This window comes from Panicum hallii, chromosome 6 (assembly GCF_002211085.1).
Source record: "Panicum hallii strain FIL2 chromosome 6, PHallii_v3.1, whole genome shotgun sequence".
Classification (NCBI taxonomy): domain Eukaryota; kingdom Viridiplantae; phylum Streptophyta; class Magnoliopsida; order Poales; family Poaceae; genus Panicum; species Panicum hallii.
In genome coordinates this window covers 40,008,837-40,070,155 of record NC_038047.1, presented here as the reverse complement: position 1 = coordinate 40,070,155, position 61,319 = coordinate 40,008,837, and the positions used below count along the sequence as shown (strand labels likewise).

Below are 61,319 nucleotides of genomic sequence, written 5' to 3'. Positions count from 1 at the left end.
TTTACAACAATGGAAATATACAAAGTCATGGTCTATCAGCATTCTGAAAAGTATTCCAAATATATATTGACTACATGAGGGCATTTGATGAACATCTACGTGGCAGACAATAGCGTTAAAAAAGTGTTCTGGAAACAGGAGCATACCATTTTGAATTCCATGGCCTTGTTTGGACTCTGTTCTCTCTTCTTCTATATTTTCAACATTTTAATATTTCCTTTGGTATCTTGCAAGCATATCGCACCAAGAAACCTCCAAATGGTGTCGCTTTTGTCCAGCTCAGAATATACTTAGCCCCAAGCATCTGCCTGTTCGTGCCACTACCATGGACTGTTATAAATCTAAAGTGTGGATCATGTTCTCATTGTCTGTTGAACAAAAATGACAAAAAAATGGGTCAGTGTTAATAATATTTCAAGAACAAAGACTGAACGTTCACTTCCAAAGCTACAACTAGATTTTAGGCTAATGAATTGAACCTCACTCCAGCACCTTGACAGTGAAGTATCTCGGAGCTGAGGGATGAAGAATTATATGTTTGGAGTGAATTGATCGTGGTAGAGGCGTAGAGCTCAAGTAGAGTAGTTGAAGACTTTGGGAAGCGAAGCAACCACATATGAGATCTATGAGTTGCTAACAGGATTTATTCTATAGTCATCAACCTCGTTAATCATGGAGGCATTACAATAATGGAGAGATACATAGTCATGTGTTATCAGCATGTTGAAAAATCTTCCAAATAGATATTCAGGATCATATGCTGCCATTTGATTGAAGACCACCTACAAGAAACACGACAGCCTAAAATAAACTGTTCTGTCACCTTTCTATTTTTGGATTCTCATCTCTAATCTGTTTTATTCTCATTGTTTCCTCGTGATTCTTGCAAGTGTCTCACACCCACAAACCTCCGAACGGTGTCGCTTTTGTCCATCTTGGAATATTATTAGATCCTCGTGCTTCTTGCAAGCGTCTCACACCCACAAACCTCCGAATGGTGTCGCTTTTGTCCATCTTGGAATATTATTAGACCCAGCCTCTGCCAGTTCATGCCGCTATATATTATCGTGTGTTACGAATTTAAAATGCGGATCATGTTGTTTTCATTGTCTGCTAAACAAACGTGACAAAAAAGGGAGGGGCATAAGACCGTGATATGCGTATGATCCATATCTCTATGAGTTTTACTATAGTCATAGTAAGCAAGAAGATAACAAAACACGTAGCTCTATTATATTTGAAATGTCACTTGTATATGCCCAAGTTTCCTTAAGAATCACACCGAATTTATAGGTCATATTCTCTATATAAACATATTTTGGTTATGGAGGGTGGTAATGGATCATCGCACTTATGCCTTCTAACTTTTAGCTCAAAAACATGTATTATTTTTTGGTGACTCTTATTGAGCCTGATCCTTAAATTTGTTAGTATAAATTATTGAGCCCTTTACCACCCCTATATGGAGCTTCTAAGAACTAGAGAAGATATAGCTCAATTTGCTCACTACTTTGATTTCAACTCAATATGAGTTGTGTAACAATTCAAGTAATCAAATATACTGTGGGGGGGGGGGTTGCAATGCTATGTAAAGCACAAACTTTGGTTCTCTTGGAATATTCTACCTCAAAGAAAACAACGGCATGCATGTGTATGATGGAAACAATGTTAAAGCTATGATTATTTAAAAGAGGAAACGGTTTTGAAACATATAGAAACACTTTACAAATTTTGGCACATTGAGGTTTCAACAAAGACCCATGTGTAGGCTTAATCTTTAGGCATTTCTATAGATAACTTATGTGAACGTACTTCATAGCAAAGGCTGAACACAAAACTAATTGGAGAGCATGTATTATCGCGGTTTCCAATTGCTACCCATCACCCCCCATGGTGACCAAAAAAAAAAAAATTGTTCCAGCCGACAATACAGCATTAAGGCTCAAGCATTACTCAGCAGGTAGTGATATATAGCACTGTCATGGAAATAGTGCATCATGTTTCTTCAGAATTTAATCATGTTCATCGTCTCTTGAGCAAACATGACAAAAGGTGGGACATAAGATGGGGATATGCATACCTTCCTTGTATCTGTGGTATGAGTTTTATTACTATAGTCATGGCGAAGAGACTTTGGATTGGAAATTACTATAGCCCCCCTATCAATCTCTTAGCACGTACAATTCCAAACCATCAAGCATCAAAACTCGTAACTATTCATCTCAAACGCAACCAGATCCAACAAATAAACCTTTTGATTGTGGAAAGTGAAGAAAATATGATCCAGATTCTTACAGGTGCTCTCAGTTTGGACTCCATCACCCTCCTCATCAAGGCTCTTTTTTTTTTGAGGGAATCGTCAAGGCTCTTGCACACCTACGGGAGGGACGTGAGGACTCCACCTCCGAGGGGCAGAGGAGCTCAAGCTTGATTCATCTTGTGGCGGTGGCACACGGTCAGCTGCTGCAAAGTTAGGGCGAGAGGAGAGAACTATGAGCTTCTTCTACTTCAGGTAATTTAGATGTCCAAAACCTAAAGAAGCTTTGAACCATCGAAACATTCTAGGGATGCTAGGATACTCTTAAGTCTTTTTTTTTTGCGGGTACTCTTAAGTCTTATCTAACCATAAGGAATTTAAAATGAAAATATTTCCATTAGTTTTTCAACTTTGAAACCGCCATGAATGGGGCTTTGCTAATGCGCGGGCACGCGCAAGGAGGGAAACCAGCAATCGGTTTCCAACATACAGCTGTATAGTTTCCCTTATAGGAAATATATTCTTTCCTTTTCGGCTTGCCACGCTTCCGCGCGCCATCACACAGGCAGGGGGCCTGCTAATCTTTTTTGGAAAGTTTTTTCCTCCCCAACTTTCTATATTTAAACATTATAACTTATAAATATGATTTTACACACAACATTTTAAACATAATTTTTTAGAGGATTGATAAATTCTCATCATAACTTTTACTGTGCACGGAACTTTTACGATAACTCTTTCCAAGACCTTAAAAGGATAACTTTTTGATAGAACTTTTACGATACATACAATTTTGATGCATAGCTTTTTTTAAAAGAAAAACTTGTAGCTGATAAATTTTTTAGCACAACTTCTACAAAGATATTATCAGTAAGACTTCTCGTACAACCTTTTACACACGAGTTCAATATACAACTTCTAAGCATGTCCTTGATATATTTTTTAGTTCAATTTTCATAAAATAGTTATAAAGAGAATTTCTCTAGAAAAACATAACAGAAGATAAAAAGGAAAAACCTGAAAAGGAACAAAAATGATAACACTTCCCATTAGCTCATTACGGAACGTAAAGGGGTAAAAAAAGAAAGGAACGGAGAAACCAAATTAATACCCTAGGCCGTTGTTTGGGTGGACGTGGACAGGCAGACAGCATCTCAGCTGTAACCTCGCGCGCCACAAAGCCCTCTGGCGCGCGATAGTAGAACTGGATTTCCGTTGGCATTTCTAGGTGCATAGTTTTTGCTATGTATCTAGGTAGCGTATATCTAGGTGTATAATAGAAATTATGCACGTACAAATATCAAAACAACATATAATTTAAAACGGAGGGAGTATGCAGGTATTTCCAAAGACAGCTTCTTTATCATGACTGCTTACATATGTAGGTACATATTTTCAAAGACAGCTCTTTATCACGAGTGCTTAAGGTAACCACGTTCCCACAAGCAACTTCTTATAATACCCGCTTATGGAACACTCTCTCCGGATGAATTTCTTAAGAAGAACCCGCTGTAGAGATGACATTAACATGAGGGCCACCCTCGCCATCTCCGAATTATCTGGGCATAATGAGCCCTATGTAGAAAGACATGTAGCGTGCTGAGTGTCTTCAAAAATCATTTTTTTTTTGGGAGTGTTCTCTTACGAGTTTGATTTGTCCAAGGGCCCAGGCACGCAGCACGTCGGCCTTCTCCAGGAGTGTGTATATATATGCCACCCAGACGGCCTTCTCCTGCAGGCATCACTCCTCCAGTCCTCCCCACACTACCACTAGCTCATCATCATCTGAAAGCATCATGACCATGGCCGCTTCCGTCGAACCCACGCATCTCGCCCGCCTCGAGCCGAGCTCCGCTCAGATGCACGCTTTCATGAACGGCACCAGGGCGTACCCTCCTTCCCCGCGCCTCTCTGACCGTGGCATCACTGCCCTTGTCTCGTCGCCGTCGCAGCCGTGGGACGAAGACGACGACGACGAACAGGACTGGCGCGAGCTCTACAGCTCGCACCTTCAGCTGGAGGTGGAGCCAGCGGCGCACGACCGGCGCGACGTGGGCACCGCGGACACGTGGGTCGAGCGCAACCCGTCCCTCATCCGGCTCACCGGGAAGCACCCGCTCAACTGCGAACCGCCGCTGGCGCGCCTCATGCGCCACGGCTTCATCACCCCGGCGCCGCTGCACTACGTGCGCAACCACGGCGCCGTGCCGCGGGCGGACTGGGCTGCGTGGACCGTCGAGGTGGCGGGCCTCGTCCGCCGCCCCGCGCGGCTCACCATGGAGCAGCTCGTCCGGGACTTCCCCGCCGTGGAGCTCCCCGTCACGCTCGTCTGCTCCAGCAACCGGCGCGGGGAGCAGAACATGGTACGGCAGACGGTGGGCTTCAACTGGGGCCCCGCCGCCGTGTCCACCTCCGTGTGGCGCGGCGCGCGCCTCCGCGACGTGCTGCGCCGGTGCGGCATCGTGCCGCGCAGCGGCGGCGCGCTCAACGTGTGCTTCGAGGGCGCCGACGGCCTCCCCGGCGGCGGCGGGGCCGGCACCACGTATGGCACCAGCATCCGGCGCGAGTGGGCCATGGACCCGACCATGGACGTCATGCTCGCCTACATGCAGAACGGCGCGCCGCTGCTGCCGGACCACGGCTTCCCGGTGCGCGTGGTCGTCCCCGGCTGCACGGCCGGCCGCATGGTCAAGTGGCTCCGCCGCATCGTCGTCACCACCGTGGAGTCCGACAACTACTACCATTACCGCGACAACCGCTTCCTGCCGTCCCACGTGGACGCCGAGCTCGCCGACGCGGAAGGCGAGAATCTCAACTTTCCCAAGCAAGTCACACGGTTATTTCGATCGACTTGTTTTTCACTTGACTGAATCTCTGAGTTTCGATGAAATGCAGGGTGGTGGTACAAGCCGGAGCACGTCATCAACGAGATGAACATCAACTCGGTGATCACGACGCCGGGGCACGACGAGATCCTGCCCGTCGACGGCGTCACCACGCAGGGCGGCTACACCGTGAAGGGGTACGCCTACTCCGGTGAGTCGCGTGTGATAGATCTCGGCTGCAGGAATGATCGATCCTTTAGTTTCTTGGTGCCGACAGCCCGGCATTCGACACTGCACTACCATTTTACAATTCCTGCAGCAGCTTTTGTTCCTCGTTACTAGCATGTTAGAATATACTTGTGAGTCATGCATAGATCATCACAAACTACAAAATATTCTCTTCAGAAGTACAGGCGGTTTATATGTGGACGGTGGCTGTATGCTGTTTGCACTATCCAGAACGTATAGAATTTCGGTTCAAAAAAAAACGCATAGAATTTTTTTTAAGTAACATGCACCAGATGTTCAAACTTAACGTTCAGTACCATTTAGGTACCTACCATTTCAAAGTAGACATCTAGATCCATAAACCTGTTAAGTGTATACTTTGAGATCCAAAGCACCTTAATTAAAAATAATAATTGTGTATGTGGTAACTCTTCATCGAGCCTGAGATGTCCCAATGCTCGATTATTACATGCTTACGTACGTCACACTTTAATGCATAGTGCATATCAAGCTTTTTTTTTAAGCCATATAGGCTAATAAATCTTACTATTAGTAATTGGAATAATTGGAAGCTTCTTTTGAAGCTTCCATGTGAAGCCACCTAAAATCCTAAGTGGACACTCTAGAAACATAGAGAAATCCTGAAAATTCTCACAAAAATTAAAAAATCCTGCCATCAATCCAACAACTCTAATCATAATATAGATATTGGATCTGCTATCTTTTCTAATAAATTATCCACTTCTACCATTATAAAAATAGACTAAAGTAACCCCTAAACATGTATCTAAATTACCCACCTATGGTATTATAAAAATAATACAAACAACCCCCATAAATTTGCATATAAATTATTCAATTATATCATTATTAAAAGTTAAAGTAGCCCCTAAATCTGAATCTAAATTATATAATTATAATAAAATATTAAAGTGCACCAATATAAAATTCCAAATTACTATTTTTATCAATATTAATAAATTATTATTTATATAAAAATACTATCCACGATATGTGTCACCATGTATTCATGTATGATGGAAGAGATAAGAATACCAATTTACAAATAAATGGTTCAATTAAATATATATCAAACACACATGGAGGTGTACTTTTGCAACTAGATAATGATAAATATGTATTTTAGAGTATGTGTTAAAATATTTAATAGATGAAAGAGGGCGTGAGATAGATAATTATAATTATTAGCTATAAGCTTTATTTTTATATTAATTTTAATTAGTCTGTGTGGAAGTACAGGTTGATAGGCTAGTTTATGCTTCGAGTGTCACTAAAATAAATTTAGGACTCTAGTGTACATTTTTAAAAATTTAATGGACTAATTAAATGCTACGCAACAAGTTTAAGGTTCGTTGATGTTATCCTCTATTGTGACCTCAAGCTGCCTAGCTATCTTTCTTCTCTTTGACACGATTCTAAGCCCCAGGTTAGGGTTGGGGATTAGAATTTAGGTGCCCACCTGATTTGGTGGGAAAGCCACACCAAGATTCTTGCAGCGGACCGATTAGATTGTTGAACTCAGGATGTTATTAAAATATCTATCCAATCTGGATTTGAGACAGGACATCTTAGAGTAAAGCCTAGGGAAGTCTTCCCCTATTTGAGTTTTTTTTTTTTGAGACAGAAGGCCATGGAAGCATGTTAGTCTAGCAATGGTATGAGGTGTTGTTGGACACAAGTCAAGGCGGGCTATGGGCGGACCTCGGGCTATGATTATTTTGTTTAACCGTGTCTGATTCGAACTCGAGAGATTTGGTTTTGATACCATATTGAATTGTACGCATCAACCAGTTCAAGTTCAATCCAAAAAGTTAATCTGATGAGACGTGGACACAATTCACCTATACTTCTTCAGTAATGATCTACTATAGAAAAAGGAAACCAGCCGGGTATCACCGTCACAAGGCACACTTGGGAAATGGTTAGACGATGGTGCGCATATGAATTAATTGAATCAAGATTCAGGGGTTCTAAGCTAGAGGATAGGTGAGCGTGTTGTGTCGGATTTTAATCTAACGACAGATTGGGGGCTAGTACAAAACGTTAATCCCCATCTTTTACTGCAAAAGGACTGAGCAGAAATGACAAAGGAACAATTTTCCAACAAATAGATCAACTGGACTGAAGAAGCGACCGCCATTACACCATTACATTTACATGATGATTTCTCTGTTTTCTGTGGTGTAGGTGGCGGCAAGAAGGTGACACGGGTGGAGGTGACGCTGGACGGCGGCGAGACATGGCTGGTGTGCGACCTCGACCACCCGGAGAAGCCCAACAAGTACGGCAAGTACTGGTGCTGGTGCTTCTGGTCCGTGGAGGTCGAGGTGCTTGACCTCCTCGGCGCCAAGGAGATCGCCGTCCGGGCCTGGGACCAGTCGCTCAACACCCAGCCCGAGAAGCTCGTCTGGAACCTCATGGTACGAAGCCGTCATCTATTGGCAGTGGCAGATCGCTCTGTTTTTCTGGTTGATTCTGATGATACTCTGCCATGGATTGTGGCATTGTGCTGGCAGGGGATGATGAACAACTGCTGGTTCAGGGTGAAGGTGAACGTGTGCCAGCCGCGTAAGGGGGAGATCGGGCTGGTGTTCGAGCACCCGACGCAGCCCGGCAACCAGCCGGGCGGGTGGATGGCGCGGCAGAAGCGCATCGACGCGGCGGAGGCCGCCGCGACGGCGCTCAAGCGCGGCACGCCCGATCCGCCCACCACGAGCACCGCTGGCGCCAGCAAGCGGTTCACCATGGCCGAGGTCCGGGAGCACGCGTCGCGGGTCTCGGCGTGGATCGTCGTCCACGGCAGCGTCTACGATTGCACCGCGTACCTCAAGGACCACCCGGGCGGCGCCGACAGCATCCTCATCAACGCCGGCACCGACTGCACGGAGGAGTTCGACGCCATCCACTCCGACAAGGCCAAGGCGCTCCTCGACGCGTACCGCATCGGCGAGCTCGTCACGACAGGCAACAGAGGCCGCGGCTCCGACGCCTCCATCCACTGCGCGTCCAGCCTCTCCCACCTCGACCCCATCCCCGGCGCCGTCAAGCCCCCCGCGCCCACCGTTGCGCTCTCCAACCCGCGCGAGAAGGTCCCCTGCCGCCTCGTCGACAAGAAGGAGCTCTCCCGCGACGTCCGCCTCTTCCGCTTCGCCCTGCCGTCGGCCGACCAGGCGCTTGGCCTCCCGGTCGGCAAGCACATCCTAGTGTGCGCCGACATCGACGGGAAGCTGTGCGCGCGGGCGTACACGCCGACGAGCGCGGCAGACGAGGTCGGCCACTTCGAGCTCCTCGTGAAGGTGTACTTCAAGGACGAGCACCCGAAGTTCCCCGACGGCGGGCTTATGACCCAATACCTGGAGTCCCTCCCGATGGGCTCCTACATCGACGTCAAGGGGCCGCTCGGCCACGTCGAGTACACCGGCCGCGGCGAGTTCCTGATCAACGGCGAGCCGCGGCGGGTGCGCCGCCTCGCGATGGTCGCCGGGGGGAGCGGGATCGCGCCGATGTACCAGGTGATACAGGCGGTGCTGCGCGACCAGCCGGAGGATGAGACGGAGATGCACCTCGTGTACGCCAACCGGACGGAGGAGGACATCCTCCTGCGCGGCGAGCTGGACCGGTGGGCGGCCGAGTTCCCTGACAGGCTCAAGGTGTGGTACGTGGTCGACCAGGTGAAGCGGCCGGAGGAGGGGTGCGGGTACAGCGTCGGCTTCGTGACGGAGAATATACTGCGGGAACACGTGCCGGAGGGCGGCGAAGACGCGCTGGCGCTCGCCTGCGGGCCGCCGGCGATGATCCAGCACGCTGTCGCGCCGAACCTTGAGAAGATGAAGTACCACAGGTCCAGTTCTTTCGTCGTCTTCTAAGTTCCGTAGCGCCGTGAGTTCGTTGCCACCAATAAGAAGGTTTTGATTTGCGTCTGCTCGATCGGCAACGACAGGAGAAATATTGCATAATACGATATAGTCCTACAGAAATGTATATTGGAAATAAATAACTTGCAGTATATATAGGGATGAATAAGTGGAGCATAGGCCCACATGTAAATGGAACATCATTGTATACAAAAAGAAAAATTGTGTATTGGGGATTGGGGAATAGCCCAACCCCTGGGGTGTAAGTTAAGGTTATTCGGATAAAACTGTACAATAATGTGTGTATGGCAAATTCAAAAGTGCTATGGTACCATGCTATATACTCCCTTCGTTAAATTGTAAGTTGTTTTGGCAAATTTATATATATAGATTTTGCTATGCACCTAGATAAACATTATGTCTATATACGTAGCAAAAATTATACATCTAGATTTGCCAAAACAACCTACAATTTGGAACGGAGGAAGTATGTGTTAGATCGCATTGTCATTATGTTAGATTTGGATCTTCATGAATCTCTTATTAGAGGTGTACGTATATTGGTACAGGTCATAGGTCTAGCGTGCGCTCTAGGGGGTATGTGTTGGTGTATGTGTAGAGTGTGGTGGGTGTGTTTGGGCGTGCGTTCAGATACTATAACTTGTATCCAGATCTGAGGATTAAAAGAACTACATCTTATAGGAACTCCTCGCTCTTTAAAAGGTTGTTCATGGAAACAAAAAACAAGAAGCTGCAAGCAAGAAGAGAAAAAATACAGAAGAAAAGAAACAATACAATGCAATTTGCTGAACTCATGTTTCTCTTCTTGAAACAATTAACATACATATTCAGCCTTAAATAAAAAGTAACATATTCAGATATAATTTCCATCAGAAGGCTAAGAGCAATAGTTACATGCTAGTAGTACACAGGAAGAAATAAACAGCCTCCTCAGAATTCACGAGCTGCACATTCTGAGGACAAAGCGATCATGGCCTATGTGCTGCTCTAGTCTCATAATTCTTGGCTAGAGCAGAGTACAAGTGTACAACTTATAATCCCTTCATCCCACAACCCTCCATCTCTCAAGCAATTTACGCTGGCAATTCGACTAGTTTTTTATATACATATACATCTGGTGTGTGGTAGTACGTACTGATGTCTTAGAAGACGATGAAAGAATTGGCCATGTCGTACTTCATCTTCTCCAGGTTCGGCGAGATAGCGAACTTGATCATCGGCGGCGGCCCGCAGGCGAGGGCCAGCGTGTCGTCGCTGCCCTCCGGCACGTGCTCCCGCAGGACGGCCTCCGTCACGAACCCGACGCTGTACTTCCACCCCTCCTCCGGGCGCTTCACCTGATCGATCACGTACCATACCTTGAGCCTGTCCGGGTAGTCGGCCGCCCACCGGTCCAACTCGTCGCGGAGGAGGATGTCGTCCTCCGTCCGGTTGGCGTACACGAGGTGCATCTCCGTCTCGTCCTCCGGCTGGTCGCGCAGCACCGCCTGGATGACCTGGTACATCGGCGTGATCCCGCTTCCGCCGGCGATCATGGCGAGGCGCTTCGCGTGGCGCTGCTTGCCGTTGATCACGAAGTTGCCGCGGCCGGTGTACTCGACGTGGCCCAGAGGCCCCTTGACGTCGATGTAGGAGCCGATCGGGAGCGACTCCAGGTACTGGGTCATGAGGCCGCCGTTGGGGAACTTGGGGTGCTCGTTCTTGAAGTAGATCTTCACGAGGAGGTCGAAGTGGCCGATCTCGTCCACCATGCTCGTCGGCGTGTAGGCTCGCATGCAGAGCTTCCCCTCAATGGTGGCGCAGACAAAGATGTGCTTGCCGATGGGGAGGCCGAGCACCTGGTCGGACGACGGGAGGGCGAAGCGGAAGAGGCGGACGTCGCGGGAGAGCTCCTTCTTGCTGACGAGGCGGCAGTGGATCTTCTCGCGCGGGTTGGAGAGCGCGAGGGGCGCGGGGGCCCTGGCGGCCTCGCGGATGGGCGCAAGGTGGGAGAGCACGGACCCGCCGTGGACGGAGTTGTCGGAGTTGTAGCCGGTGCCGGTGGTGATGAGCTCGCCGATGCGGTAGGTGTCGAGGAGCGCCTTGGCCTTGTCGGAGTGGATGGCGTCGAACTCCTCCGTGCAGTCGGTGCCGGCGTTGATGAGGATGCTGTCGGCGCCGCCGGGGTGGTCCTTGAGGAACTTGGTGCAGTCGTAGACGTGGCCGTGCACGACGATCCACGCCGACTCCTGCGACGCGTGCTTGCGCACCTCCGACATGGTGAACTGCTTGCCGTCGGTGGTGTTGAGGAAGGGCGTGGAGGTGCTGCGCTTGAGCCCCGGCGCCGCGGCCTCCGCCGTCTCCAAGTGCTTCTGCCGCGCCATCCACCCGCCCGCCTGGTTGCCCGGCTGCGTCGGGTGCTCGAACACCAGCCCGATCTCGCCCCTGTGCGGCCGGCACACGTTCACCTTCACCTTGAACCAGCAGTTGTTCATCATCCCCTGCGGAAACAAGATCCATCCATCAGAGAACAACCATCAGAATCCACATGCACCAGAAACTATCAGAGCGCCATGCCCTGATGCAAGGGGAGCTGCTGCAGCATGCCAATGGCAAAGTTCGTACCATGAGGTTCCAGATGAGCTTCTCGGGCTGGGTGTTGAGCGACTGGTCCCAGGCCCGGACGGCGATCTCCTTGGCGCCGAGGAGGTCAAGCACCTCGACCTCCACGGACCAGAAGCACCAGCACCAGTACTTGCCGTACTTGTTGGGTTTCTCCGGGTGGTCGAGGTCGCACACCAGCCATGTCTCGCCGCCGTCCAGCGTCACCTCCACCCGTGTCACCTTCTTGCCGCCACCTACGTCCCAAAACACACAAAAGTCAGTCAGGCTCAGCTCACCTTCTACCCTGACCCCGTCACTTTTTTACCACAAACAGTAAGTTTCTTTTACTGCCAGGACAGGTAAAAATGGTTGGTCATTGCAGTTCTGATGGACACAAGGATCTTTCTTTTAGCTGCGATTGGCCGCTAAGATCGCGGCTCTTTTCGACCACGAGTGGACTTGTCAAATGTTTCCCAACCGGCACCAGGTGCAACCTATACATGTTCCTGTTGCCACAGCCCACATGAGCCGACAAAGCAGACACACAGCGACAGCTTTATTGTTTGTTTTTCCTTCAACACATAACTCAACAGCAGCCTCTTTGACTACTGCAGAAGCAACAATTTTTTTTTTTGGATGTGTTCAGCTGAGCAGCTTTTGGAGGCAACGAAGTGCCAACACGGCTTCATGCATGCACGCTTTGTGCAGCAGAAAAGTGCACATGCTGGGCACACCAAACTATCAACTTGTTCATGGTTTCCCAGCACCCGGTTTCCAAGCTACTACTTCTAGTCATTGAACCTGTGCTAGTGAAGTCGTATAATCATGAACGGGTCCTACTTGTTTGCAAGTTGCTGGTTGAGTAGTGATTTGAGTATCCTCGCTCAGTGCCCTTGGTCATCTGAACTTCCTCAACAGTCAAAAGTTCAGTGACACCAAATTAAAAGTGCGTTTCTTGCTACGTCATGTATGCCTTGTTAGATTCCTTATTGCTAACCTTCGTGAAAGAATCAAACTTTGTGGTTTGGGAGATGTGATGTCGACAGTTTAACAATTATTAATTGGATCTTGGTAGTGCTACCATTGGCTGTCGATCTTCAGATTTTTACACCAGGGACTGCTTACTTGAGTTGCAGGCACGACAAAAAAGTGTTTGTAAGTTGTCAAAAGTTTTAAAGCTGCTTATCGTGCCAGGTGGAATTTAAAAATGTTCCCTTTTTTTGAAAAAAATAGAATGGAAAGGCCTTCTTCAGGAATGTCTCTTCATGGCACCACTAGTCGTATTTCCTAAGTCAGATTATTTTTCTGAAAATCTAAGTCAGATTATTTTTCTCGAATTAAGAATATGGCAATTTTAACAAGCTAGCTAGTTTAAGGTGCATCGACTTAATTACTTGTTCGCTATGTCTATGCTAGCTTGCGTCTAAATGGAAGTAGTCCTGTATGTAAGCCGTGTCACGGCACCGCCACGAATATGAAAACACGTCGCCAAGTTTCTTATTCGTATACCCAGATAACTAAGCAAAGTCACAGTCAAAAAGAAAGAAAAGTCAGGGGTTCCCGGCGTGTAGTAGGCCTTACCGGAGTAGGCGTATCCTTTCATGGTGTAGCCCCGCTGCGTGGTGACGCCGTTGATGGGCAGGATCTCGTCGTGCCCCGGCGTCGTGATCACCGAGTTGATGTTGAGCTCGTTGATGATGTACTCCGGCTTGTACCACCACGCTGCGCATTTTTGCAATGATCACAAGAGAAATGTTCAGCCATCGGATCGTTTCAACCAGCAGAGATCGAAAATGTTCGAAATCTGATGCAGGATTGCTGGTGCAGATGCCTCGTGCTTCCATGATTTTTTTGGTTACCTTCGGCATTGGCGAGCTCGGCGTCGACGTGCGACGGCAGGACGCGGTTGTCCTTGTAATGGTAGTAGTTGTCGGACTCGGCGGGGGTGACGATGATGCGCTTGAGCCACTTGACCATGCGCCCGCCGATGCAGCCGGGGATGATGACGCGCACGGGGAAGCCGTGGTCCGGCAGCAGCGGCTCGCCGTTCTGCATGTAGGCGAGCATGATGTCCCGGGACGGGTCCAGCGCCCACTCGCGCGTGACGCTGGTGCCGTACTTGGACCCGCCGCCGCCGGGGAGGTCCTCGGCGCCCTCGAAGCAGACGTTGAGGGCGCCGCCCCTGCGGGGCATGATGCCGCACCGGCGGAGCACGTCGCGGAGGCGCGCGCCGCGCCACACGGAGGTGGACACGCCGGCGGGGCCCCAGTTGAAGCCCACCGTCTGCTGCACCATGTTCTGCTCCTTGCGCCGGTTGCCCGCGCAGGCGAGCGTCACGGGGACCTCGACGGCGGGGAAGTCGCGGGCGAGCTCCTCCATGGTGAGCCGGGCGGGGCGCTTCACGAGACCCGTCACCTCGACGGTCCACGTCGCCCAGTCCCCGCGCGGCACGGCGCCGTGGTTGCGCACGTAGTGGAGCGGCGCCGGGGTGATGAAGCCGTGGTGCATGAGGCGTGCCAGCGGGGGCTCGCAGTTGAGCGGGTGCTTCCCCGTGAGCCGGATGAGGGACGGGTTGCGCTCGACCCAGGCATCGGCGGTGCCCTCGTCGCGCGCGTCGTGCACCGCGGGCTCCACCTCCAGCTGCAGGTGCGAGCCGTAGAGCTCGCGCCAGTCCTCCTGCTCGTCGTACTCGTCGTCCGACGCGTCGTCGGTCCGGCCGCGGGGCGGCGAGACGAGGGGAGGGAAGCCGCAGCCGCGCACGGGCGAGTCAGCGCGGCGAGGGATGTGGCTCGCCGGAGGAGGGTACGCCTTGGCGCCGTTCGTGGCGCCGCCGCGCACCGGCTCCAGGCGGCCGAACTGCTGCCGCGGCTCGACAGAGGCGGCCATGGCAGGAGGAGAGGTGGTGTTGGTGTTGCTTGCTGCGCTCTGCTGCCTGCTGCTGCTGGTGATGGAGTAGCAGTGGCTGGCCTGGAAGAGGCTCGTATTGGTGCCTGCGGAAGCTAGGCAGGCACGAGCGGCGTATATATACACGGGCGCGGCGCCTCAGAAGCCAGTGTGCGCCACATGTTCTCTGCTAGTCCTAGCTAGCACTCTCCACTAACGCTTGGCACTTTGGGTAGTACTCTTCAACGCCACAAAAATTGTTGGTCTCCTGATTCTTGTTTACATTGTAATACTACTGGCCTTCTACCTTGTGTTCCAACCCAGAAAAGACATGATATCGCTGTGTGTACTTATTATTCGCATAAATAGGCATTTCAGCTTGCACCGTGGTACCCAAGATATCAAATTTCCTCTATAGAAGAATTATGGGTGTCGTCATATTTTTCTAAATATCGATGTGTTTACTGTTAAAACATCAAGGTAAAGTGTTATAATATTTTAGAGAAAGTGTCAATATTTTACTTAAGTAATATCAAATAAAATGATTTCATCTATCGAAGAACTACGAGGGTAGAAGGTCACAGAAGTGTGACAAATTTTTAAGACATTGTAGAGACACAAACGCCTGCAAAAACTCGCGCGCATACACTCACCCTTAAGAATTTATGATGCATGTCCTACACCTAGGGACGCGTTCGAAAGATTAGGCCAACAAATATTCAGATTCACGAAGTCACCTAGGTGCCTTGCTGTTGATGATCATGTTGTCTAGCCTGTCCACCATTGAAAAAAAATATTAGCAGAAAATACGAACTTCCATGTTGCGTCAGAAGCCCAAACCTAGGAGGACAGGTTACACATCAAGAAACATTTATAATATTTTAGTGAAAATATCAATTTTTTTAGACTGCTAAGAGATAAAATAATTTGCCCTAGAGAATAATTATCTAAAGTAATAAGAGTCATTTTGCTGGTCTTAGAATAACAAAGAGCTATCCCTCCTGAAACACACAAACTTAAAAATTCCTACTGGATTGTACTATTTTGTGTAAAATTTGTAAATTTCAACCGATTCTAATATCTTATTATTACTAATTGGAGGCTCCTTTTGAAGTCTCCACATGAAGCCACCTAGGATTCTAGGTGGGCACTCTAAAGAAATAGAGAAATGCTAGAAATTCTCATAAAAAAAATATAAACATCCAGCAATTAATCCGAGAATTCTAATCATAATAGCCATGGGATCTGTCATCTTTTCTAATAAATTACCCACCTCTGCCATTATGAAAATAGGCTAAAGTAGCCCCTAAACATGTATCTAAATTACCCACCTCTGCTATTATAAAAAATAATCTAAAGTAACCCCCTAATCTTCATGCAAATTACCCACATATGCTATATATCATAAAAATAATGTCAAATAACCCTCTAAGTTTGTATATAAATTATCTAATTATGTTACTATTAAAAGTTAAAGTAACTTCTAAATCTGAATCTAAGTTATATAATTATAACAAAATCTTAAAGTGCATCAATATATTATTTATGTTATTGCTTTTGTAAAAATACTACCCATAGTGCGTGTCATGTACGGGGAAGATATAAGAATACCAATTTTTATATTGTTCACGTAGTATAAATAGATGGTTCAATTAAATACATATCAAATACGTATAGAGGTGTGATACAAAGTGAAAAGTATTGTTACTAACTAACTGAGTATGTATCTTTAGAGTATTGTACGTTAGAATATTTAATAGATGAAAGAATATTTAATAGATGAAAGAGAGCAGGGATAGATAATTATAATTATTAGCTATAAGTCTTATTTTTATAGTAATTCTGCCAGTAATAGCAAAGTATAATTATCTTAAAAAATTCTGTTTAGGATGTCCACCTATGTATAATGCATCTAATCATCCAAACTTTCCCCAACCACAAACGGAGCCCGGGAGTTGGATATTTCAGGTTAAGCCCCAGCTAGAATTCCAAGATATTTCCCGCTTCTTGTCACCGGGCAAGTATTGTTCTTCAAACTAGCTGGCAGCATGATTATCTTGGAACCGAGGGTTTTTGTTTTCAATAATGACGTAGTTTTGTTCTTTCGAAACCATTCCTGAATTAAGTATAGGTTGACATTAGTACATATTAATTTTTTTTAAAGAAAACTTATCATGGCTCAGTTGGCCACACTCGGGTTCGGATCCTTTACTTGCAAGGGAGCTCATATCTTCTTGGGTTTATTTTAAGGATAACAGTAGTATTATTTTTCAGTGGCAGATAACAATATCCGTCCACAGGGAGCCCTACACTATATTTGATCCAACTTAGACAACAGATCCAGTTGAGGGTGGCGTCTGTTTGATCCAATTTAGACAGCAGGTTCCATGCACTCGGAGGAGTTGTCTCTCTTTCCATCGCGTCCGTTGTTGACCCACCCACGGAGAAAAGGTAGCAATATGCTTGACCAGTGAACCGATCAACCCAGGAATCTTGGCATCAACACGCAGCAAGCTCTCTCGTTCCGCGATCCATGCATGCATGCAGATGCAGCACCACCGGATACCCCTGCATCTTGGGGTCAAGATACTCGGCGCCGAATACTGTATGAAGCTGCCGGCACGTCGGCACGTGACATGGCCTACGCAGATCCCTGACGTGTCCACCCCTGATGGGGTGGTTTCACTCGGTCTGACCTCCACCTGACCTGAGCGTCACCATGGTTGCATCGAGTCCCGAAAACTAATCCTCTTTGTATGTATACGATCATCATGAAACCGACAAGGGTGCATCTGCACCGAGCTGACATCCACAGACGACGAGCGCACCGATGCATCGGAAGCGGGAACGAACCCCTGTCTCTCGAAAAGAAAAAATGGAAGCGGGAACCCTTGGGACAAGGCGATGAACATCGAGATCCAGTACGTTGCATCGCTTCCCGTGTTAGCAGCTAGCGTAGCGCACGTACGCGAACGCGAGCCCGGCCATGATTCAGCCAGCGTTGGATTCGTATCCGCAAGCAACGCAAAGCCTACTCCGATCTACCGGTACAGCAACCGACCGTCCGATCCCGGCGCGACACCTCGCCGGTCGCCGCCACTACCCGCGCACATGCCCTTGCCTGTTAGCGGTCTCAGCTCCGCGGCCGGCCGGCCACCCCTGCCCGGGAGAGAGGAGCTGGGCTCGAGCCCCGAATCATTCTGGTTCATGGCCACCGCGCCGGCCCGGCAGCCGTCGGCGCGCGGCGGAAAGCGCCAAAGATATGATGCCGCCGAGGTCACGGTGAAACCGCGGACCCGGCCGCGCAGCTAGCGCGCGCATCGCCCGGACACCCACCCACCCACCCACCAAGTGGCCTGCGACTTCTTTAACCCGCAGGGGAATCCGATCTGGAATCTGCAGCCTCTCGCTGCCAACCCGCGGCTTAGCTTATATACGCGTCCCACAGCACCCCGGGCGGCCGGGCGGGCACGCGGCGTAGGGCAACCATGCCCTTGCCGGGGGCGCCAAGGGCTGGGACGCCGGGTCTCCGCGGCTGCGAAGTGGCGGCCGGTGCGCAGCGGCACTGTACTGTGCCCGCCGCAGGCAGATGCAGGCCGCCTCCCTCCTGGCTGCTGGGTCGCTGGGGGCTCCACGCCCGCGGCGGCGGCACGCGCGCGGGTCGTCGTCGCGCCTGTCGCCTGCCTGCATGCCTAAACCATGTGCGCGGACGCGGTCGCCCCGGCCGCCTGGCCTTGCCGCGCGCCCAAGGGCCGCGGGACGCCGGTCTCCGCGCCCGCAGAAAATGGGATGGAAGGACGGGGTGACCGGTTACCGAGCGGGGTTTTACCTGGGACCGTACGTGCGCGCGGCTCACCCCACCGTGAGACCGACGACGGACGCCGCGGCAGTGGGGGGAGGGGACGTGGAAAGCACGGGAGCAAGCAGACGTGCCACGGCGCCGGGGAGGACAGGACGAACGCCCTCAAAGGTGCGGAAGCCGTGGCAGACGGGGAGCACTGCTGGTCTGGACAAGTCTGCTGAACAACTTTAGAGGCGCGCGAATTTCGTACGGAAAGAGGCGACTGTGTGCTTCCTTTTCCAAAGTGCGCGAAGAAAATATCCATGCCTTTTTTCCAGCAAATCTCTTGACAGTGCGAGGGTTCTTTGTCGTCCTTCCTCCTCCGTTCTTGTCACCAGACTTAGTAAGGTATGTATGTGCAAGCACGGGCGCCTTGCATGCTGATTTCTCCAATGCTTCCCTCTTTGAAATCCTCTTGGGCGTCACATTGATAGTTTCCGCAGGACTACTCTTCTCCACTCATGCATCAGCGCACGTAGTAATAAGTTTCCTTTGGTCACCGTAATCTCTTTGAGTGAATTGTATAAAACGCCACCTTTTTTCAGTTATATTGTCACCTTGCACCACGTTTTCGTTGCACATTGCACCAGTTTCTAGCTCAATAATTCTCACTTTGAGCAACCTTCTAGAGTTGAATTGGATGGAGCAACGTACGTTGGCCCATATGCCAGCCACATGACTAGAGAGTGTGCCATGGGGGTTACGGCAGGTCATGGTACGTAGGGGTATGTATGGCATGGACATGCAAAGATTTGAGATTAAAAAAGATGTTAGAAACCATAATACATCAAACGAGGTACTTGACAATTTGACATCACAATATTTCAAGACAATGATGAAAAAATGTCTTTTTTTGGGTTTTCTATGATTTGTCAACTGTTCTATTTTGTAAGCCAAAAACCATGTCGCAAATCAAATCTTTTGTGTGGCTTACATGGGCCCCAGGCATCCAGGTTGTCTTTTGCTAAAAGGTGGTCCAAAGTGAGGATTTTTAAGCTAACCTGGTGTAGTATGCAAGAAGTGCTTAATTATTAAATGTGGCGCAACGTGAAAATATGACTTGGAAATGTGGTGTTTCATGCAATTCACTCAATTTCTTTTCATGGCTATCACCAAGTACCATCAGTGCAAAAACCACATCTCTCCCTGTAGCACGAGCTTTATATATATCCTAGTCCCATGGCATATGTTATGCACCCAAATCTAGAGCAATGTCAAAGCTCTGGATCTAGCTATGAATTATTGCAAGTAACATTCCCAACAACCGCTAGTAAAATTAGGATTATCAGCCTCACTTACATTTAGCCTCAAACTTTGGCTGATAGATGAAACTCCTCTATTATATCCTAATGGCAATTGGTGTTACAGAATGGGAACATAAGTACAGTTTTACGGCACGTTTTGCGACACTTTCTGATGATGATGATGGTGATGATGATGATCATCATAATCATAATCATAATGATGATGATGTAGTTTTGACACTATAGTTTTATGAAATCTACTCAGATACATTTCTACCTCAATATATACTCCTTTCAAAAATACTAATCAGCTATAGAATATTGCAGAGGAAATATATCTAAAACTGTTGCCGTCCTCTAGCTAGTTCGACATATGTCTCGATCAATCCAGCTATCACATCAACAGCGTAATCTTTGAGCGAGGAGGGAGCGCACGGTTCCAAACCACGTCGGCATCGCCGGAGAGCCATCCCTACCCCCGCCGGTGTCTCTCTCCCGCCGTGCGCCACGGCCGATGCCGATCAGGTTTCCGTCGCTGGCAACCGTACGTGCCGTGCGCTGAGCTCCTCTACACCCCCTCTTCGTCCCTATCGGCCAGCTAACCAACCACACAAGCGGCTCGAAGCGCTCGCCCGAGTGTGTGACGCACGTTCCCCTGCGATTACCGGCCACGTGCTCCCCGGCACGTACGCCGCGCTGTCGCCGTCGACGACGAGCAGGCGCCGGCCGGCCGCCGGCGCGCGCGCCTCCTCAGATGCGGGAAGGGCCGCGCGCGCGGTTGGTCCGGCCGACCGCCCAGGCCAGGGAGCAGCTAACCAGCTAGCTAGCTCCCTCCCTCCCTCGCAAGCTAGGACGCAGGCACGTGAAGAGGCAGGCACCTAGCGTTGCTGGTGGCTGTGGTACACTACACGCTTGCCTTGGCGACCATGCAGGACTCCACGTCCCGCCGCTGCTGCTCCATCTGTCAACGGCCAGCTCCATGCTGCTTGAAAGCACCAAGAGGCGCCCTGCATGTTTGCCCAATCGGGCTATGTCGTTGCTGCAGGTCTGCTGGATGCATGGGATCTCTCGCAGATATCCCGTGGATCTATGCAACTTTGAAAGTGTAACCGTGTTCAAACAAATTTATAAAAGTGTTCTGGTGGTGACTAGCTGATTGGAAACAATAATGCACTAGTTTTTGGGATCGCAAATAATAATGCGCTAGTTTTTGGGATCACAAAGAATGCACCCATATATGCATGCGCAAATGTGGGATACGTGCTGTATGTCTGCGCCTGCATTTGCACATACAGTGCTGCTTGCTGAAGCAGGAGAACTGAATCTCTGCCTCTTCCACTTGCACGGTCGAGGGGCGGCTGATCATGCTGCGCCTGGCTTCTTTATTCAGACAGGGTCATGGGGGCGAGCCAGATATTAGTAAAAGGCATCATCTCATCGGGAGTGCAACCGATCGAGAGAAAAAATCTTAATCGCCAGTTTCATGCATGGCTCCTCCCTGCAATATACTAGGAGCCTCTATGATTACTGAATCTTATCCGAGTATCTCTTTCAATCAGGGCACCCACAGCCACAGCTGGTCTCTCTCTAGCTTAGCAGCCAATCAACCGGGCAAGCAACCTCCCCCAGTCGAGTGAACTCGGCCACTGAGGAAAAAAGCGCCGCCGGGACGGCAGAAAAAAGGTCACCGCAAAACCACTAGCCTACTCCAGACGATGGCGAGCAGCATTATTCTAGCGAGCAGTGGGGGTTCCAAAGCCCTAAAAGGGAATCCTTGGAGCGCTAGCGGCCTGGTAGTATATTGGGAGAGCCTGGCAGCTAGTCATGGATATTCGTCCATCACTTTTGCAGCAAAGAAATCGGTTGATGCGGCGAGCTAGGCAGGCAGGCCAATTTACAATTCACCGAGCTACCGGCGGCGAGCTCGAGCTCTGGTGGGAGCGTGGAAGGGGGGCCGGGGCACGGTCGGGTGGGTGACTGACCGGGTGGGGGCGGGGCGGGGCCGGGGGGGGGGGGGTGGGGGGGGGGGTGGTGGCCTCGCGCGCGCGGTGGGGGGAGTTGGCGCATGGGGAGCGCAACGGCCAGGTGGGACGCGTCGCGGGCGCGCGCGGCGGGTGAGGGCGCGCGGAGAGGCCGCTTCTAGCCCGCGGCGGCCTCGCCTGGCCGTGCCTCCCCCGGCCGGCCGGCCGCGCGCAAACGGCCCTGGCTCCTGACGAGGGCCAAGGGCCGCGGCGCGCGTCCTGGAGCGAGCTGGTCTCTCCCTCCGTGCGCCGCGCGGCGGGGGAAAGGAGCGGGACGCGACGACGCCACCGGCGGGCGGGCGGGCTGGCGCCTCCCCCGGATGCGGGCAAAGCCGGCTACAGATCGCGCGGGCCACACCGCCGGATCCCCTTTCTCGTCGTGCCTGTAACCGTGTGCCGCCGCCGCGCGCGCGGCACGCAGGATTACGGCCGGTGGCTGATGCGCCGGGGCTTCTCCAGACAGTTGGTTTCGTGATCGCTCGCTTCAGCAAACTAGATGACCGACGAAATGCTGCTAAGCGAGCAGTGATGTACCCAAAAATGCGAGCAAGAATTTTTGTTCTTTACGAACAGTGTGAACAAGAATGTGCTGGGCACATCGTAGAGATATTCATCGTTGCAGGCAGCTCGTGCTCAGCGGCCATCCAGGCAGAAGAGAGATATTTCCAGGACCATTGTGTTGCGCCCCCACGACGCTGACAACAAAAAGTATAGCGCGCAGGCAACATCATCAGATGCAGGATTTTTTGTTTGTTTTTTTTGAACAGAAAGGTCAGATACGAAATGCAGAGATCTAGCTAAGGTCACTGGGAACCAAATCACAAAAACATGGACGCTGCGAGTACGTCTATCCTCTAATCCCCCTTTTCTTTCCAAACGCCAAGAACAAGATCTTCTTATTGTATTCTCGTTCATGCATCAATATTTCGCAGGATAGCATATTCTGCGAACACGGGCCCGGCGTCGTGGCGGTTGGGAGTCCACTATATTCGCAGAGGAAGAGAGAGAGAGATCCTGAACGCGTCCCCATCATTTTCCGTTGGATCGCTGGCCTCCTGCTGACAGAAAAAAAAAAGAAGAAGTGGAGCGATGGATGATGCCTCTAGCCCTGCAGCTAACGCTTCGCCTGTACGTGTGTGGACCTGGTGGCCTCAGAGGACGTAGACGGTAGCCAATCGCTCGGTTCTTCGCCTTGCTTCTTGGTCCGTGTGCTCTTGGCATGGAGCTAGGTAGGATTGTTCAGTCGTCCGGTTGGGACCGTATGTTGTTTGTCGCATCCGTGTCGACTTGTGGTGCTTCTATGCAACCTCCTCTGCTCGGTGGTAGGACCGACATAAAGGGCAAAAGGTGGTTAAAGGCAGACGAAGGATTCATCCGCATTGCTTTTACTGAGTTTTTCAGCTTTTAGTCTGCCTAACCCCGATGCAGAAGGACTATGAAAACGTCGTTAACAATGGCATTTTCTTTTGTTAATTCTAGTGATTTTATGTAGCAAGGTATCCTTAACATATTATTCCGGCCCTACAGTGCCATGCAATGATACTGACATATTTATGCATACGGTCGGACCTGGTGCTAGCTTCATCGTAACAAGGGTTTTTTTTTTATAATGATATATATAGGTAATTTGGATTGGTTACTTGAGATTAGTTTTAATAATAATGGAAGTGGGTGAATAATATGCAAATTTAGTTATCCGGTTTATTAAGTATTCTAACACAATAGCCATATAAATATGCACCTATCTTTTATCCGGTTGTAATAAACTTTAGTTAGTAATTACTATATATTTTCTCATCTGCATTTATATTTTTTTACTTTGCAGCGCAACTACATATGTGTTTGATATGTGTTTAATTGTACCCTTAGCTTGAGCTATCTGTTTAATAGAAATTGATATTCCTATTGCTTACTCCATACATATGTACATGCATATTTATCTTAAATTAGTATTTGTATCTCTATATTAACAAGGACAAAACGATATGTAGTCTATAACCATATATATGTATATTTTTGAGTTTTTTTATAATGAGGTATATAAGTAATTTGAATTCAGATTTAGCGGTTACTTTAGATTATTTTTAGTAATAACAGAAGTGGGTGAATAATATGCAAATTAGAGGGTCTTAGTTTTAATTATTTTTCTAGTAATGACAATAGGTGGATAATTTAGATGAAGATTAGCGTTTACTTTAGTATATTTTTATAATGGCAGAAGGGCTATTTAGATATAAAATTAGGGGTTGCTTTACACTATTTTTATAATAGTAGAGCTGGATAATTTATTTCTAAAAAAACTATAGATCGAACGGTTACGATTATAGATTGTACCGAATCAATGGCTGGATATTTCTAATTTTTATGAGAATTTCTAGGATTTATCTTTTCTCTAGCGCGTTTCGTAAGACTTAACGTTGATCTCCAATTAGTAATAGTAAGATAGCTTTCATGGGATTGAAAGGTTCTAAATAGAGCGGATTGCCTACATATCTCTTTCGTTTTAGCAGTCATGTGTTCATGTTTAATTTACAAATTGGGGGGTTTTCAAACTAGAGAAAGAAAGTCAGAAACCCAAAGTCAGAAAGAGAGGCTTTCTTATATGCAGTCCAGTTGCATATCAGGAATTAAAGTGTTGGGAGTCAATGGTTACTTCAAGGAATCTACCAGCTGTTGCACGTGATTTACCTTGCTTGCAAGATGCACTTTTGAATCTATCAGCTCAAACTTTGGTTAAACATAAATGTTGCTTTTGACAAGCTCGATCATAAGTGTTGCTCTGGTTAATCTGTACGGACTTACGGTGCTGATGTGCTACAGAGTCAGAGTAATTCTTAGCTGCACTGACCAGGCATCTCTGTCTGACTTCCTACTTCTTGTCAGTTTGGGTTTTTGGTTTGACATGGACTGTTTCTGCACAATACGGTATTGAGCGTAACCTATTAAAAAAAAAAGGTATTGCGCGTAAGTGACGATGCTGCCTGATTGCTGGTTCTCAGTTTGACGCCTTCGCTGATCTGACTTTCACCGTACGATCCGTGCAGTCCACGGTGTTCACGTCTCCAAACTCTCTGCTGACGCCGGGCACATTGTTTTTATGGTATGGTCTTGAAGGTTAGGAACACTGATTTTTTTTTCTATCAGCTTAGATATTTGATGACAGAGACGGAACTGCTATTAAAACTGTCGTAGAGACTGAAACTCTGCTGTCGTATTAGGTTGAGACAAATTCATAAATCATGTCCAAAAGATGACAAATGGCCGGTATCGCTGAAGCTATATGATGATAGAGCTGTTCTTAACTACTGCTAATCTGCTCTGAGATACGGCGTTTGGAAGTAATTGGAGCATTTAAGAACGCACTGGTGTACCTGTCAGACACCAATCACGCTTGGGTTTGATTTGATCGCTCCGGCGATAGCAACAGCTGATCAAGATCGGAGAGGTTTGTCAGCTTGAGAGCTGCCTAGCCTGAAAGGCCGGGGAGGCCGTCCGCACAACCTGCCGCGCGCACCCTCGGATGCTCCATTGCGACTCGGCGCAAGGCCACTTGGAGCTGACCAATCCAAGTAGCTAAGCTAGTAGTTGCTTGTCCAAACGCTGCACTTCATGCAGCAGCAGCAGGAGGAGGACGTGCAGGGCCGTCCCTGAGGCTGGCAGGTCCCGGTGTCCTATTGACTTTGGCGATCCAGGATGTTAGGCGAGGAAAATCTGGCAGGAGACAGCGGTTTTGGGAAGAACTTTTCTTGTGTGCGGTACTCCTTGTCGTGTATTCTTCGCCTCTGCCTCTGAAATCGCAACCAATCGTGCTTCGTGCAGTTGCATGCCATGAAGTGCAGGGCGTCCTTGATCGAGTCTGGAAAAGTGTCCGTATGCTATTGATTTTTATGATTCGGAATCTCAGACAACGACATTTCGAAGAAAAAGTTAAGTTTTCAGGAGAATTCGTTCCCTTGCTCAAGTACAGTTTCGGCCCCTGCCCAGTTCGTCGTGGAGGCTGACGCTCAGTCAGAATCAAACGTTGGAATGCAGAGGCTGTGAAGTTCAGATTCCTGAATCAGCAAAATATTGGTTCTACCTCTATCACAGTGTCGCTTGCATGGAGTATCTCTGGTGACGCCATGGGCCATGGCCGTACATTCACGACAGCTTCACGATTCCATTTTCCAGCCGCACGCCGTCGGTTCATTGGCCGCCTCCGACATACGGTCCATCACGCAATGATGGTTCAGGAATACGACAGAAACAAAAGCAAAAAAAGTAGAACACTTGCACGAACGGAACAGCCTGTTCTGAACTTGTGAGATAGTTCAGCTCCAGCAAGAAGTCGCCAAACTCCGCCGGCGATGCTGTTTTGTCATGTCACCTCGCCGGGAAGATCAGAAGCCCTGAAAGGCCAACCTGGGCCGCCGCCGAGCGGCCAGCCGCGCGCAGGCATCCCTGCGTCTCGTTCAGAAGCCTGGCGGCCTGGCTGCCACTTGCGCAAATGGTTGGGGAACCCACGGAGAAGAGAAGGTGAAACTGAAAGTTATCTGTAAATAAACATAACCGAGCAATCATTCAAGGACGGATCGGCACACTAGTTTTGTCCGTTTTCCATTAAGAGCATCGAGATAAACAAGAGAAAATACTATCTTGACAGTCAACACTTGCGATTACTACGCAAGTTGAGATGCAAAAGGAAGAAACTGATGAGGATCGTCCATTTTCATTTCAGCAATCGGGAGAACTTTGTTATTCATAATGGTGAACCTTGTTGGCAGATATCATGCTTCACAAAAATACAACGAAGCCCTCGATGGAAAAAGAAGAGCTAGTTAAAGCGAAAAGTAATAGTACAAACTTAATCCCCCAACCATTGATGGCTGCTAGTATATAATCTAATCTAATAGTCCTATCATGCAATTCTGATAATTCACTTCAAATTATCAGATAATCTATATCCATCAGATTTTGTGATACCATAACTGATGGCTGACGCCACATCCGCACATAATTGGGTTCGGGTTATCCATATCCGTATGATTATCTAAAACCTTTCACTGTATCCTCAAAGTCCGGATTCAGACCGGACTGGATATAATTATCCACGTCATGTTCAATCTGAACAGAGAGGGAGGTTCCATCAGGCCAGGCCGGATTAAATAAGTCGAACAAAAGAAAAAAATGCTTCCACTCTTCGTCGCACTAAAATTAGAATCATCTTTTTCAAAAAGAATAAAATTAGAATCAAGCGTGCTCCATGTAGCTGCATGAAGCGCAGGCCGTCCTTGAGGCTGGAGAAGTGCCGACATGCTATTAGTTTTTGTGGGGAAAAAAAAGGTCGATTTTAGGGAGAAAATTTCCCTTGCTTAAGTACAGTTCTCCTTTCTTTCTTTCTTTCTTTCTTTCTTTCTTTCTTTCTTTGTCGCGTATTCGTCGCGGAGGCTGTCGCTCAGTCAGAAACACAGAATCAAGCGTCGGAAGTCGGAACCGAGAGCTTGTTCAGCTCAGATACCTGAATGTGCAGAATACGCGTTCTGTCCCTTTGCATATAGCATCGCTGCTGATGCGACGGCCGTACATTGGATTCCTGATTCCATTTTCCAACCGCACGCTGTTAGTGCATTGACCGTCTCCAATGTACTGTCCGTCACGCAAGTGCTGATTCCGGAATACGACAAGCAAAAAGGTAAACTCTTGCACGAACGAAGCAACCTGCTCTGAACTTGTGACAGTTCTTTTGCTTCAAAGAACTTGTGATAGTTCAGTTTAGCTTCAGCAAGAAGTCGCCAAAGTCCGCGGCAGTGCTGCTTGTGCTTTGTCATGCCATCTCGCCGGGAAGAATCCCCGAAAGGCCAGCCACGCCGCCGGCGAGCGGCTAGCCGCGCGTCCCTGCGTCTCGTGCAGGGGCCTGCTTGCCACTTGCGCAAATGGCTGGGGAACCCACGGAGAAGAGACCGAGACGCGTGCGTGAGCGATTGGTACAGGCGCAGGAACCATTCTCCTTGGCCCGTGGTTACTTGTCCAAGTGCTCCACTCACTGCACAGCCAATCACTCGGCAGCGGCTTCCTGCGTACCGTGCCACCACGGAGGAAGATGACGGAACGCTTCGAGCCAAGGGGGAGAAGGGTTGGCCGCCGCCGGCGGACGGTCTCGCCAATCATGCAGCACGCACCGGCCAAGTTCCTCCCGTGTAGGCAGAAGATCACACTGAAAAGCTTCCTTTCTGTAAGCATTCCAGTGATGATGGACACAGAAATTTCGTTGAAAAAGTTCGATTTTCAGGAGAAATTTTCCTTTCCTCAAGCACACTAAGCGTCTAAGCGAGCAAACAAAAAGTGAGCAAAAAAAAAAAGTCTAAGCGAGCAAACAAAACTGAGCCGAAGCCCCAGTGCCATTTTGGGCCGGGCCTCCATCAGAGCTTGTCAGCTCTTCCTGTATGCCTCAGGAGGGCGCAGTAAGCTTGAGCCATACAGGAATGAAGCTTTCGACAGTTTCCACAAGCCATAAGGCTCAGAGCAACCAAACTGACTTCCCAGCATCAAGAGCGAGCAGATCAAATAACTTCCTTTCTGACCACAGTTCACTCCTGACTCCTGCCTTCCATTCTGAATCTAGGATGATAACCAGAAAGGAAATCATGACACCGTGATACACAAAGGAAACACCAGGCAATATTTGATCATTTCAAGATGAGTATGATGTGCATCTGTGAAGACATGCGGGTGTTCTTATAGACAGTCACAAATCATGCAAGCAGGTTCAGCGTGAAGATACAAGATATGTGCTTTAAAGGTCCAGGGCCATCTACAATCAAGCATAATGAAAGATAACAAAGCTTCCAGATTATTGCTATCTATGCCCGAGAACATAGTTGAGGCGAAATTGCAGCATCTGACTACTTCAGGTCACCTAAATGAACCTTCATCTTTCCCACCTGACATGCTAGCCCAAGTGTGATGTCCCTCCAACAAAAGATGCTCCACTTCCAGTTGAAGAACAAGTTTGGTCATCCTAAACAAGATCCTAGATGGTCAAGATACCATGGACAGAAAGTTATCCCAATTGGTGCCCGTAGGCCTTAGCCATGTGCATGCTGCAAACTTTTTCAGACCCCTTAGATGGATTGTTCTAGGCCCTACAGGTTTTCAACCACAAAATATTCCCCAAAAGAATCCCCTTAACTCCTTTAGCCTTTAGGTCAACCAATCACCAAACATTAGGGGTGCAAATTGGTAACCCTTAGGTACACCTCCAATCCTCTTTAGTTCAAATATTTGTGCTACTTTTCTAACATATGACCTCATTTTGGAGCAGTACAAATATCTGAACTAAAGAGGATTGGAGGTGCACCTAAGGATCACCAATTTACACCCCTACCAAACATAATAATCCACATATCCATATTGCTTAGCCCTGAAGGCTGAAGCTATACAACCCAAGCAGGAATCTGATGCACTATGTCATCTTTCACTACACCGACTCATGGAACAATTTTGAACAGAACAAAAACACTTGGATAGCTCTAAATAATCTTTCCAAGCATCCAGGTTGTTACATTCTCCAACTCAAGCACTTAATGGTCATATTGCATTCAGAAAGAGCAACTTACCAGCATAGGTGCATCCTTTTACAGTACAGACAGGTTCAGCTCTGAGACCTAGGTTGGATCTGCTGTTTGTAGACTAAATTAAAATTGTTGAAATATTTATATTAGTCTAAAGTATAACCAAAATGGTTCATCTAAATGCCCTCTACGTGCCTCCAGATTCAGATCCAAGATTTCTTAGAGTTGCAAATACTGCCAAACAGGGCTTATATAAAAAATATAACCTGAAGACACATTATTCTCAAATAGAAGTGAAATTTAGCAAGCCATAATGCAGGGGAGTGACATGAGAATCATCAAGGGCAATTAACTACGAGCAACACATCAGATTGCATTCCACAATCCTTAGTCCTGAGTATTGACTATTGACCCATCCAACATATATCATTTCAGCGAGCACTAATTTTAGTTCCTTCGGCTGGAAGAACCTAGCAAGCACCAAGCTTGTATTCATATAGTTCCCTGGTCACAAAAGAATTAGTAATGTCAAGGTACATTTGCAATAATGTTCATATTTACAGATGCATTTGGAAAGGAACAACTGAAACGAATATAGCCACAGTAACTAACATTAAACAGAAACGCAACAACGACATGACAAATAGGCATAAATTAGCACATGAGCACATAAAGCATAATTTTTCAGGGAGGATAACAAGCAGTGGTCATAACTCCTTGGTCTAGGTCTAGATTGGATCAAGGACACTATATCCTTCACCACAAAAGTTGACACAACAAACGATATATACATAACACCAGAACAAGACTCTTTGAGGCACCCAGAAGACATAGGCTACCCTTTTTGAGCAACATACTAACCGAACTACACAGATTCCAGAATCGAGCAGTATGTCAATTCCAACCTTCAGTATGCCCCCTCCAGAGCATCAAGCACCATCCCCACTGATAACTTTGTCAAGTCCATCCGATTCAGCTGCAGCCTGATCACTGACATTCTGAACTTCCGCAGCTTCTCCTCTATCGCTCTTGCCTTTGACTTTTCAAGTAAACCAAACGCCTTCCTGAATATTGGTCCACTCGGATGCTCCTTAGACAGCTCCTCGACAGCCGCCCACAGGTATGGGTACATTTGCTTTCCCTTCTCAGCACTATCTCTCCCACTGCCATCACCATGGCTAGCCCTACCCATAGTGAGAGTGGCATCACCATTGCCATTTTCAAATCTAGATATCTTTGGCTTCTTGCTCGTGCGCTCACGGTGTTCGCCCCCATTATCCATATCATCATCACTCTCCTTGATCCCCTGCTCTTCATTGCTCTCTGCATCCCCAGTATCCTCGTGTGCAAGAGATCTCCCTTCTAGACTCTTCAATCTCCAAACTTTCTTGCTAAGTTCATAGACACTACGGTCATGCTCTGTTGGCAAGTCAGGAACCCCTCTATTCTTTGCACGTTTGACCTGCAGCTTGTACTTATGCTTGAGGCGCCTGACCTTGTCACTAAGCTGGGTAGTGGACGCATTAGCAGTGAGCCGGCCATAAATCTGCAAGTGTAGCTTGCTTGTGTCCTGACTCGACCCAGGGAGCCGGCCTTTCTTGGCACGGTACTCAATGAGGGCATTCAGTATGGTGAGCTCGTCTTCAGGGCTCCAAACCCGGGACGGCCGCTTCTGGTACTCCGGGGTGCGACGCTCGCTGGGGCTGTGGCGGCGCTTACTGCGGAGCTCGGAGGACGGCGCGGCATCGTGGCCGGTCACGTCCATCGGGCGCGTGCGGATGGGCTTGATGTTGGAGGCCTTGATGGGGGTGGATAGACGGGGGCGACGCGATGGCGACGCGTCGCCGGCACCTCCGCCGTCGTCTTCTGAGGTGGTGGCGGTGAAATTGGCGGTGGCGACGGAGTTGTCGGAGTCGGAGTGGAGGCGCGGGGTGCGCTCGCGGTTGCGCCTCGGGGAGGGCACGCGGCCGCCGCCGGCGGCGGCGTCGGCGTCCGAGTCGGAATGGAAGCTTGGGGAGCGGTCGCCGCGGCGCGTCGGGGAAGGGACGCGGCGGCTGGTGCCGTTGCCGGCGTCAGCGTCCGCATCGGAGTAGAGGTGGTCGCCGGGGGGTCCCTTGCCGTCCCCGCGCCTTGGCGACGGGGCGCGGCCACCGGAGGCCGCGGCGGCGTCGGATGCGGCCGCGACGTCGGCCCCCGCGGAGGTGGGGGTGGAGGAGAGGGCGGCGGCGCTAGGGCGGAGGTTGGGGGGAGGGGTCTTGGAGCGGGATCGGGAGCGGGAGGGGATCGGGGACGGGGAGCTGCTGCGCCGGCGGCTGTAAAAGCGGGTGGCGTCCGCCTCGCCGTCGGAGGCGTCGGAGCCTGACCCCGTCCCGGCGGCGGCGGCGGCGGCCGAGCTCCTCGCCGTCGGGGCCATGCCGGCGGGTGGGGGGGGGGGGGGGGGGGGGGGGAGGAATTGGCGGCCGGGTTTCGAATCGTTGTGGGGGATTGCTCTGCTCGCTTTCGCTTGGGCGTGCCGCGTGTGCAAGCGCAGCCGTGCCGGTGCCGTTCCGTTCGGGAAGGGGAAGGCAGTGACGCTGACGCAGGACCAGGACAAGCCTGGGTCAAAGGGTGTCACTGTGTCAGTGACCAGAATTATCTGCCTCGGTGAGAAGACACCTTTTTTTAGTACTAAGCACTTGTATAAACTCTAATGAAAATGTATATAGAGAAGATGCTTATTTGATTATTTCAAGATGAAATGGTATGCATGGGTGAAGATATGCAAGTGTTCCTACAGACAGTCACAATCGCGGATATACAGCTTGCTCGTGATTCGCGAAGGTACAAAATGTGTGTTTCAAAGGTCCTGGGAAATGTACAGTTAAGCATAATGAGAAACGTGTTGAGCTTTGCTGTCGATGATACTCTTATCTTTTCCGCCTGACATGCTAGCCCAAGAGAGCAGGAGCCTCATACAAATAGTATGTGCAAGCAATAAAACCTGATGTCGATGATCAAATTCCAGCAGAAGAAAAGGTTTTGTCATTCTTAACACGATCCTAGTTGGTTAAGATACCATGGACAGAAAAGTTCATCCCAATTGATGCCCTTAGTCATGTATGTACTGCAAATTTTCAAACCCGATAGATGGATTGTTCTAGGAGTTGAACGCAATCCTAGCGATTGTTGCCCAAATCTGAGCTATCCAAACAGGTTACAGATTTCAACCAAAAAAGAATCCCTTTTACTCCTTCAGCCTTTAGGTTCACCAATCACCACAAACATGGTAACAAAAACATAACAATCCACGTAGAAGTAAACCCCTATAATCTTCATATTGCTCATCCCTGAAGCTAGATGATCTAAGCAGGTCAATGATGAACTCAGTGTCGTCTTTCACTGCACCAACTGACTCCTGGGACAATTTTGAACAGAACAAAACAAAACTCGGATAGCTCTAAATAATCTTTCCAAGTATCCAGATTGCTAGTTTGCTACACTCTCCGATTCCGATCACTTAATGGTCACATTGCTCGCAAAAGAGCGATTGACAACTATAGGTCGAAATTTTCTCCCTTTTTTCATCTATAACAGCACAGTGAGATGAATGCCAATGTATTCTATATCAAATGTAACCTGGAGAAGTGTTTTCAACATCCATAACCAAATCTAGCAAGCCATAATTGCAGGGAGTGACAAGAGTCATCAAGGGTAAACAACTTCGAGCAACAAATCTGATTGCATTTCACAATCCTTAATCCTTGAATCCTGACCAATCAAAAATATATCATTTCAGCGGACACTGATTTTAGTTTCTTCGGTTGGAAGAATCTAACAAGCACCAAGCTTGTATTCATTCAGTTCACCCAGTGGCAAAAAATTTGGCAAATGTCAAGCTAGCTTCAACCTCAATGAAATGCAATGATCATATTCACAGATGCAGTTGAAAAGGGAGAACTGAAATGGATATAGCCAAAGATGTAATTAACATTAAACAGAAGCATAGCAGCAACGGCATTATAAATAGGCTTAAGTTAGCACCTAAACACAGAGCATAATCTTTCAGGGAGGATAACAAGGAGCAGTCATAATTCCTTAATCTAGGTCTAGTTGGGATCAAGGACATTATGTCCTTTGCCACAAAAGTTGACGCAACCGGAACCATATATCCATAACACTAGACCAAGACTATTTTAGGTAACTGGAAGACTTAGGTCACCCTCTTTGAGCAACATACTCACCGGACCACAGATTCCAAAATCCAGCAGTTCATCAATTTCAACCAAATCAATATGCACCCTCCAGCGCATCAAGAACCATCTCCACTGTCTCCTTCATCAGGTCCATCCGACGCAGCTGCTGCCTGATCTCTGACATTCTGAACGTCCGCAGTTTCTCCTCCATTGCTCGTGCCTTTGACTTCTCAAGCACACCAAACGCCTTTCTGAATATTGGCCCACTCGGGTGCTCCTTTGACAGCTCCTCAACAGCCTCCCACAGATATGGGTACGTTTGTTTTCCCTTATCAGCATCATCTTTCCCACTGCCATTGCCATGGCTAGCCCTACCGACAACCGCAAGTGCATTACCATTGCCATTTTCAAATCTAGATGCCTTTGGTTTCTTGCTCATGCGTTCACGGCGCTCCCACCCATTCTCCATACCCTCATCACTCTCTTCGATCTCCTGCTCTTCATTGCTCTCTGCATCTCCAGCGTCCTCAAATGCACGAGATCCTCCCAATACACCGCCACTCTTAAATCCCCAAACTTTCTTGCTAAGTTCATAGACATCACGTTCATGCTCCGTTGGCAAGTCAGGATCCCGTCCATTCTTTGCACGGGTCACCAGCAACTTGTACTTATGCTTGAGGCGCCTAATCTTATCACTAAGCTGGGTAGTGGACGCATTAGCAGTGAGCTGGCCACTAATCTGGCTGTGTACCTTGCTTGTGTCCTGAATCGACGCAGGGAGCCGGCCTTTCTTGGCACGGTACTCGACGAGGGCACTAAGTATGGTGATCTCGTCTTCAGGGCTCCAGACCCGGGGTGGACGCTTCTGCTGCTCCGGGGAGCTGTGGCGGCGCTTGGAGCTGCGCTTGGAGGACCCGGCGGAGGCGCGGCGGGCCACCTCCATCGGGCGCGTGCTGACGGGCTTGATGTTGGAGGTCTCGATGCGGGAGGAACGACGCGCGCGGGGCAGCGGCGAGGCGTCGCCGGCGCCGGCGCCTTCGTCCTCGGATCCGGCGGCCGCCAAGGAGTTGTCGGAGTCGGAGTCGGAGCGGAGGCGGGGGGTGCGCTCGCGGTTGCGCCTCGGGGACCGCACGCGGCCGGCGGCGTCGGCGTCCGAGTCGGAGTGGAAGCTGGGGGAGCGCTCGCCGCGGCGCCTCGGGGATGGGGCGCGGCCGCCGGCGCTGGCGTCGGCGTCCGCATCGGAGTCGAGGCGGTCGCGGGGCGGACCCTTGCGGTCCCTGCGCCTCGGGGGCGAGACGCGGCCGCCGGCGTCGGAGTCGGATGCGGCCGCGAAGTCGGCGCCCGCGGAGGTGGGGGTGGAGGAGAGCGCGACGGCGTTAGGGCGGTGGTTGGGGGGAGGGGTCTTGGAGCGGGATCGGGACGGGGACCGGGAGCGGGAGCGGGAGCGGGAGCGGGAAGGGGCCGGGGAGGGGGAGTTGCGGCGACGGCGGCGGGTGTAGCGGACGTCGCCCGCCTCGCGGTCCGAGGCGTCGGACCCTGACCCCGGCGGCGCGTCGGCGGCGGCGGCGGCGGCCGGGCGCTTCGGGGCCATGCCGGCGAGCGGGGGGAGGAGTTGGTTTAGGGTTTTGGTTTGAATCCTTGTGCGGGATTGCTCGCCTCGCCGCTATCTCTGTAGCCTGCCTGTTGGGGGAGGGGGGAGTTGGGTCATGGGCTGGGAGGGGGCGGCGGCGGCGCGTTCGGTTCCATAAGGCTTCGCTGGCGACCTGGCGTAGAGGATCCGGACAAACCTGTAGCTTAGTGGCAACCAACTCAGATGATGGCGCTGCTATGGGATACACCATGCCACGGAACAGCAATTTTACTGCAAGTTTGAGAGGGTTAGCAAGAGGGGTCACATTAAAAAGAATCTTATCATTTAGAAATATTAAATAAAGTCTAATTACAAAACTAATTGCAGAACCCTAATACTAATTCGCGAGACGAATCTAATGAGGTATATTAGTCCATGATTAGCGAATAATTACTGTAGCATCACTGTGGCAAATTATGGATTAGTTAGGCTCATTAAATTTGTCTCGCGAATTAGCACACAGCTGTGCAAAAAATTTTATAAACAGATTTTATTTAATACTTCTAAATAGCAAGATTCTCTTTGATGTGATGGGTCTAAAGTTTAGAGGGTGGGAAACGAACAGGCCCTAAGGGCATGTTTAGTTCCCAGGCTGTAAACGCAAAAAAGTCATAAACGCAGAATTTTCAAAGGAATCTTGCTAATTTGAAGTACTAAATGAAGTCTATTTACAAAACTTTTTGCATGGATGGGCTGTAAATCGCGAGACGAATCTAATGAGCCTACTTAATCCATATTTTGCAACAGTGATGCTACAGTAACCATCCGCTAATTATTGCTTAATCATGGATTAATTAGCATCATTAGATTCGTCTCGCGATTTACAACCCATCTGTGCAAAAAGTTTTGTAAATAGACTTCATTTAGTACATCAAATTAGCAAGATTCCTTTGTAAAAAGGTTTTTGCGTTTACAGCTACGGAAACTAAACAGGCCCTAAGTGGCTAAATTTCAAATTGTGATGTGATTTGTGGGGCCCAACATTCAATTTGAAACTAAGATTAGCAAATTCCAAAATGAAACTCTGAGAGAATGAAAGTACATGTGAGAAGAATGTCCCTCTCATGGTTGAGTACACCTCTAACTAAACAAGCAACTTCAACATTGTATAACTCTATTTGTTTTATTCTCTGCGAGAGAGTGTGTCAGAGGGTGCAAACAAAAGAATCAAGGGCCTGTTTAGTTCCCCTTGCATAAATGCAAAAAAGTTTTTTGCAAAAGAATCTTATCAATTTGAAGTACTAAATGAAGTCTATTTACAAAACTTTTTGCACAGATGGATTGTAAATCGCGAGACGAATCTAATGATGCTAATTAATCCATGATTAAGCAATAATTAGCGGATGGTTACTGTAGCATCACTGTTGCAAACATGGATTAAGTAGGCTCATTAGATTCATCTCGCGATTTACAGCCCATCCATGCAAAAAGTTTTGTAAATAGATTTCATTTAGTATTTCAAATTAGCAAGATTCCTTCAAAAATTTTGCGTTTACGGTTTTTTTCGTTTATGCGCCGGGAACTAAACAGCCCCAAGTCTCTTTACATTTCTATTCTTGGTTGTGCTACTTGGAGCTTTTGGCTCATCAGAAGTGACTTCGTGTTTAACAACGTTGTCATCTCCTCACCTGAGGTCTGCGTCTTTTGTATGATTTCTTTTATGCAGCGGTGGGTGGATTCTCTACCAGGGAGAAGGACGGTCAAAGGAGGAAGAGGGGTTGAAGGACCAGCTCTCGTCCCTGCAGCCTGAAGCTGCGTCTTGAGTTGAAGAACGTTCTCCGGTGGCGCGAGATTGTCTGTCTTGTGTATCAGCCTTCCTTTTATCGGTTTATCTTGCCTTACACAGAGTTGTACTTAGGATGTGTTTAGTTAGGCTGTGACTTTTGGAAAATCTGCTGTAAAAAAACTGTTATGGAAAAAATAGAAGACCGTTTGGTTAGAGCAGTTGTAAGTTGTGAGAAACTATATGCTGTGGGTGAAATACCTGTAATATCCCTGAAGGAAATACTCGTACAAACCTAATATGTTCACTATTTCGCATGTAAATAAATCTTTGGAAAGAAAAACATTAAATTTTCTAAATTTATTATTCATATGATCCATATAAATAGAACTGTAACAATTATATAAGATAAATAGCTCATAAAGTTATGATATATGTCAACATAACTATTCTACTTTCGCACTAATCAAATCATCAGCGATCTTGTCACGAATGATATTTATGGTATCCTCATTCTCTACCTCTTCACTTCCATCTTCTTGTGTTGTGCCTTACCAGTTATAGATGGTACCAAGTACTGCTCATCAGCATCACATCTCTCAAACTTATTATCACGCAAATTGCTATCACGGATAAAATTATGCAAAGCAAAACAAACCATGATTATATGCTTCTGAATACGAAGTGAGAAATTTAGCATGCTCTTCAAAATACGCCACTTCTGTTTCAATACTCCAAAAGACCTTTCAATCACATTTCGAAGGGACGAATGCAAGAAATTGAACATCTCATACTTTCCTTGTGGAGGGCCCTTACGATGCCGAAATTCGGATATGTGATATGTGCAATACCCTATTCGGTTTGGATAATCCGAATCCACGAGATAATATTTTTCTATAAAAGTAAACAAGTGAGGCAAAATAAATAATACAAGTACAACTAACGTAAAATGAAGGAAATGATGTACCATGCATACCTTTAAGAGGCATGGGAAATGAAGGAAAATTTGCCAATGCATGATCGAGGATACGCGTGTCATGTGCAGCATCTGGCCAACCAGCAACAACAAAGTTGAACCTCATTTCAAAGTCACAAATTGTTAGGATATTCTGAGATGTATATCCGTGACGACATATGTGGTTAACCACTTCGTCCACTGGCACTACCACTTTCACATGTGAACCATCTATTGCTCCAATTGCACCTTTGAAGTATGGCCAAAAATGGTTCTCTCTCACCTTTGCATGGTCTGTAGAAAAAATAGGATCTCTCGGAATAATATTATCTTTACCTAACTTGCGCATACACTTCAACACTTCGTGAAACTTCATGTGAACTGTTCAAAGCGACCGAGTGAAACGATTTTCAGCTTGTAAAAATGATTGTGGTCCTCCAACAATCCATAAGAACATCGCTAATGATTCAATGGATGAAATATTATTAGTAGAGGTCAATTCGATGGTAGAGACTAGCAAGTTATGAAGTGCCATAAAAATCTCAACGCTTAGCCGAAACATCTTATAAAAATACTTTGGACGACCTATGCACCTCATCACCAATTGAATTCTAGTTTCTGTCGTTTCCCTATAATCACTTTTGTGCAAATACTATTCATTGTACAACTCCCCCATTTCTCCCGTAATAGCAGTATGTTGGGCTAGTTCAGCTAGCGTCAACAATCCCTTTTGGCCTTCTTTAGCGATATCTGCTAATTTTCCATCCATCTATAGAAGAACAACAATATTTTTGGTTCAACACAACATAATAATAACATAATAATAAAAATTAGTATTTTATATGCCAAATTAGTTCAGATCTTCGAAACATTAAAACATTAAAACATGAAAATAAGAAACCACTAGCGTCCATCATGCTCCCTCCTAATAAAATCGAGCCTTCCCTCAATTGTTTCGAGAGATAAAAACCTCTCTAAAATCTGACTTTACAATAAATAATATCGCTGTATACATTACAGCAGTTACTTTTTCCACCCCACATTCTTTCACCATCTTCATAGTCATTGCTATGGTAGAAACATGGTTGGTTGGAGTAGTGGATGATACTTCAATACTTGTGGAGATCTTCTCTGCAGCATTTTTTATCTTCTAACAAGTGCTCTTGTAAAAACGAAAGAAAGGGCTCTTCTCATCCTTCTCCTCAGCACCAATGGATGCCCCCTTGTATTTTCTTTTTTCTGTGTTTCTTATCTTCTTAACATTCTCTACAGGTTTGGGTACCATATCCTCATCCTCATCACTTGTATCATCAGACGATATATCTTCAGAACATAATGCGGAAGACCCACTAACATGTGCCTCGCCAAACACGTAATGCACATCGTCAAGAAACTTTGGGCCTTATTTCCGTAACTTCAAATGAGGACATTTGATTGCTTTCTCTTTATTGTTACACCTCTAAAATTAAATAAAAAATAGAATCAACAAGGCACAGTATATAACAAATATTAGTGGAAAAATACCAAAGTCAGATTATTCCACTTACAGCAAGATATTCATTCCACCATTCATCCGAGCAGTCCACGGTTTGTTTAGCCTCATCCCATCCAAGTCCAGTTGCAAGATTTTTGAATTCCATAAAAAATGTATAATCCTTTTTTAAAGCATCTATCTTGTTCTTCAATTGTTTTTGTATGTTTATCACTAGATTTTTCTGCAAACTTGAATACAAAATTCTTCCAACCGGTAGTAGTGAAAATTCCCAACGGTCTATTCCCAGCTTCTATCTCTTCTTTGCATGTATCATACAAGTGCCTAAAAAAACATCACCCCAATCTACCTTGTCACCTGTTCTTGAGCCAAACAAAAAAATTTCAATCAATTTGCATGCAGCATGATTAAGTTGGAATTGATACAGATAAAATATATTTGCTCAAATGATTGTTCAAATATAATATCATATCTAAACTCTTAATTTTACGGTCACAGAACCGATAAGATTGGCCATAAGAATACTAGAAAACTCTTAATCATGGATTTATGTGAAATACTCACGTCGGGGTGGCCGGGGCGGTGCGGCGTCGGGGCGGGCGGGCGGCGCGGCAGGGTGGCACGGCGGGGCAGTGCGGCGTCGGGGCGGCGTCGGGGCGGCGCGGCGGCAGGCGGGGGGCGGGGGGTGCGACTGGCGGGATGGGGACGGTAGGCGGGGGTGGGATAGGGCGGATGGGGACGGGAGGTGGAATAGAACGAATCTTTTTTCATAATAGTGGTAGATGGGTAATTTTTTACCCTAAAAACCATTGAAAGTAGGGGAGGTGCTTTTGCATTTATACTACGGTAAAAGTTGCTTTTGGACAAAAGCACCTAGGTGTTTAAGAAGCAAACGCAGCCTAAATGTTTTGATTGGCTTTTAGCATGTGCAAGGGTAAAAGCACGTTGAAAAGACTAACCAAATGTACCTTTAGAGGAGGTAGGTGCTACGTCTTTTGTCCGCTGGTGGGCGGCCGAGCTTACGTGGCTTTTTAAATCTGTTTGAATCCTTGCCCTGTAAGCTGGTAACCCCAGCATATATTTACCTGGCTTTCTATAAAAAGCTGGGCCGGTAACCCGAGCGTACATTTACCTGGCTTTCTATAAAAGGCTGGGCCGTAATGGTTTGTGGTCCAAAAAAAAACTATTTGCTTTATATAGAGATTAATTAGGTTTTGCACATAGACTTAAAGTATTCATGATCCTTTACACATAAATCATGAATCAAGTCATATTATGCTCGTCTCAAAAAATAATTAATCAATAAATAGGTTATGCCCTTATGGCACCAGGAGATGTACGCTCTGCAATACAGATCGGCCATCATCGCCCAGAAAGTAAATTGTCTTGGGGTGGATCGGAGCTTCCTCCCTCGTCTAAAAATGAAAAATGGCAGCATCAACAAAAGAAGAGGAAATGCAGTTCAAAAACAGTATTTTCCTTTGAACCAACTGTTGAACTATATGTATCTTGAATCTTCTGCGAAAACTTCCTTTCTTAACCCAGCCTGATTGCTTAATGCGACATATCGAAGTTTTTACGACTAGCTTTGCATGCGTGGATGCTATGCCAGTATCTCTTCAACTGTTCATAGGAGGTCAAACAAGATACATACTCACCAGGAAGTTGACATGCCCGTGGGGCTAGGACCTTGTGATGAGTGATTGAACAACACAGTGTGCGTATGACGTTTCTCTTGGTTGGTGTCGTTGCAGGTGATAGGTGGAGACTGAACATGCGGCGACGTGTGAAGAATGAAGATATGATGCCACGCCGATGGACTGAGAGCGGTGAAGGGTGGATCAAGACTTTCGTTCGAGGGATTTGAGATCGTGCGGTGTATGTCTACTGTACCTGACGACACAGCGAGAGAACGTTGGTGGACGGTTTCTTGGTTAAGCCACAAAACCAAGATCCCGGACGTTCGTTGCGGCGGACGTGGCCGAAGACGGGGACAATTGTCGATCGCGAGAAGATTCCGGATCGTCGTGCGGTGAGATCACGGGACGCCATGGTGCTAGATGGAAGGATCGCGGACATCGAGATTGTTTGCCGTGGAGGATGATATTGTGTGATACGCACCGATTACGTTAATTTGATTTACATAATGGCAAATTTGTAATTTACGTAGTGCCACCCTATGGGTTTGTTATCGCCATATTCTGGACGGGCCAGAAGTGGGCCAAGGAGCAAGATGGGCCTAGGAGAAGGTTTCGGCACGATTACAGATCGGTTCCCGTACAAGTGTTTGGGGCCAGTAAGGCCGTGTAAACTCAGGTTTAGGCGGTTAGAATTCGTGTTGTGTTTGGTTAGGGTTAGTTGAAGAGGGCAAGTCTACGGACTATAAATATGTACCACGAATAAACAAGAAAGAGAGATTCATTCATCAACAACTCACGGCGCATCGCCTCCCCTGTTCCAGGGTTTTCCATCGGGTAAGTGCCATGTGGCCCCCTGATCACGCTTCGCGTGATCGGGGGCGCATTGCTCTTGCCTGTTTACTTCATGTGTTGCTCGTTCTGAAGCCTTGTAGATGGCGAGTAGCATTAGTTATCATAGCACGCATAGAGTAATGTTATTTTATTTGTATCATGATCATGTTCTGTTCATTGTTCTTGCGCGCTCCGCGATCACTGTGCCCGATTATGGATGCAATGGTCGCACCTTGCTTTGTTTATGTTGATAGATCCGATCTGTTATGGCTAGTTTCTATTTATTAGGGATTTAGCTCAATATGTGCATGATTAGGCCTTGCAAACGGGTTGAAAGTTCCGGCAGTATGTTAGTATCGGATCTTAGCCTGGGTAGAGGATTCCTTAGGAATCGGCTCTTTAGCTGTTTTTAGGGTCTCTGTTTAGGATTGTTTGTTCTGATGCTTTGCGTATTCGTTAGGCTCAATCACGTGTAGGATGTTCCGATCGTGTAGTGAGGGCTTAGTTATCGTGGATTGGATTAGATCAATATCTATAAAGCAAGTTTCATTTCATTATTGTTTACATACGTTATTTGACCCGAAGGTCCGATCCGGTATTGATGCAATTGGCTCTTTACAGCCGATACCGGGGAGGAGTGATGAGCCGATCACGGCTTGGACTAACCTTTACAAGTATCTGTGCTTACAGGAATTTCATGAATCACACCTTCCTGATCAGGTACAGGATCAGGTGGCACGCCTAGCGACTCCAAGCCAGGGTGTGCGCCAGATCGCTGGGCCGTTGACCGAGGGACCAGGGCCCGCCAGCCGTCCCGAAAGCCTCCCGGCTCCTCGTGTTGCCTGTCGTTGCTCGCCGATGGGTTTTGATCGACAACACATTCTGGCACGCCCGGTGGGACCATCTTCATCGACTTCGTCATCGGCGTTTGCATCTTCTTCATCGACTTCGTCATCGGCGTTTGCATCTTCTTCATCGACTTCGTCATCTTCGTCGGCTCTGTCAGTAGTGGTCAGCAGGATGTCAAGGGACGATCCGATCACTTACGAGGAACTCTCTGCTGAACATAAGCAGAAGTACGATGAAATCAAGACTCAGTTTGAAGCCGATCTCATCGGCTCTTTCGAAAGGACTCGCAGCCATGGTGTCAGGTGGAAGGGATTTTCACCTGAAGGTGCTCTTGATGGAGTAGATTTATCTATTCCATCCGAAGATCGTACTAGAGCGCTACGTCAGGAAGTGAATTATGCGGTGGCTCATTCATTGCACCGACATTCGGAAAGTTTGGTTAATGCTTTCGAGCGTGTGGCTCTGCGTGTGGTCCAGGAGATTATGAAGCATCAACATTCCCCAACTGGACCTACCTTGGGGAGCCATAGGGGAGAATTGCCGTTCCAAACCAGACCACCGTTGCCTTATACACTTGCAGCTGCAGAATCCCATGGTGCTCCAGCTTATGTAGTTTACAAAGAGGGTGGTGATCCCACGGATCACCAGTTTTTCAGCGAGCCACCCAAGGAGATCCCACATGGTTATGTGTGTGCGTATATACCGGACAGTAACAATCTGGTACGTCCTGTACAGAAGACAATTGGAGGGGTTTCTGGTGCTGATGCGGACAAACAAGCGTGGCTAGCAACTTACGCTACCGGGCCGAGTCATGACAGTATGCACTCGGCCCCTGGGTCACAGACAGCGGAGCAAATCAGCACTATCCTAAGGGATCAGTTCGGCATATTACCAAAGAGGAGAGCGATCGGCTATACTAAGCCGTATCCAGGAGATTATGATTTAATCCCGTTACCACCCAAGTATCGGCTCCCCGAGTTCACCAAATTCAGTGGGGCAGAAGGATCTAGCTCCATCGAGCATGTGAGCCGATATTTAGCTCAGCTGGGTATGATTTCTATATCAGATCCATTGCGAGTAAGGTTCTTCTCGCAATCGCTTACAGGACCAGCCTTTGGATGGTACACGTCATTAGGTCCGGACTCCATCCGCACCTGGAAGCAGCTAGAGGAGCAATTTCATATTCAGTATCATTCAGAAGCCGCGGAAGCAGGAATTGCCGATCTGGCGCAGCTCCGACAGAAGCGTGGGGAAACCATAGCGGAATTTATTCGACGTTTCAGAGAGATGAAGAACAGGTGTTATTCAACACGGATCTCAGAAAAAGAAGCTGTCGAATTGGCATCAGTAGGATTATTAAAGCCGATCAGAGATCTGGCTTTCCAACTGGAGTTCACCTCTTTGGCGCATCTGGTCCAGAAACTGTCGACATATGAGCAGCGTCATCCCGAGTTATACCAAGATAAGTTTAAGCGTCAAGTAGCGGTAGCCAACATGGAAGAAGCCGATGACTCGGAAGAAGAACTGGAGGTGTCGGTTGCTGAGTGGGCTCGTGGCGCAAATCCTGTGCCTTGTAAATGGCTGAAGCAAACTGGTCCTGCAAAAGGGTTTGACTTTGACGTGAGTAAAGTCGAACAAATTTTCGACTTATTACTAAAAGAAAAGCAGTTGAAGTTTCCAGAGGGACATAAACTTCCCACGGCACAGGAATTAAAAGGAAGATCATATTGTAAATGGCATGACTCCTTTACTCACGGCACGAGTGATTGCAAGGAGCTCCGTCGGCAAATCCAATCGGCTATTGAACAGGGCCGGTTGATCTTGGGACAGACCGCCATGAAGGTAGACTCTCAGCCTTTTCCTGGTGTAAATATGGTGGAACATCATGATTGGTCTGCAAGGCGACAGTTGGACTTCGCGCTCGGCATCAACATGGCAGGGATGGCGTCGCGATACCAGGCCACCAATAAAGAGGCTGATTCCAGCAATCGGCCCCAAAGGGAGAAAAAAGGATATGTCACGGAAGAACAAGTAAGGTATGTAAGGAATCAACGTCCAACTTCTTCTGATCTTCTCAGGAAATATGAGTATCAGTACCAGCAGCGCCTCCGGCGGGAATCTGAAGATGAGGAATATGAGCATCACACCGGGAAGCGTTTGAAGAAGCATGAGGATGCTTGTGATCATTGGCACTGCCCATTCTTCAGGTACTGTTAGGATTCCGGTATGAACCGACTGCCTACTGTTAGGGACTGCCCAGAATGTGGATCTATGAAGACAGAGGCAAGGGAATCAGTTTTCGGACGGTTAGGACCTGCGCCAACTCAGCAAGAGCGGGTTCGATCACCACGAAGGGAAGATGAAGAGGAGGATAGGTATCATCGCCCACGTTGGTGCCCGGATGGATTAAACCGTTCACAAAAGCGTAGGGTTCAGAGGCTACGGAGCTTGGAGGAAGCTGAGGCCAGATACATCGAGACATTGAAGAAAGCGTGACCAGATCTGGCAAAACAGGTTCATTATGTGCAGGAAAAGAAACCGCGCGCTTCAAGGAAAGAATGGCGACCCAAGTCAACAAAAGCCGATAAGAAGGTATCGGCTGATACGCACATGGTTTTTGTGCTTCCTGCAGAATTCCATGCCCGGACCTATGAAGAGCCGTCGGTAGCCCAGCTTGATTTGGGACCACGGCCGGTGATATTCGAGAAGCCGCAAGCCAAGAATTACAAGCACTTGAAGGCATTGTATCTCAAAGGGTATATCAATGGTCAGCCCGTTAATAAAATGCTGGTGGATACGGGAGCGGCAGTCAACATTATGCCATATTCAGTTCTGCGCTGATTGGGGCGATCCACCGGAGACTTGATTAAGACCAATGTCACGTTAAGTGACTTTAACGGGCAAACTTCAGAAGCTCAGGGTGTCCTCAGTGTAGATCTCACCATCGGGAGCAAGACCGTCCCGACTTCCTTCTTCGTCGTCAACAGCAAAGGCACCTACAATATCTTACTCGGCAGGGACTGGATCCACACCAACTGTTGTATCGCCTCAACAATGCATCAATGTTTGATCCAATGGGATGGAGATGAAGTGGAGGTAGTCCAGGCAGACGACTCAATCGAGATTTCGCATGCTGCCATGAGCATCTGGGATGCGGAGGACCAAGAGCCAATTTCAGGGATAAGCTTAGAAGGGTGTGATCGCATCGAGGCTACAAAAAACGGAGTAAGGCTGGTCTTATCCACTGGCCTTACAGAATAGAAAAGTTGCATGAAGAGCGTCACGATAATGTACCCATTGAGGCCGATTCGCGCAATCGGCCCCCAAAAAAATGAATTTTTGGTGACAGGTGTTTTACATAGTTGTCATGGGACGGCCAGCACTGACAGCCGGCCTGATTCTTTTCATAAAAACTTGGAAAATAATGAAATATGTGTATTGGCCGATACTAACGATCGGCTAGAAATCGTTTTGTTATCTTCTTTTCCTATCTGCAGCATTGATCTAACGGAGGACGGAAAGTTAGGATATGGCTTCACATCGGCTGATGAACTTGAAGAAATCGATATTGGTCCCGGGGATAAGCCGCGACCAACGTTCATTAGTAAGAAATTGCATCCGTCGTTGCGAGAGCCGATGATAACTCTATTGAAGGAATACGCCGATTGCTTTGCCTGGGATTATACAGAGATGCCTGGGCTCGATAGGAGCATAGTGGAGCATCGGCTCCCTCTCAAAAGTGGATTTTGACCGTTCCAACAGTGGATACGTCAGATGAAAGCCGATGTCTTGGTCGAAGTAAAAAAGGAAATAGAGAAAATGATAGAAGCCGGATTTATCAGGGCTTGCAGATATGCCGAATGGATTTCAAGCGTCGTACCCGTACAAAAGAAAGATGGCCGATGGCGGGTTTGCGTGGATTTCAGGGATCTTAATAGGGCCACTCCGAAAGATGAATATCCAATGCCTGTTGCAGAAATATTAATCAATGCAGCTGCCGGCCACAAGATTTTGGGTTTCATGGATGGTAATGCTGGGTACAATCAGATTTTTATGGCCCCCGAAGATATACACAAAACGGCGTTCAGAGTACCCGGAGCGGTGGGGCTGTTCGAGTACGTGGTTATGACCTTCGGATTGAAAAATGCCGGTGCAACATATCAGCGTGCCATGAACCACATCTTCCATGACCTAATCGACAATCTGGTAGAAATCTACATCGATGAAAGACAGTTTTTGGGTTTCCTGGTTCATGAAAGAGGAATAGAGATTGGCCTAAAAAGCCAGGAGGCCGTGCGTACTATGGTGCCACCCATTAACAAGAAGGAACTCCAGCAACTTATTGGTAAGATTAACTTCGTCAGGAGGTTTATTTCTAACTTATCTGGGCGGATTGAACCCTTTATGGAATTGGTAAAAATCAAAACCAATGAAGAGTTCCGCTGGGGGGCAGAACAACAACGGGCATTCGAAGAAATCAAAGAATATTTGTCGAGACCACCTGTGTTGGTGCCACCACAGCAAGACAGTCCATTTTACATATATTTATCGGTCGGTGACACCTCAATTGCTTCGGTGGTAGTACAATTATACGATGGCAAGGAGAGGGTGGCGTTTTATCTCAGCAGAAGGATGTTGGACGCCGAAACAAGATACTCTGACATGGAAAAACTTTGCCTTTGTTTATTTTTTACATGCACCAAGCTTCGTCACATCCTGCTATCGGCTGAGGTAATCATCATCTGCAAATCGGATGTTATAAAACATATGCTATCGGCTCCTGTGTTGAAAGGCCGATTGGGAAAATGGATGTTTGCATTATCAGAATTCGACATCCGATATCAACCCGCGAAGGCAGTTAAAGGGCAAGCATTGGCAGACCTCATTGCTGAGAGGGTTAATACCAACATAGCAGCGCTTTCCATACGAGCCTGGGCTATGTATTTCGACGGATCCGCCTGTGGAGATGGATGTGGAATCGGCATCTTGCTGGTATCACCTCGGGGGGCAACATACTCTTTCTCAATTAGGTTACCTGCCACTTGTACGAATAACCTTGCAGAGTATGAGGCGGTGCGTAAAGGCATGGAATTGCTTCTGGAGGCCGGAGCTGAAGCCGTAGAGGTCTTCGGAGACTCTAAATTGGTGATCTCCCAACTCACAGAAGACTACAGGTGTGAAAGTGAGCTATTGTTTCCGTTGTGGATGCAATGCCAGGAACTGATAGCCCAGTTCAGGTATATAAATTTTTATTGGATACCTAGAGCTCGGAATGCAGAGGCCAATGATCTCGCGCAGCTGGCTTCAGGATACAAAGCCGATCGGTCAAGACATCAGGTGTATTTCCTGGATCAGGGAGATTGGAGACCGATATCTTCAACTACTTGAAGGATTCGGCTTGGGGGCACCCAGGAAGATACGATATAAAGCCATGAGGTACGTCCTGATAGGAGATGATATGTTTTACAGGACCTTGGAGGGGCTGTTGCTCAAATGTCTAGGGCCGACCGAGTCCAATCAGCTCCTGCATGAAGTTCACGAAGGAACGTGCGGGACACATCAGTCAGCTCACAAGATAAAGTGGCTAATCAAGCGATCAGGATACTACTGTCCCACTATGCTTGAAGATTGTTTTAAGTATTATAAAGGATGTCAAGCATGCCAGAAGTTCGGAAAAATCCAGACGGTGCCAGCGTCCGTAATGAATCCCATTGTTAAACCGTGGCCGTTCAGAGGCTGGGGCATGGATATGATCGGCAAAATCAATCCTCCGTCTAGCAAGGGTCACCAGTTCATTTTAGCTATCACAGATTATTTCACCAAATGGGTAGAAGCCGTCCCAATGAAGTCAGTAGCATCCAAAGATGTGATTCAGTTCGTCAAGGAACATGTTATTCACAGATTTGGGATCCCACAAACTATAACAACGGACGGTGGCTCGGTTTTTATTTCAGAAGAATTCAAGAAGTTTGCTGCTGATATGGGTATCAAGCTGATTAGGTCATCTCCTTATTACGCCCAGGCGAATGGGCAAGCTGAAGCATCCAATCAGAGCCTTATCAAATTGATTAAGAGGAAGATCGATGAATATCCCAGACGCTGGCACGAAGTCTTGTCAGAAGCATTATGGGCATACCGTATATCTTGTCATGGGGCGACAAAAACTTCCCCTTATCATTTGGTCTACGGGCAGGAAGCCATGTTACCGTGGGAGATTACAGTCGGGTCCAGGCGCATAGAATTCCAGAATGACCTATCCGCTGAAGAATATGCTACTCTGATGAGTGATAATGTGGAGGACCTCACGGAACTCAGGTTATGGTCACTAGAGAAGATTAAGGAGAATAAGTCTAAAGTAGCCCGTGCATATAATAAAAATGTCAAGCCAAAGGAATTTCAGGTAGGAGACTTGGTTTGGGAAGCAGTATTACCGTTGGGAACCAAAGACGCAGCGTATGGCAAGTGGTCCCCAAACTGGCACGGACCGTACAGGGTTGACCAGGTCCTACCCGGGAACGCATACATGCTCGAAGAATTGGACGGCGTCAAATTTCCAGTAGCAGTCAACGGCAAACACCTAAAGAAATACTTCCCAAGTATGTGGGCTAACGAACAGTGAAGCCGATGGCACCCATCAGGCAAGAAGCCGATGCAACCAGCAGGCTAAGAAGGGGGGCGAAGGCTGAATCAACGACGTTGGCATTGGCAAGACAGGAAACGGGAAAAGGCCGATAAGCGTTGATCGGCCCGTACGCTAATAGAAAGGATTAGAACAGCCGATGCAGTGCCATCGACTTTTAGAAGTTTTGCTTATGGCAATCAAGCATCACAAATTATCAGACAGCTGATGTGTCACCATCGACTCTAGGTTCACTACATGAAAACACAGTGGGTTCACTACATAAAGGCACAAGTTTATCTTAAACAGGACTACTGAAGGAAAGCGTCTATAGCAGCGATAGCATCAAGGCGGATACGGTCGACCTTAGCAAGTACCGCTTCATCCTCTTCGTCCACCCCCGGCACCACTTGTTTGCTCAAGTTGCTCAGCTCGGCCAAGTCCGTCTTCAGCTCGGAAGTCAAAGCTTCTGCCTCCTGCTTAGAACCCGCAATGAGATCCTTCTCCTTCTGGATGCGCTGCTTGGCGGCCCGGACTTTGGCTTCAAGATCTTCCAGTTCTTTCTCCAAGAGGCGAAGCCGATGGGCAGAAGCAGATGTGTCGACCTTTGCGTCGAGTGCGGCCTTCTTCTTGTTGATCGACTGACACATCTCAGCGATGATGGTCCTTAGGAGTGATTGGGAACGCCGAGTCTCGATCCTGCGGCGAGCTTCTGCCACTTTTGCTTGGAAGGAAGAAAGGTATCCGGCCGGCAAGAGCTTGACCTGGAGGCTCACAGGGAGCTGGGAACTGACCTCGTCAAGGATCTGTTTAACTGCACTGGAATCTTGAATCAGGGCGGAGATCGGACCCGATAGAAGATCCTTCACGCGGAGGAGCCGATCGGCAGTGCTGGTCAGGCCCGAGGGAGAGTCATCGGCTTCCAATATGGTCGACCCAATCGTGGCAGGATCAAACGCAAGGAGTTCTGAAAGATCCAGTTTCTGAAGGAAAAGAGGGTAAACAAGGCATCGCGGGAGAAGACCAAATCAATTGCGAAGGAGAAGAAAAAGCCATACCTGTCCTGAGAAGGAAGTAGCGATGGCCAACGAAGGGACAATCGGCTCCCGGGGGTGCGTCCTTTCCGAAGGATGAACGATGGTGGCAGAGGCTGTATGAACCGCACCTCCGGAAGAAGAGGCGACAGCCGACGGGGCAACAGTCGGCTCTGCGAGAGGGACATCCGATGAGATGGCGGTCGGCTTCGCGGGACGTACCTCTCATGCAGGGGAATCGGCAATGGCTGAGGCAGTAGAGGGTTCTTCCAAACAGGGGCCAGCAGGAGATGAAGTCACGATCGGCGCCTGCGGGCTTGGTGAGGCAGTTGGGATGACAGCCGATGCGGAAGGATCCTCCAAGATTGTTGCGCCAGGATCACGGAGAGTGATCAAGGCCCTGATGGGCGCATCCACGTCCTCTGGCACCTCCGAAAATGAGCCCTTCTGGCATGGGGGCTCCTCTCCACTGGAGACTTCTACAACGGCAGGCTACAAGAGAAGAGAACACCGTTAAGGAAGACATGAATAAAAGTCCGATTGCAAAGAGGAGGGGCCAAACCTGGTTAGTGACTGGAGATGACGAAATAGGGGAAGACGGCGTAGCTTCCTTTCGGACCTTTCTGACAAGAATCTTCCTCGTCTTAGCGCGAGCCCGGGGGGCAACAGCTTCTAAAAGTCGCTTTCGCTTGGGGGTCAACTTGACGGTGCTCGGCTGAATCTGCATCACGCTTTTTGAAGGAGGAGGCGCACTCTTGCCGAAGAGAACCACAGGAGCAACCGCCAGGAAGCAAAAGGGCGATCCATCATCGTTCACCGGCTCTGGGCCGTCTTCTTGCTGCAGAAACAGAAAATGGATTCAGGAGGGTTCCAGTAAAAGTTAAAAGAAGAGACGTCAATCAAAAGGCGGTACCTCTCCGGCGGGAATGTCATACTCAGGATGGATCTGCTGCAGCATCGGGCCCAGAGCTCTTCGGAAAACGTGAGTTTTCCACATCGACCACCATCCCTCAAAGTCGATGGCCGAAGAAGTAAAGGAAAGATTGGCAGGGACAGATAAGGGGAGGTCTGTGAACAGGCTATAGCACCTATGGGTGGTCAAGGCGTCAGGAAGGTCCACCCTGTTTGATGTCAACAGGTGGAGAAGGAAGTGGGGAGGCTGGAAGTCATCAAATGGAGATATCTGTAAAGTTTCCCGAGAAATAGTTTACCAAGGCCAACAGATTGACCCCTGGCCAGCTCATAAGCCAAGGAGAGGTAGTTTGGTTGGGACGAGGGAAGGGCCACAGAAGAGGAAATGTTCGAGCCATAGGTTCAGAAAGGCTGTGTGTTCCTTCTCCGATACAGGGCCCTTGCTTTTCTGGTGTTGGCTCAGGTATGTGCTCCAGTTAGTGCACTCGGTTTTGGAAGACAGTTTATAAGGGACTACAGGGAGGCTGTAAGCAGAAGGGCAGGCTGATGATATGTCCAAGCCGGTAATCATCATAACGTCTAGCAATGTTGGTGCTAACGGGCTGTGCCCGAAGAGAAAACAATTTAAGGCGTCAGACCAGAAATAGCCGATGGTCTTCAGAAGGTTCTCATCTTTTTCGAGGGGAGAGAGGGACAGAGACAGAGCATCGGCTATCCCGATGGATTCCCATAAGGGCTGGTAAGCGCTCGCTACTCTGTTGTACCAAACTATCCAGTTTTCAGGGGGATTTGGCCAAGCGCGGAGGCTGTCCGACCAAGATTCTAGGTCTATATCCTGACTCACAAAGGGGATTCGATTGGCTTCACAAGAAATCAAATCTATGGGTTTCTCATAGGAACGAGGCCCAAGGCAGAAAGAGTTGGGGGAAGAAGGGTGCGGCAAGAAGATATCGGAAGCCTGAAAAAACCCTAAGAGAAACAAGATTGCCGAGGGAGGAATTAATTAACCGCGCAGTAAAACTTGCAGATACTGTGTTAAATTAATGGGGGTCAGAGTTCACCTTTAGACCGAAGACGGCGGCGGCGGTGCGCGAAGACTCTGCCATCGGGAATCCTGAATCGAGATCCTGGAGGGCGGATCTAGGTTTGGCGGCGCAAGATCGGATATGTGTCTCAAGGACCGGGGAGGATCTTGCGGCTAGGGTTTGTGAGCAAAGGAGATCGGAGTTGATCTGGATCCCAGAATCTTCGGAGATTTGTGTCAGGAGAAAGGCCAGCGGAAGGGTAAAGTAAATTGAAAGGTTATTTCAGATCCGGATCGGTATATTCCAAGGCCGATGCGTTGCCATCGGCTCTTAAACAGATTATTGCGCATAAGAATAATTGTTGATACAAAGGTAGATTTTATTCACAGCGGGGTAGTAAATACAAAAGAGGAGCTAACTACTCCTAAAGGTGGCCTAATGGGGATACTACGATCTACCACCAGTACACGCCAGAGGTCTTGCGGCGCTTGGGCGGCGGAGCAATGCTAGGGCCACTGTCACCGCTATCGCTGCCGTCGTCGTCGTCTCCGCTACCGTCGCTGGTGAAGCTGTCATCATCTTCGGCTCCTGTGCTGCCATCGGAAGTATCGTCTGATGACCTGCCAAGAAGGAAGGTACCTGCCATCGGATCTTCTTCTTCGGAGGAGGAATCGGCTCTTTCCTCCGAGGAAGAAAGGTCTCCCCCCCAAGATGTGTCGTCTTCATCTTGCTCCAGCTCGACCCCGAGGAGGAGTGCAAGATCCTCGCCATCAGTCAGAGAATCATCATCCTCTGACTGGTAATGGAAGTTCCACTCTTCTGCATCCCAATGCAGGAGGGCACGGACCTCGTAGGCGGCGATCGGATCGTATTCCGGAGTGGCTCTCGAGAGGACTTGGATTCATAAGAAATGGTGGAGGAGGCAGAGGAAGAAGAAGCCATGGTGGAAGAAGAGGAGGAGTGTAATTGGTATGGCCGTAAAAAAAGATGACTGGGGAAGTTGCCGTGGGTAAGTTTATAAAGGTAAATCAAGGGGAAAGGTGAATCGGCATCGTGTCAGTTCCTGAGGAGATTGGTACAAGGCAGTCATATCGGTTGGAAGTCGAAAAGGCATATACGGATTGGAAGCCGAAGGGTCAAGGTGGTTTTAAAATAAATGATTTCGGAATTACCATCGCCGAAACCAGGGGGCATGTGTTATCGCCATATTCTGGACGGGCCAGAAGTGGGCCAAGGAGCAAGATGGGCCTAGGAGAAGGTTTCGGCACGATTACAGATCGGTTCCCGTACAAGTGTTTGGGGCCAGTAAGGCCGTGTAAACTCAGGTTTAGGCGGTTAGGATTCGTGTTGTGTTTGGTTAGGGTTAGTTGAAGAGGGCAAGTCTACGGACTATAAATATGTACCACGAATAAACAAGAAAGAGAGATTCATTCATCAACAACTCACGGCGCATCGCCTCCCCTGTTCCAGGGTTTTCCATCGGGTAAGTGCCATGTGGCCCCCTGATCACGCTTCGCGTGATCGGGGGCGCATTGCTCTTGCCTGTTTACTTCATGTGTTGCTCGTTCTGAAGCCTTGTAAATGGCGAGTAGCATTAGTTATCATAGCACGCATAGAGTAATGTTATTTTATTTGTATCATGATCATGTTCTGTTCATTGTTCTTGCGCGCTCCGCGATCACTGTGCCCGATTATGGATGCAATGGTCGCACCTTGCTTTGTTTATGTTGATAGATCCGATCTGTTATGGCTAGTTTCTATTTATTAGGGATTTAGCTCAATATGTGCATGATTAGGCCTTGCAAACGGGTTGAAAGTTCCGGCAGTATGTTAGTATCGGATCTTAGCCTGGGTAGAGGATTCCTTAGGAATCGGCTCTTTAGCTGTTTTTAGGGTCTCTGTTTAGGATTGTTTGTTCTGATGCTTTGCGTATTCGTTAGGCTCAATCACGTGTAGGACGTTCCGATCGTGTAGTGAGGGCTTAGTTATCGTGGATTGGATTAGATCAATATCTATAAAGCAAGTTTCATTTCATTATTGTTTACATACGTTATTTGACCCGAAGGTCCAATCCGGTATTGATGCAATTGGCTCTTTACAGCCGATACCGGGGAGGAGTGATGAGCCGATCACGGCTTGGACTAACCTTTACAAGTATCTGTGCTTACAGGAATTTCATGAATCACACCTTCCTGATCAGGTACAGGATCAGGTGGCACGCCTAGCGACTCCAAGCCAGGGTGTGCGCCAGATCGCTGGGCCGTTGACCGAGGGACCGGGGCCCGCCAGCCGTCCCGGAAGCCTCTCGGCTCCTCGTGTTGCCTGTCGTTGCTCGCCGGTGGGTTTCGATCGACAACAGGGTTATAAATATGTGGCACCTAGGATTGAGGGGGATGCGTTTTTAGGGTTTTTGGGTGTTTGCTACAGTAGCCGCCGTGAACAGTCCCCGTCGTGAACAGTCCCGCGCTAGAGTAGCCGCCTCCCTGAAGCTCTTCTTGCGTGCACTCCTCTCTCCAGTCTAGCCTAGGGTTTAATTCCTAGTGAGGGATTTTTGTTGATCTCTCTAATCAAGAGAGGGAGGACGATCGGGCGGAGGCTAGATGCAATTTTGTAAGAACAAGTACTTGGTTTAATACTTTATCATTAAGTATTGTTCTTCGTTTTATTGCATCGTGCTTATTTGTTCTTCATCCGGTTTATCGTCGGTTTCAATCTAGGTTTTCTTGATCCGCATTTTATACTTAATTTCCTTGCATAATATTTTGGGAATAGCTTTCTAGTGATCTTGTGAACCTATGTTTCGAGTTTCCTAGCGTTTGGATCTAATTTGCTAAAGTTCTTGAAATTTGGGAGTTTCATCTGTTTGCTTCCGTGCGAAATTATTTTGAGTTGCTCCCATTCACCCCCCTCTGGTCGCATTTTTCGGTCCTACAATTGGCATCAGAGCCAGGTGAAGGTTTTCTCATACCTAATCTGTTGTGAAATCCACTTGTGGCGATCATGACTTCATCTTCACATCCACCTGCTTTTGATGGAACCGATTACCCGTACTGGAAGGCTCGCATGAGTGCCTTTCTCTAGGGGAAAGGGATTGCGATTTGGAATATTACAATTGATACGACTTATGTGATTCCAGCTGATCCCTCAAATGCAGCTCACGCTACAAAATATGAAAATAATAACAAAGTTGTAGATTTTCTCTTTGCTGCTTTGAGCAAATCTGAATTTGATCGTGTTTCTGACAAACAAGTTGCTCATGAGATTTGGTCTACTCTACAAAATTTTCATGAGGGCACCAACGCAGTGAAGATCCGGTTATTTGAAACTTACATGCGCGAATATGATAATTTTATGCAATCGCCTGGTGAGTCTATCGAAAATCTTTTCGCTCGATTTTTGAGTCTTGTCAACAAAATGAAAGCCAACATAACGGTTATGCCGTATGATGATCATGCAAGGGCTCTCAAATTGTTGCATGCACTCGACTTGGATGTTTGGGGCACAAAAGTGGAAGCGATTGTTGAGTCTACTAATTATGAGACTCTTACAACTGATGAGCTTTTCAGTAAGCTTAAATCCAAAGAGATCGACATCCAATTTCGAAAAAAGCTTAACAATCCCACAGCTGGTTCTTCTTCAAATATTCCAATGGCTTTGATTTCTGGGAGTACTAACACTAATGCTAATCTTTCATCTACTCCTAGTTTTGCTTTGTCCTCCTTGTGTCACATTGCAGATGATGAGTTGGAGGTACTTGATGATGATCAGCTTGTTTTGCTCACCAACAAGTTCAAGCGGGTATATGAAAACAGGCGAAGTAGAAGGCGTTCAGAACGATGCTTCAACTGTGGTGAGCGTGGACACTTCATTGCTGATTGTCCAAGCAAGGTGAAGGCACCGGAGCATGGCAACAGTTACAGGCGCCAGGAACAATCAAGGGACAGGAAGAACAAGAGTGATAGGCGTGGGAGAAAGAAGGGACAACAGAAGTTTACTGACAAGCAAATCAAGAAGGCTGCACATGTTCTCTTTTCTTCGCTGGGTAGCTTTGATTCAGATGCCTCCTACAACTCTAGTGATTCAGAGTCCGAAGATGAGAAGCCCAAAAAGACCAATGATGGAGGACTCTGTTTTCTTGCTGACATCAAGGGAGGCATGTGCACTATGGCTTTAAATGAGGGTGATGCATATGACTGCAGCAATGACTCTTCTGATAATGAGGTACAAAATTCTGCTAAAGAAGAAATTGAAGAGTTGACTAAACTTGTTGATAAACAAAATAAAATTCTAGCAAGACTTAAGGCTGATCATGATAGAATATCTGCTGAATTAAAAACACTAAAAGATGCTACACCTGCTGCTGTAGAATGTGAGGAATGTTCTATTCATATGGTTTCTATTTCTGAATTGCAATCTAAGCATGCTGTTTTAGTTGATAAATTTGATTGTGCTAAGATTGAATTGGAAGAACTTCGCTCTCGTTCTGTTTTACTCGGTGCTTGTGCTACTTGTCCAATTTTGCAAACTGAGTTGAATGTTGCTAAATGCCATATTGTTCAGTTGGAAAAACACACTTGTCCTGTTTTACCTGAGTGTTTGACTTGTCCTACTTTTGTTGCTGAAATTTCCATCTTAAAGAAGGACAATCTGCTTTAGAAGAAGAAAACACTCATTTGAGAACAATCCTTGGTTGGTGTTCTGTGCGTGAGCCCCAGATTGGTATGACTATTGCACAAATTAAAAGGGGTGAACATTTTGGTGTTGGTTATGATTTGAAGCGTACTTTTGGTAAAAAGAATGCAGATGGTGAGAACAATGGGCCTACTCCCAGTGAGAAGAGTCCACCGGTCTCACCTGAAGGTTTTGTGGTAGAACCTCCCAAGTCTGTTCCTAAAAAGCAGGTTTGGAGGGTTAAACCCAAACACTTCATAAGCCTGAATAACACATGGCCACCAACTTGTGAACATTTGGATAACCTTAAGCCTGATTTTTCTGGTTCCACTTCTAAGGCTAAGGTTGTCGTTGCTCCTACTCAAAATATTTACCATTGCGATTTTTGTGATCGTGATGGTCATTTGGCGGAGTTTTGCTTCCGTAGGAAGCGTGCTGAACGATGTGATCGGTACCCTGCACATGGTGCCCATGATCGTAGTGACTCAAGACGTGCACCAGTTGTTCGCTTTTCTGGTTTTCGCTCACGTAATAGTGCCCCTGCGTCATATAGGAATGACATGCCACGTTTTCCCCCTCGTGGGCATCGTCGTTCTTTCGAGAGATTTGATTTTGCTAATGCTTCTTTTGAGCAAATGGCCCAGCACTGGTTTTCATTGCATTATCCTAACCCCAGTGTTGAGTCATTAGCTCACTCTCGTGTTCGTTATTGATTGCAGGATGGAGGCGAGGAGAACATATGGATAATGGACTCTGGTTGTTCGCGTCACATGACCGGAGATGATAGATGGTTCTCCAGCCTCACCCCCGCGAGCGGTAAAGAATACATTACATTCGGGGACAATAGTAAAGGAAAAGTGATGGCACATGGCTGTATCAAGGTAACCAATAAATTCATGCTAAAGGACGTCGCGAAGGTACGGAACTTACATTATAACTTGCTTTCTGTCTCACAACTTCTTGATGATGGTTTTGAAGTGCGTTTTAAGAAAGGCAATTCGCGAGTTCTAGATTCTATCGGTAACCTTGTTTGTCAAATCTCCCCCTTTGGACGAATTTTCATGGTTGATTTCTCTAAATCTTTTGGACAAGCTCGTTGTTTGGTTGCTCATGGTTCTCTCCCCATTTGGAAGTGGCACCGTCGTTTGGGTCACTTGAGCTTTGATTTACTATGCCGTTTGAGTTCGATGGGTTTGATAGATGGTTTACCGAAACTCAAGTTTGAGAAAGATTTGGTTTGTGCTCCTTGCAAACATGGCAAAATGATTGCGGCTTCTCATGCACCTGTGACTCAGGTGATGACAGAACGACCGGGTGAGTTGTTACATATGGACACTGTAGGTCCAGCCCGTGTTCGTTCTGCTGGTGGGAAGTGGTATGTGCTCGTCATTGTGGATGATTTTTCTCGTTATTCATGGGTGTTCTTTTTGGAATCCAAGGATGAGGCTTTTCATTTTATTCATGATCTTGTTCTAAAGCTGAAAAATGAGTTATCCAATAATGTCGTTAGAGCAATTCGCAGTGATAATGGCACAGAATTCAAGAATGCTCGAATGAAAGCTTTTTGTTCAGAACAGGGTCTTGATCATCAGTTTTCCTCACCGTATGTCCCCCCTCAGAATGGTGTTGTTGAAAGGAAAAATCGAACGCTTGTTGAGATGGCTAGGACAATGCTTGATGAACATAAAACCCCTAGATGTTTTTGGGCTGAGGCGATCAATACCGCTTGCTATGTTGCTAATCGTATTTTTCTGAGAGCTTTTCTGGGGAAAACTTCTTATGAGTTGAGATATGGTCGTTGTCCAAAAGTTTCTCATTTTCACGTATTTGGTTGTAAATGCTTTATTCTGAAAAAAGGAAATTTGGACAAATTTGAATCACGTTCTTCTGATGGGTTGTTCTTGGGATATGCTTTGCAAGGGCGAGCTTACCGGGTTCTTAATCTTGATACTAATCGCATCGAGGAGACATGTGAGGTCACCTTCGACGAGACGATGCCTTGTTTCTCTTCTGCTTTTGAGTGTGCAGGTGATAATGAGATTGGACAAAGCATTTTTGAAGATGAGGTTGATGGACTTGACGATGATGATGATGCAACAGAGGATTCAGCTGTGCTCGAGGCAACTCCCATTCAGACGCCTAGTAGCACGATACACGATGGGCCTTCAGAGCTTTTCACATCCACAGCAGATCCTGCAGCTATACCTACTGTTGATCATGAACCAGCTACCATTGAGGGGGAGGCAACTTCTGTTAGAACAGCACCTCGACATATTCAGCGTTGCCATCCACCTCAACAAATGATAGGTAACTTGAATGAGCGCACGACAAGGTATAAATCTAGAAATCAATGTGTCCTTGCGCATTCTGCATTTGTTGCCTCTTTTGAACCCCGTGATGTTGGACATGCGCTGTCTGATTCTAACTGGGTCAATGCCATGCATGAGGAGTTAGAAAATTTTGAACGGAATCAGGTTTGGGTTTTGGTTGATCCACCTTTTTCTTGCAAACCAATTGGTACTAAATGGGTTTTTAAGAACAAACAAGGGGAAGATGGTCTTGTTGTCAGAAACAAAGCCAGATTGGTGGCTCAGGGTTTCTGTCAAAAGGAGGGTATTGATTATGGTGAAACTTTTGCTCCTGTTGCTCGTTTAGAAGCTATTCGCATTTTGCTTGCTTTTGCTGCTTCACGTGGTTTTAAGCTTTATCAAATGGACGTGAAGAGTGCCTTTTTGAATGGGTATATAGAAGAGGAAGTTTATGTTAAACAACCCCCTGGTTTTGAACATCCTAAATTTCCTAATCATGTTTTCAAGTTGCAAAAGGCTTTATATGGGTTGAAGCAAGCACCTCGTGCTTGGTATGCTAGACTGAAAACTTTTCTACTTGAAAATGGGTTCAAAATGGGTTCTGTTGATAAAACTTTATTTCTCCTCAGACAAGGCAATGATTCTCTAATAGTTCAGATATACGTGGATGATATCATTTTTGGTGGTTCGTCTCATTTTCTTGTTGCAAAGTTTGCAGAATCAATGAGTAAGGAGTTTGAGATGTCTATGATGGGTGAGTTGACCTTTTTCCTAGGATTGCAAATTAAACAAACACAGGAAGGGACATTTGTGCATCAGGGAAAATATACAATGGATGTCCTGAAGAAGTTCGACATGGCTGATGCTAAGCCAAAGTCAACGCCCATTCCGACTAGCGCAGCTTTGGATGCTGATGAAGATGGAGAATCCGTGGATCAGAAGGAATATAGAAGCATGATTGGGTCGCTTTTGTACTTGACTGCGACGAGACCGGATCTACACTTTGCTGTGTGTCTGTGCGCTCGTTTTCAGGCGTCTCCCAGGACCTCTCATCGTCAAGCGGTGAAGCGCATAATGAGGTACCTTCATTTCACTCCTGAATTTGGCCTTTGGTACTCTGCTTCTTCGACGCTCAGTTTGTGTGGTTATTCGGATGCTGATTTTGCTGGGTGTCGTTTGGATAGAAAATCTACATCGGGTACTTGCCAGTTTTTGGGTTCTTCTCTTGTTTCTTGGTCCTCTAGAAAACAATCTAATGTTGGTCAATCTACTACAGAGACCGAGTATGTTGCTGCTGCTAGTTGTTGTTCTTAGCTTTTATGGATGATAGCTACCCTTCGCGATTTTGGTTTGTCGTTTTCTCATGTTCCTCTCTTGTGTGATAGCACTAGTGCCATCAGTGTTGCTAAGAATCCTGTCCTGCATTCTAAAACGAAACATATTGATGTTCGTTATCATTTTCTAAGAGATCATGTTGAAAAGGGTGATATTGAGCTTAAGCATGTTGATACTAGTCAGCAGTTGGCTGATATTTTAACTAAACCACTCGATCAAGCCACGTTTGCACGTTTGTGTGGTGAGTTTGGTGTGTGTTATCCTTTCTAGTATCAATATTTTTGTCGCTTTGGTTACATATGCCTTATACTTGTTTCAGCGAATTTGTGATAAACGCCTTTGGAGAGGTTGTGATGCTTTGGGTGACCATATTTTGTTTTGAAAACAGCACACAGATACTTCATGATTTTATCAGGCTTGTTTACATGTTCTTGTTCTAGTATCTGGTTGAATACTCGACATATATCTTGCTCACGGTTCGGTTATGGCTCCTTTCAATGGGTCAAAGACCGGTTCGTCACTGTGAATGTAGCTTCTTTTGGGCCTATGAAAGAACAAATGTTCTTTGTGTCGCAAAGACACACATGAACCGGGCACTCTATAGTCCAGGGGCTGTCAAAAGATCCCAGATCAGCAGGGACAACAAAAGAAAAATGGATTCAGTATTCAGCATATAACATTGGGAACAATATATATATATATATGATGCTGAGATTTGGGTTTGTATATACAGACTTGTGCTTTAGGCATGGCAGCCTAAGTTGGTTACTCACAGCTTGCCCCAGTCGCAGGTG

At 47.5% G+C, this 61,319-nt stretch overlaps 4 protein-coding genes across 4 annotated transcripts; 1 reads left to right on the top strand and 3 right to left on the bottom strand.

The window, feature by feature from the left end:
* The first annotated feature begins 4,059 nt into the window (after positions 1-4,059).
* On the top strand, positions 4,060-9,527 carry LOC112898311 (nitrate reductase [NADH] 1-like). The gene is made up of 4 exons (XM_025966660.1): positions 4,060-5,059; positions 5,153-5,293; positions 7,519-7,751; positions 7,848-9,527. The coding sequence occupies exons 1-4, from the start codon at positions 4,060-4,062 to the stop codon at positions 9,195-9,197; spliced, it is 2,724 nt and encodes a 907-aa protein (XP_025822445.1). The 3' UTR covers positions 9,198-9,527.
* Positions 9,528-10,032: 505 nt separating this feature from the next.
* LOC112896561 (nitrate reductase [NADH]) lies at positions 10,033-14,772 on the bottom strand. Its single transcript, XM_025964575.1, has 4 exons — positions 13,649-14,772; positions 13,371-13,511; positions 11,811-12,043; positions 10,033-11,686 (listed from the first exon to the last, which is right to left on the bottom strand). The coding sequence occupies exons 1-4, from the start codon at positions 14,673-14,675 to the stop codon at positions 10,349-10,351; spliced, it is 2,739 nt and encodes a 912-aa protein (XP_025820360.1). The 5' UTR covers positions 14,676-14,772; the 3' UTR covers positions 10,033-10,348.
* A 14,781-nt stretch (positions 14,773-29,553) lies between these two features.
* On the bottom strand, positions 29,554-31,767 carry LOC112897050 (serine/arginine repetitive matrix protein 1-like). Its single transcript, XM_025965236.1, has 2 exons — positions 30,234-31,767; positions 29,554-29,832 (listed from the first exon to the last, which is right to left on the bottom strand). Exon 1 carries the CDS (start codon positions 31,739-31,741, stop codon positions 30,236-30,238), a length of 1,506 nt encoding a protein of 501 aa, XP_025821021.1. The 5' UTR covers positions 31,742-31,767; the 3' UTR covers positions 29,554-29,832; positions 30,234-30,235.
* Positions 31,768-32,401: 634 nt separating this feature from the next.
* Positions 32,402-35,209, bottom strand: LOC112897051 (serine/arginine repetitive matrix protein 1-like). Its single transcript, XM_025965237.1, has 2 exons — positions 33,549-35,209; positions 32,402-33,075 (listed from the first exon to the last, which is right to left on the bottom strand). The coding sequence occupies exon 1, from the start codon at positions 35,089-35,091 to the stop codon at positions 33,595-33,597; it is 1,497 nt and encodes a 498-aa protein (XP_025821022.1). The 5' UTR covers positions 35,092-35,209; the 3' UTR covers positions 32,402-33,075; positions 33,549-33,594.
* Positions 35,210-61,319: the final 26,110 nt, after the last annotated feature.

Bases quoted from the DNA above. Each gene is read 5' to 3' on its own strand.
- LOC112898311 (XM_025966660.1), top strand. From the start codon at position 4,060: ATGGCCGCTTCCGTCGAACCCACGCATCTCGCCCGCCTCGAGCCGAGC. The intron at 5,294-7,518 runs GTGAGTCGCGTG...TCTGTGGTGTAG, and splicing joins GAAGGGGTACGCCTACTCCG to GTGGCGGCAAGAAGGTGACA. The intron at 7,752-7,847 runs GTACGAAGCCGT...TTGTGCTGGCAG, and splicing joins AGCTCGTCTGGAACCTCATG to GGGATGATGAACAACTGCTG.
- LOC112896561 (XM_025964575.1), bottom strand. From the start codon at position 14,675: ATGGCCGCCTCTGTCGAGCCGCGGCAGCAGTTCGGCCGCCTGGAGCCG. The intron at 13,512-13,648 runs GTAACCAAAAAA...AAAAATGCGCAG, and splicing joins CGAGCTCGCCAATGCCGAAG to CGTGGTGGTACAAGCCGGAG. The intron at 11,687-11,810 runs GTACGAACTTTG...TTGTTTCCGCAG, and splicing joins AGCTCATCTGGAACCTCATG to GGGATGATGAACAACTGCTG.
- LOC112897050 (XM_025965236.1), bottom strand. From the start codon at position 31,741: ATGGCCCCGACGGCGAGGAGCTCGGCCGCCGCCGCCGCCGCCGGGACG.
- LOC112897051 (XM_025965237.1), bottom strand. From the start codon at position 35,091: ATGGCCCCGAAGCGCCCGGCCGCCGCCGCCGCCGCCGACGCGCCGCCG.